At 35.3% G+C, this 72,089-nt stretch overlaps 2 protein-coding genes and 3 long non-coding RNA genes across 5 annotated transcripts; 2 read left to right on the top strand and 3 right to left on the bottom strand.

Moving 5' to 3' along the window:
• Window positions 1-8,046: 8,046 nt before the first annotated feature.
• On the bottom strand, window positions 8,047-12,084 carry LOC144418484 (uncharacterized). The gene is made up of 3 exons (XR_013473489.1): window positions 12,030-12,084; window positions 11,837-11,938; window positions 8,047-11,697 (listed from the first exon to the last, which is right to left on the bottom strand). It is a non-coding gene; the product is annotated as an uncharacterized LOC144418484 (long non-coding RNA).
• Window positions 12,085-17,213: 5,129 nt separating this feature from the next.
• On the bottom strand, window positions 17,214-19,229 carry LOC120340019 (uncharacterized). The gene is made up of 2 exons (XM_078109785.1): window positions 18,699-19,229; window positions 17,214-18,481 (listed from the first exon to the last, which is right to left on the bottom strand). The coding sequence occupies exons 1-2, from the start codon at window positions 19,122-19,124 to the stop codon at window positions 18,323-18,325; spliced, it is 585 nt and encodes a 194-aa protein (XP_077965911.1). The 5' UTR covers window positions 19,125-19,229; the 3' UTR covers window positions 17,214-18,322.
• Window positions 19,230-24,832: 5,603 nt separating this feature from the next.
• Window positions 24,833-26,392, top strand: LOC144418480 (uncharacterized). The gene is made up of 3 exons (XM_078109784.1): window positions 24,833-24,913; window positions 25,860-25,955; window positions 26,065-26,392. Exons 1-3 carry the CDS (start codon window positions 24,860-24,862, stop codon window positions 26,242-26,244), a joined length of 330 nt encoding a protein of 109 aa, XP_077965910.1. The 5' UTR covers window positions 24,833-24,859; the 3' UTR covers window positions 26,245-26,392.
• A 5,024-nt stretch (window positions 26,393-31,416) lies between these two features.
• On the top strand, window positions 31,417-32,073 carry LOC144418481 (uncharacterized). Its single transcript, XR_013473486.1, has 3 exons — window positions 31,417-31,512; window positions 31,657-31,751; window positions 31,864-32,073. It is a non-coding gene; the product is annotated as an uncharacterized LOC144418481 (long non-coding RNA).
• Window positions 32,074-35,776: 3,703 nt separating this feature from the next.
• Window positions 35,777-54,359, bottom strand: LOC144418482 (uncharacterized). The gene is made up of 2 exons (XR_013473487.1): window positions 40,638-54,359; window positions 35,777-39,629 (listed from the first exon to the last, which is right to left on the bottom strand). It is a non-coding gene; the product is annotated as an uncharacterized LOC144418482 (long non-coding RNA).
• Window positions 54,360-72,089: the final 17,730 nt, after the last annotated feature.

Genomic DNA, 72,089 nt, shown 5'->3' with positions numbered 1-72,089 from the left:
CATTTGCTTCAGCAGAGACCTTACACCCGATCATGTGGATGTTGGGAGAGGGGCAACGCAGCGGAATCGACGATTCCGATCGGCATCTGCCCTCCGTGTGCGAACCGAAACAAATACGATTCATGTTTAGTATATGTTCGGGTCTGGGAAAAGACGTAAAGAATGCACTTTTGCAGCAACGGCATAATGGACGTAAGCAAAGACACGACATTTCATTGTCAGTGTAGGGAAGCCTGGGCTTCATTCTGGGCTTTTCCCATTATCATCTTCAAAGTGGAGATAGTCGGTAGGTTTAGTGTCATAGTGTATATAAATCATTTGTAAACAAATGCATCGTTCCTATGTTATTCACTGTATGTATTTGCTGTTCTGTACTGTTCTGTACTGTCATCATTGCACTATTGTACATTGTACTAAAGTCATTTTCATATGTGCTAATTCGCTTTGTTTATATCTACCTTGTCATTGTTTTTGACGTTTCTATAGTGTGTTATTGATTGTTTTCGCAGATCCAGGTTTATGCAGATTTTGGGGTACAATGGGGAAATACATGGAAATAAGGGAATTAAAGTATGACAGAACATTGGAAACAAGCTCGGAAAATATTCAGCAAACGAATAAGACAAAGACCAGACAATCACGCCACGAGCATTTTCAAATAAAAGATATAAGATAAAATATTGAATACAAATACGAAAATATTTAAACACGTATATTAAGCAAAGCCCACAGATGGAATAAATTATTTTTTCAAAGGCGCTGATTTAAGCAAACAAGAGATAAGGCTCACGAAGCCATAACTACTCTCGCGAGCAACAAATGTTATTGTTTCATGAAATGTGTTTTGGAAGTCCCAAACTATCTTGAAACTTGAAGCAATTGTTTTGGCTGTGAATATCGAATTTCAAAACAATACGCCGCTTCCTTTATAAAATCTTTCACTCTTACTAATTTCTCTTTCTTTCCCATCTCCGCCCAATAAAGTTTTTGTTTACAGTTTGTATATACAGTATACATGTGTTTGATATAACAAACTATGAATATTTTTCATCAATAGGTAATACAGCAATGATATTGACAACACTGCCTTCATTAAATAATTTAATTCAGAAATGAGATAGATAATTATGAAATGTCTGACATTATTTCATGCAAAGCTGCAAGACAAAGTATTGACAAACGAGCTAACGGATCCATATGTTGTAGGGGTAATCGGCAATGGCTATTTGTTGAATGCTGTAGTGATTCCGCATTTCACTCTGCGAAGCATCATGGACAATGCCTATTCGATATACAAGAGAGAAAGTATACAACACGTTCCAAATCATTTACGGACATCAACATATTGGTGAAGATTCGTTTTTTTACAAGACCGAGCTTTCGCATGAATGACCCAGAAGTGGAAGCTATCATCACAAGCATTGCAACTTTTGGTATCTTCAACATGTCGCTAGAACATTTTAAGAGTGTACATAGAGAATGTATTACAAACAAGCAAACCGCTCAATCTGGCGGTTTTTGGAAGCGGGCCAGTTCAGTTTCGAATTGAAATAATGCGTACCTGCAGATGGTGCTCACTTGTATTCACACGGTGATGATGCTACCAAGAGGGGTTAGAAATCATAACGCTAAGCTGGTCGGAGACGCCAGTTATTCTTAGCAGGTAAGCACCCGAAATACTAACAAATATGATTAGCTACACGAATATTGCTTGCGTGAAAATGTTACTGTAAAAAATCGACAACAAAAAAGATCGAAAACGATTTTGACATATTTCAAGACCACAACAAAAAAGTTGGCACAACTAACAGCGCCTCTCATCCAACATCAACGAACCAACCAACATTCCTCGTTGGTTTCCCCAAGTAACTGTGTAGAAAAATGCGTGTGTGTCTCTGCAACTTCCCGATTAACCATCGTAATTGACAATAACCAGATAATAGGTCGAACTTATAAAATAGCCGGGGACAATTAATTCAGTACATACAAGTGTTATGAAACGTCATATGAAGTCATTTTCATGTTTATTTTTATTTTATTGCCACTGTCAAGTTAAGGCCAAATTTTGCAGGCAACGGCATATTCCACACACAAACGAAGGAAGTATTTGTAGGCCCAATGAAATTCAGTTGATTGAATGTCGGATATACTCTGAAGTTTTAGACGCGCGGAGACGAGTATGCGGTTATCAACGTAAAGATGCAGCATGTTTGGGGGCTGTTAATTATGAGATAGCTAAGTCTCTTCTGCGAAAGTGCTCAGAGATGCACGTTCCAACTTCCAATATGATGCAACGAGTATGTAGATCTTCCACAGATACTATTTATCAATAAAACCAAATAAGGTAATTTGGAAAACAAATTAGCTCTGTATTCTGTAATTCTTTCCAGGTATACTTTCTCACTCTTTGAAGGCGTTAAAATCGGCTATAAATTACAAAACATTTCAAAATCGAACTCTTAGCATATCAGTACGTCTAGACTTGGCCAATGGATAATGCATCTTATATCGATATTTTGCACTTATTGCACAATGAAGATTATTCAATTACGGCAAATTGCCACCTTCAAAGCGCTACATCATTAATATACGAGCTGTATAGCTAACTCATTGTGAAACGAAATGTGTAGAATGTCTAGTTGAAGACAACTTTGTAAACACCTTGTCGTTTATAAATCGCATTTTATCGGCGTTGTAGGCTAGCATGGCATATAGGTATGTTTTGGGGCATTGTATTGATTATGTTTTTCATTACAACAGAGCTAGGCAATATTAGGAACCCCGATAGGCAAGCTGAGAAGACACCGAAACTGCTTTGCCTACCCATATCCCCATGCAGACGAACTGCGTCTTTGAAAGGAGTCAGTACACCAACCGTTGATGACCATAACAATATTAAGTGCACAAGCCGGCGGTGAACCAATCGAGAAATAATCGAAAGCAATTCGATACCGATCTAAATAAGATCAAATAACAAATCGTAAGAAATCCAAGAAACCATAGAATATGTGACGACAAAAAATAAAAATACTGCTATATTGAAAAATGTGCATAAAACATTCAGACTATACGTACTGCTTTACATCGAAAAAAAATGTTAAAATTTAGTCAGACGTCTTTACAACAAAAACAGATGTGAAAGTATTAAACGCAACGTAGAAACGCAGAATTTCCTAACAACGCCCGCGACTAAATACCGAGAAGTTGCGGATTGTTGCAGTATTAATTTACGTTAAAAATACAAAATACTATTTTAAAACAATCCTATTACAAGTAAGCGCTCTTCCCTATTTGTATAAACGCAAGTAGAAGTCGCATTTTTATTTTCGAACGCCAAAAGAAGCTTGGTTATCTTTTGACTAATTAATATTGCCAACACGGCACATTAACGCAACAAGCGTATTTTTGTTTGTTTTTAACAATTTATTATTTCGAACGTACCTGTGTAACAGCAAAGAATTAGTAGTATTCAGGTATTATTGAAATTAACAAACACCAAATCTTTTTCTTTTGAATACACACACAACCCTGTTTCATCTCTTACGTTTCTTTGAATTTGCTTTATTTAGTGTATTTTTCTACTTTCGCTGGACTTGGTGCAAAAACCTTCAAATTATCATTTACAGATCTCCAAAACATTCACCAAAATGAACAGTTTCACAAAATGCGAGAGGTACTTTACTAAATGCTATGTACCTACTTTTTAGGTTAAAAGTTCATAATACAAGGAGTTCATAATACTGGAATTTCTACAGGCCCTTGACACATCAATTTTAGCATGATTTATCAATGTTTATATAATGTTATTTTACGACAAATTTTTTAAAACTAGTTTTTCGCTTTCTATTTCTATGACTTTTTCTTTTCTCCATTTTTTTTCTTCTAATTATAGTAAACTACACTTTAAACTGTTTCAGTATGCTATCTTTCTCATTTTATTATTTTACGTATTATAATTTTATTTCTCTAACCCATGTTCTGTTAATTTTTCCGTTCATATAATATTTAGTTTTTTAAAACACTTTGATAAAAAAATACTACGAGGCTCAAATTCCCACCAACACTGAAGATATATAATATATAAATATATATATAACTTAATTTACATTTTGTTTCAATCAATGTGCGAAACGATTTCATCCCGTAAAATAGGTAAATGTTATGGACGCGAAATAAATCTATCTACGGACTACGAGGGGGAGTGAAAGAATTCCCGTCATACATACCTCACAGAAATTTATTTTATACATATTTGTGTGCTTATATGTATGCACAAATCTCTTAACATTTTGTTGATAAGTCTCAAAACATTTCGAAACAGTTGGTTAATTACAGTCAAAGCAATCGGAATGATCAGGTTAGGGTTAGTCTGTTATTTTATTCCAATTTTCCTTGTTTTAATTTTATTACGAATTCGGAGACTGACTCCCGTAGTGTTTGCACCTGAAATTTACACTCCACGCCAAACGAAAATAAAGTTTCCAGAGATGTCAGAGCCTGGAAACCCAATGCGAATGAAATGAATGCATTCTTGAGCTGGATTATCATCGTCGGCCTAATCAGGATGTCAAGATTAGCTATGTACTGACAGACAAAAACAGGTTTACACCTTACAAAATTATGTCAAGGAACTGCTTTACAGCTTTGTGAAAATATCCTCACTTTTGTGATGAAACCAAAGCCTGACACTTTAAACATCTGTATTATTGTCTACTACTCTAACACGCTTAACTCTCAAAACAACGGCAAAACGCGCTAATTCAAATGTTTAAAACACACGAAAATGGATGGAAAAAAGTTATTGTAAAAATATTTCGATAGATTGTTCTACTCCCGATCAGGATAAAGGAAAACCAGAGGAAACGCATTTCTACGACCCATACGAGTCAGCGACAATATTACACAACTATATATACTCGAACAATTTCCTTTCGGAATTAATATTAGGTCTTAGCCTAAACAGAAACATTCGTATTCGTTTGGAACTACAAACTGCAATAGTTTGTTTTAGCGATATGGCGTCAAAAAATTATCGTGTGGCTTTATATGGAAATGTTGTATGTAGACTCAAAAAAGAAGCAAGTAAATTTTGCAATTACCTCGACAAACGAAAATTATATCAACTATTGAAAAGCAATAAATGTATCACAATAAAACATACTCGATAACATGAAAAAAATGCTAATCATACTGAAAGTCTGTCTCTCCAAATTAAAGAGTCACGCCCGTTTGATTCTGTCCGCTTCGGAGTGTCAAATGAAGTATAAACATGATGTTCACGCTATGTTTTCAAGTTTTCCGACTTATATGCGGCTACGATATATAGGGAAATGGCTTCATCTATATCGAATTCAAATACAACACCTAGCACTAGAACCGCACCTGCAAGGTAGATTCAGAAATATAACTACGAGACAAAAGCTTTTTTACGTTTGAAATGATAGCAACGGTATGCTAATGGGATTGCGGTTACATTTGCAACCACTGGTTTTGACCTCTGTTCTCCCGTGGTCAAACGATTTTTGCCTCTTTGTAATTCAAGACGACTACATGTGGTATTTTGCAGATGAGGCGATGTTATAACTCAATGAATATATGACATTGTAAAATATATTCTTAGTATGTTATGGTCGAGCGCTAATTGGAAACCCGTTTGTGTAAAATAGGCAATCTTCTATTATTTTAGATAACGAGTGCAAAAGATGATCAGGAATAACTAAATATTATTTTCTGGGTTGACGGCCGCATATGAGTATGGGCAAGAGCCCGCAGCCAAAATATTAAAGCATATTCTAGTTTAAGCTTTTTCAGAAGAACGAATCAATAGAATCATGCGCGACGGTAATATGAAAATAGAGAAGTCGCCTACAACTGGCATCTCCTTAAATGGTTCTGTTCAAGTTGAAGCCGAAGTTCGAAATGACAATGCACGTAGTGATGACTCGACGGCAGATTTCAGTTGCGTGTCAGGTGAAGCAAGTAATTCAAGCAATTCAGAATCAGAAAAGGTATATTGTAAGTGCAAACGACCAAAATGCAAATCAACCAACCAAAATGCAACCAACCAAAATGCTATCAGGCCCCAAATGTTGGTTTGAAACTTTGATCAATAATGATTGAAAAATCAGTTTTAATTTAGAAATAGGATTGCAAAACAATTTTCCCCGGACGAGACATAGACGAAACCTTCAACTATTTATCCCTAACCTCTGATTATTTTGAAGATGTTGCTTCCATAGAACCAATTCAAAGAGCAATGGTGATACTTTGATGGAAACTAAGACAGGATAGAGTCTACGTCACAGGGGTCACCAACCTTTTCGAAGCCGAGGGCTACTTTTTGGGTACAGATTGAGCTGCGGGCTACCAGTTCAATGTACACTTCTAAAAAAATCAGTTGCTCGATTAAGCTTCAATTATTGATATAATTACTGGTATTTAGTGAAGTATAGACACTAATAAACTTTAGGATTCTTCAGGAAATCAAACGATTATCTCAACGTTGCAAGCAAATTTCTATCAATTACACTTGTATTTCAAAACTGAGTGTTTTCAAATTGATTTTCAACACTCTGCACAAGTCTAAGATAAAATGGACTTAACAGTTGTACTATCGAATGTTGCAGAGTATTATACTCCGACGTGTAACTTGACACTGTAACTCTGATGGAGTCTTGCATATTTTCATCAGTGAGGCGTGTTCCATGTTTGTTCTTGATGGAGTGAGTCGCGGTGCTATGGCCCATCGTGTTAAGCGTTAGGTTCGCAGGTTAGAATCCCATGCGGGGATTGTTATGTGCAAAAGGATTGCTGGACTCCTCGCCGCCGTAGGGTGGTTCACGTAACCGCTGGTCGGTTAAGGCTTCCTTCGCCATCAAGTTCAGGCTTCCGGAAACAAATAACTAACTAATTCCATACCCGACATCGAATGGTAACCGGCGAGAAGCCGTGGTTTATCATATGGTTAAGCCGTCCTATTGGCTATCTTCTCCCCCGGGATAAATATGTAAATCTCCTATCCTGAATTTATGTCAAAAATGTTGATTCGAAAGGATAGGTTGAAACAAACGATGGTCTCGTAAAATAGGATTACTGTATGATTTGAATCGCTATATTTTTTCTGTCCGTACTGTGCTGACCAGTGGGTAGTTAGAGTTAGCGCGAAAGATTACGTGACAAGATGTGAAATATCTCTCCGCTTTGCCGTCGCTAAAATCGCCCCACTAATGAGACACACGCAGGCTGTTTTCATGGTGGTATAAATATATCCACCTCCCATTCATCGTGAAAATGATGTTTTTTTCTTTGGAATCAATAATTGTATTATTACTGCTAACCAACGGACAGGAAAAGTGATGTCAGTGTGATGTCATAATTGGCCCGTCACATTACTGAGGTCAAATAAAAATAAGGTTGATGGTTACAATAATTTATATAGTGCCATTTCTAGTTCCCATATAAGTGTGATTTATACTAAAATAGCAGGACAAAATATAATTGATGTAGCTTACTTAAAAGAGCCTTTATTAAGCTTAGTTTGGAACAGACCTGCGGGCGACTAATATGGTCTTCGCGGGCGACTTGGTGCCCGCGGGCAACGCGTTGGTGACCCCTGGTCTACGACAATACAAGATTAGACAAAAAGACCACCTTGTTACAGTCAGTTTATAATATCTTACGGACGATGAACCAGACTTATTGGAAGTTCTAAATAAATATTATCATAATCATATTATCATAATCTAACGGTATGTTTTATTTAGAAAAAGAACAAGAATTTATAAATAATACATAACCGTTTATTTTTAAACGTCAGTCTTTTAAATTATTCTTTTAATCCAGGGTAGCAATTTTAAGGTGATGTAAATGATAAGGTACAACACATAATATTGTAAGGCATCATTGATAAGAATGCTGAGTATCTTATTCAAGTATTCTTATCCGATTCTTAAATTTTCGATTCCGATTCCGAATCTCGATTCCTCGTCTATCTAACCGAGAAAACATAATCACCTAAGCAATACCATATGAAATCAAAGAGAGCGATGTTCAAATATATGGACGGACAAACGTGCCAAAACTAAGTAGTATTGGTATCCAATTCGCACAAAAAAATCCCTCAGAACCCACAAAGATTTTAGAAATAAATGAACGTAAAAGCCTTCTAGCGAAATATACATGTATATATAGTAAAGTTTGCGGTGTCGTAGCAACTAACATAGTAGTAAAGAAGTTTATACATATATGTGGGGGACTGGTCACAAAACTTTACACATTGTTTGCAATCCAAATTTTAACCTCTAGTCCAGTGGTTCCCAAACTTTTCCGAGTTGGGACCCATTATCTATTACCACAGCCTATGGCGACCCACTTAACTTTAATTTAATTTTTTTTTTTTTTAAATCTTGTGATTTTTCTACAATGTGATTTTATTTTTGATAAATGAACACAAAAGACCTCTTTCAAAAACAGCCATAGTGATATTATTCAAAAGAAAATAAATTTAAATCCTGTCTAAATTTCGGGAAAACACGGTAAGAAGTGCTGTACAGTGTACGGAACTGCTATGCGTAAAAAAGCCACATGGTCATTTTTTGTGTAGCAAACTTTTCTTCCTTCGAAAAGATCGTAAAAAGGAAACTTTCACAGATTAGAATTCAAATTAAATTTAATTTCTTTTGTTATTTTGAAGATTTACATATTCCAGTCGCTACCGATCCTAATAACCAGTATAATTATCCAAAGCTTTCTACATCTTTTCACGACCCACTAAGATTTCTTTTGCGATTCACCAGTGGGTCGCGACCCATAGTTTGGGAACCGCTGCTCTAGTCGATTCCGCAAAGAATCGATTCTGTAATCGAATCCGGACACGATTTCGACATCCCTAATCATTGAACATAGCTTCGATTACAGAATAATGCAATATCAGGAAAATTAGAAGGAAACGTATTTCGAAATTCCTATTCGCATTAAGAACATTTGAGTATAGATAGGGTACTAGAGCGGCAATACACACAATAGTCTCTGCTGCAATATAAGTTATACTGCAAATTCATTGCTCATTTTTTTAGTACATAATGGAATATATTGGTTCAACATATAGTCTGCCATTAAAACTGCTTTTCCAAATCATACAGTTACAGGTAATCTTTTTCACCCAAATAGACTCAGAACTAAATATTTTATTCAATTGCTAAGAAATTGTAAGTAAAGAGACACCCCAAACCACTAAGCAATGCTCTGTTAAGGACTGCACGTGAAAGCATACTAACCTAACCCTAGGTAAGGCATGTTAGAGCGAAAGACAGTAAACTCAAATGAGCCAAAAAAGAGCGGCGTGCGGTGCGGGGCCGGTCGGAGCGCCCACACAGTACATTAATTATCCTCCAATTATACAAATCTTTTTACATATTTGTCGAAAATCAGCGACTAAATGGTTTAGTAATTGTTTTTTCTCTGTGGTACATTTGAGTAAACCGAATATTCTATCATGATAGACCAATCCATCGTTTTATATTGTGGAGATTGGGTACACACGTTAAAAGCAGATAAATTGATGATTTGGAAACCACTTCCTACTCGAAATAAGGCAAGAGTAACTTATAGACGGCCATCCTCTGGACATAGACGGGTGATTAAAACTGACAGGGTTTTAGAGGTAACCAATAAATTGACAGCTTATGCAGTATCAATCAAAGTATTCTAACTACTAATACCTTGACAGCGTATGCAGTATCAACCAAAGTATTCTAACTACTAATACCAAGCTCTTGTCTAAACATTACCCCTGTAAGATACTTAGTCAATTTCTAGGTGGGAACAACATCTATCACAAAAGGTGATATATCAACCGAAATAGTTGCTAACGTATAAAAGTTACCGTTATTAACAACCTCTTTTTACAAGGTTAATATGCTACCAGACTTTCAGTGCACTTTATTGACAATATCAATGAAACATTCCACAGGTATTTTCGAATGTAGAGGCTTATGAGGGTATCCATTTTTTTTTAACTTTCACGCCAGGTCGTAAATTTACTTTCAAATTGATTCTATAAATACGTCGATATCAACAATATATCGTGATCAATCAGTCATGTTTACCTTATTCGAGAACGAATATTAAGTGAGCAAACCTTACCTAATACAGATAGCACACCAGACACTGATATCGGTGCTATCCCACACCAAGTGAAAGACTACCTACCATGCCCTCTTTCATTAAAACGTCAAGTTTATCAGGTATTTATAATCTTACTTTGCCTTTATCTCCCCATTTTGCCTGCTGTTTGGACAGTCTATTTTATCAAAATACTTTTCCCCTAAAACTGAGAGAAGGAATTTCTTAAATACAACGGCCTAGATAATACTAGGCTTCTTGCAAGTAATAAATGATCACCCCAAACTCTCGAGCAAACCAATAGACAAAGCCAGGGCGATCAATTTTTATCGAATATACAATTCCTCATTAATGAATATTTTTACCTAATCTTTATACAGTATTAAATTTTATTCCTTATTATCCAGTCAAATTACACGAAGACAACACGTCATTTTCACTTTCTCGGTGTAGCTTATTTTCTCTGGGAACGCCAGATAAACCCAATTCATGCGGAAAAAAGTGTAACAAAATTAATCTTGATATTGCAATTATGAATCCCGTTGTAATATTTATCTACTGTTTATTTATTATACTCGCATAGAAAAAAAAACCTATACATTCCGTAATATTCTCAATGTTAATCAAAATAGAATCGATATAGGAGTGTATACATTGTATTGTGCATATATTATCGGAAACTGCAGTAAAACTCATAGGATGTTTCAATTCAAGAGATGCAGAAAGACAAAATGAAATTAGATGTAGGAAACCGAAAGTTCAGTATTTGATGTAGAGATTGAGACAAATAATCAGTTCTACTTTCGGTAGCGTCATTATCAAAATATACCAGGTAGGTATCAGTATGACGGATGCACGTGGAAGGCAAGAAAATATAGTATAGGGACCGTTTAATAACGAAGAGTTCGTTCAAAGATGCTCGCGCATATACGATCAACAATGTTGCAATGGATACGAAATATGTGGGTATTTCGCAGATACTAGGTATTGACAAAACGTGAGCAAATCGTGCATTCTATATGTCGGTTAAAGGCGAGTGCTGTATATTATTAGGTCTATTCATACTCTGGCCAAGCTTAACAGATAGCCGAGGCTACAGGTGCCTACGGTGCCCATTGGCTCACTAAACACAAATTAGATTTTAGCTAAAAACTTGTCGCCGTGAGTCCGCTTTACAACTGATTTAAGTCGTTCCAAGTAAGCACATTCCAAGCGTGATGCAATACAAGGTTGATATCAATATGTTTGAAAATCGTAAACGGAGCACACGTACAAGTCAAATACGGTAAATGCTAAACTTGAGCAACCAACAGCTCCGCACCAGGATAACAGCATCGTTGCCATTGCGCGCATGAGAAATAAAAGCAATATAACACTACTAAAATACCAGTAAAACACTAGATTTTTGATTTGTTGAATATATCGCCCTCAACAAATTTTGCCTTATCGCCCTCAACAAATAATAATAAACTTGAATCTTATCCTAGTAAAATGGTGTTTACTCATCTTGTAGGTCCATTCTTCAGATTCATCGTTCATGCATCAGCAATTCTATAGACCGTGTATCTTGAAACCCTGAAATGAAAACACGGCGTACTATATTATAGTACTCTTATCAATAACATAACACAAGAAATCAAGGATATTTTACAACACTTAGTGATAAGTAATACGAATAAAATACATAAATGTCACAAGAAGTTCATCGTCGTACCTCGCTGAAGTTCTTGTTTTCACCATTCTGTAGAATTGCAATGTTTTTTCGAATTCCTGGTCCTGACATGGAAAACAAGTACGGCTAAAATCTTGTATTGTTCTGTGAAATTTTAGGCAAGCATATTTTATAAATATGTATAAAATAATACGTATAATGAGTATGTAGTATAGAACAAGTATAAAATAACTACCTTTACATGTCAACGTCTGGAGCAAACGTGAACTCGACCGAAATGACCGTGCGCCTGCAAGGTTGAAATCAAGAGAGATTGAACACGTGTAAAGACGGAATTATGGGTGGTTGTGGTCGGAGTCCACGTGCATTGCTAATATATTTGGAACGCCACGATTAAAACATTTTACACCTTAAATGAAGATCATTTTTTCAAATGAATCTTTTTGAATGACCTAATACTTAATTTACTAACTCAAAACCAGTAACTAGAGAAGGTTCGAGATGGATTGTCAGCCGCAGACCAAGTTCCAAAATCGCATTCACTACTCATCGATTTTGTAGGTTTTTATCGACCACCCGTCAAGCCGCATATTACAGCAAAACGTACTGATATTTCAGTGATGAAAAATTCGCACAATGCCTACTTCAATCTAATCCATCAATAAATGAACCATTACAAGTAGCTCAGATGTGCAGCCTTGGCAACAAAGCTATTACAACTTTTATGACAAAACTATATATTCGATCCGTAATTTCAGAGCAGTTGTTCCCAACCACCGTGCCGCGAAGTGATTTCATTTTCGAATTTATTTCAAGTGATTCCAAGTTCCAATTCTTTGAATCCCGCGACAATTACCTTCCGGCTCTTCCCAACAAACAGAAACGAAAAAATTTGAAGATTTGAGTATTATTTCAATACTAAGTTTTGCATAAAGCGCGCCAACAACTTTTTATAAATTTAAAATGTCAAACAAGGTAACAATTTATTGTGCGAAATTTTTCCAAAATTTTACCAAGGAGTTATTATTTGACTGGTATAAAATTACAATCATTGCCGATTTATTGATTCATTATTTAAACTCAAAATTACATTCAGGATTCACGCAATGACTTTGCAGGGTTTTATTTATAATTTGATACGAAAATAAACAGGCACAAGTTCAGGCGCGCAGCCAGGATTTTCAAAAAAAAGGGGGGGGTCAAAGTCAGAAATTCCCATTGCGTCTATAACAGCCACCGCCATTGCGCGCTCGTTAAAAGAGCCGCCTTTTTAAGCTTGTAATGATTTTTCTGTCGCGTGAAATATTCAATCCATGAGAGCCCCGAGATTCTAAAATGTCCTTATATATTAATTTAATTGTGTGCAACGTAACTCGCGATTGCGACTTCTTACGTCAAAATAAAAATAGTACTAGACTAAAATACCACGGCGATCTGTGGACATAAAAATATGAGATAAGCTGCCTGATATATTTAATTTCGATACGTATTTTTGCAATCTTCCGAACTCGTTATCGCCTTACGAAAATCTCGATAGCTGATATAAAATCGGGTATAGTACAATTTTACTTTATACAATGAAAATAATTATAAAGTATACTAGTAAATCAAAATACAAATTCACCGCCTCGAAATCCACGCCGAACAGTCCCGCGATTACGCCACCAGTTGAAAGAGCCGAATTTTTCAACGAAAAATGATTTTTCACTTGTGCAAAGTAAGCAATCGAAGACCGATATGGACATATTTAAAATGTCTTGATTTATTAATTTAATTGTCTTCAATTTAAACTGCGGTTGCGTCGACGAAACTAGAGCCACTCTAAAACACCACGGCAATCAGCGGACATAAAAATGTGTGGTATACTGCCCATTTATATATTGTTTTGATTCGTATTTTTGCTATTTTGCGAATTCGATAAATTTGAGATGTACTTGTAATACTTACACCGCTTAATCGCAATGTTGCCACTCCGATTATTTTCAAAGATAAAACCTCTCGAAAAATCCGTAAATCATCTGTAAAATTTATTCATGCAATAAAAATTGATCGAATACACTTTAATTATCTTATATATCATCACAAACCCCCACAATTAACCGTGTTTCGATTTTGGTGACGAAATGTTTTTAATTAAAGCCCAACGAAACGTATTGTATGCTGTAGGCACGCATTATATTGCTTACGGTTTTATTTTTAGTATTTTATATATCCTCTTTTCAATCAAAAAATAGAAGACGCGGATTTTACTTCTTCATTTGTCTTTGGAATCTCCCGCCGATGAACTTATAAGAATTCTCGTCGGGTTCATAATTCCGTGCTAGTACAAAAATAAAATAATTATCATAGTCGTGTCACAAATTTGTGGAAATTTGTGACTTAGAGAGAATAAACGCCAACGTAAAGGCGTTTACGGCCTAAATAACAGGTCACAATGATGAAAATAATCGGCGATTTTAGCAAAAAGGCGATTGCACGCGTTATTGGCGACTTTTCCAGTTCTCAAAACAATTTAAATGCTTTGATCTTTGCCCGCAAATTATGCTGGGCCTTGCACGAAATCCATAACGTGAAAAGATACGTCCAGCGGTGAAAATTGTTTAAAACAACTTTAAATCTGTTCAATGTTTTGGCGATGATAATTAATTGTTGTAATGAAATACAGTTTGCCTCTTTCACTTCTCTAGCAAGTGCCAACAATAACACTATTGAACGATTTATACAATAAGAAAACCATATTAGATTGTACAAAAATGAATTAGTTGTGCAAAACCTTGGCGCGTGATCGGCGGTGCGTTTGGAGACGGAGTATTACCCCTGCGGGCGCGCATGTTTCACAAAAATGTGAGGTGCTTCGAAGGCACTCTGGTCTACATTATTGTAAGAAAACAGTTATAATATCGGTAACTATTAACCGTTCAATCGCGCTCGACTATCGCACTTTTCGGTAATGATAATTTTCTAAGGCGGAAACAGCATGTGTTAAATTTTTTTGCGAAATTATTGCGGGGGGCGACCGCCCCCTCTAGCCCCCCCAATAACACATATACGACTAAAATGTAGGCAGACCGTAGATCTTAAATATGTTATTCGAAAAAATCTTTTAAATAAATGATGTAACACTTTCTCCGGGTACAATTACACAATCAAATCAAATAGAATATAAAAAATACATAATTTCGTGGCGATGTCATTAGGAATGCTCCCACGGAGCCTAGCGTTCCGATCAGTCGATCGCGAGCTATTTTGACTATTCTAGTCGATCGTGGTCGAAAGCAGGTTGGCCCCCCTGGTATACTCCAAGAGGTATACTCACGCTTGGAGGAAATTGTAAATTAGTTTGATCAGTCATGTAACGTATGTAACGTATATGATTTGAAAATCAGGTTGGCCACCGCTGTTATAAATGTTTCAACTTTCAACGACACAAAAATCGTATCTAGCAGACTTTGTGCAAACATTTTACGACGCGAAATATTGGGTTTTGCACCATTTCGAAATAATTAACATTGCGTAACTTGTAAATTCTTGAAAATTATATTGACATTTATCTGTATTTTATTAGCAGATCATACATGATCTAATATATTCCCGCGTAAATACCGATATTGAATGAATAATTGAAACTCGTCAAAAAATAAATCTGGAATTTTGAAATGTTTATGATCCATTTTTGAGCATATGTTGCCAGCGTCTGCAAAAGAGAATAAATATGAACGTGGAAGACATGCGGAATGATGGTATTTACATGTATTATTGGGGCAACTTCGCCTCTCTTTACGACATAATAAAGACTTAGGTATGTAAACAGTCATACCTCATCCAAACCTATAACGTCAGTAACAGTCCGACGAGATCGTGATACAGAGGTCAAAATTGACGATAACATAACTTCCTAAATTTAGGTCTCATACATATTAGTATTGACAACTATCTAACATGAGTAAAATACAAGTAGCAAAACAAAATATCACCGTAACACAGTTAAAAAGTTGTTCATTACACCTGACTTCGAAGTAAATTATTGATCCTACTATTCTTTTGTATAATATTTGTCCTAGGTACCCAATGACAGAACCGAGACATTTCGTGGCTACTAGTTTTTATGCTAATCGTATCAATCGGTTTTAACCTAGACTTTCGCTGCAACATAGTCTATCATATAACATTTATGTTCAAATTATTTCAATATTTAGTTGCCGGTTCGTGTGTACATGGTACCGGATTAGGGTTAGGCCATAATCTCAGGTACAAATAATACTGGAGTCACTTGGCTTGTCCCTTAACTCGAAATAGAACTGAAATAAGGAAAATTGGAATAAAATTATTGTCACGCTAATAACCGAATTGCGTAAGTCATTTTTAGCTGTTTTAAGAAAAACGTAAAAAACTTCCTAATGATATTGTTATGCCATTGAGAGTCAATAATTTGCCATGGTTCAATTTTTTGATCGTAGCCGGATTTAAGTTAGTTTGTATGACGTAGTTAAGTGACGTCATAATAGCGCACTGTGACTTAGGCAGAAATGTGTCTATGACTTGGGGATATACGCAATTTTGCAACATTACTATATGCACCAGTCCTGAAAACTAAACATTCCAAAAACGAATGTAATTCTCAGTATCTGCAATGTATAATCCCAAAAATAGCTAATCAGTTTCAATTACATTCTTTTTTATGTTTAAAAATATATACTTCATCAATATAACACGTTCTGCACACCCACCGAAATAAGACTAAGATTAAATATAAAGAATAAAACAGCAATACACCCAATATAAAAGCCAACCAAGGTGAATTGGACTCGGACAATGAATATCACAAGTGCAGGTTTTCCTATACTGTAGTATAGATTCAAATTAATACGTGCTAAGCGAGAATCCGAGATGCAAAAACTCGAAAATACTTCGCAGAGGTTATTTTGTCTTTGTGACTTCACAATAGTCCTGTGGTAGCAATGATAATTCATTATGGCGAAACAATTGCACAAATGTGCATGTCATACTAAATCTCCATTTTTATGGGTTTCGGAAGTCTTAAAATAAAATCTGAGTAAACCGACAGGTGATAAAATCTTAGTTAACCGACAGGTGCGCAGGCAGCATTATATAAATACCTATTTTATAAAAAAAACTCAAAATCGCCGAAAATGATTTACGCAATTGAGTCATTGGCGTGACATAATGGTCTAATCCTAACCAGGTACACATACTACGTCCCGGTGTCCCGCCATCTTGGTTCACATACTTCGGGAGTACCGTATATGGTAATCAAGCTTACGTATTGACATACATACATTTTCTGAAATGGAGGAACCAGTTGTTAGTACTTACATTTATGTTTTTGACATGTTTTGCGTATAGAGAAACAGAGAAAAAAATTTAACTTTTCGAGTTTAATGCTTTTATTGTGAAAAACCGGATGCGGCCCGGACTCACTAAGGCTCCGTCTCGGCGCCCCCCAGGTAAATTGAGTTTGACACCCCTGCGTAATGTGTATACAGTTGTTTGCATATTCAACTCCTGATATAGATTCTATAAAACGTTCAACGTTCTGTATTAGACCATAATTACCTCACAAAAACAAGATTGTGAGAGTACTCGCACGCAATCTCAATGATAATTCAATGGTTAACTGAATTGTGATTTTCGAAGTCGACTTTCTTTCTTGGAAACGGCTCCTACTTGGTATATATACTAGTTCGCCTTGATATACTATATGTGTATGTTTGATCTTCTTTTAAGTAGACTTACCCAAGGATGTTGCCGCTTAATAACTAGTATTAGTTTTCAATGCCCATCTCCATGAACTGCGATTTTTTATATTTCTTTGAATTTGTATATATCTAATTCTACATTCTACAGTTTCAGCGTCGTCGTGCCGCGGTACAAAGTATATATAAAATCAGTTTTGGAACCCCAGAGAAGTAAATACGGTGCTACCAGTAAATGTCATTCTTCTGAAGACTAGATGGAGAACTTCTTTCGAGGTTCAAGTTTTAAAATTAATTTGACGTTAAAATGGTTAAGATTGAATACCCATTGTTACCGTTGCCAGTTTAGTTACATTGGCGCAATCTCTTTCGGCGTGAGCCTCTTGGAGGTAAATTTGTATCCTAACCAATCAAAGGGGGGTTCAATATTATTAATAATTAGGCTTGGCTTCAGTTTACATCTAATAATTCTGTTTTGTATAGCTATTATTGGTCCCTCCTGTGTAATAGCATTGTAGTCCAGCGGATAAGAGGTAAAATCATGCACTTTTGGAAGCAATCATGAAACTTGGCACACATGTACAGTAGCATCCCCTGATCAATTTTGCAATGTAAGTCGTTATTTCCGCAATCCCCATCACAGAAACATAGTGGTGTACATGCTAAATCAGCACGGACACATTTGCAGCGAGCAGCACAACCTTTCTTGCAGCCACAATGAATCAGCTCTGTGCAAATTTTTGCTGCTCCAGGGATAGTCATCCATCTTGGTAAAAATTTGTCCCCTACTTTTTCCCATCCCCATCTCTGCGCATCAGGTAAATTTGGTGAAACCTCTGTTGCTTTGCTCCAAATAAATACACCTTGGAAGATTGCCTTTACGTATGTGTTGCAACAGAGAATTTGATGTAGGGGGGATGTTCTCTGGCATTTTCCCTTTTATTGTAAACAGATGATGTCGTAGCTCAATAACCTGAAGGGAAATAAAATAATTATCCGAGAGAAAAGCTTCTGCTTCTGAAGTTTGTTCAATATCCAACGAGTCTTATTATTATTTTTTGGCTTACCTAGCTGACACATGTCGATAGAAAAATGTCGAAATGTTGTCGATTCTAGTCATCAACTAGGATTCAACCGTATTTTAACATCTATCTAACATCTGGGTAATTGCTAAGTTCAACTGTACATACCTTTGACAACATACTTGTCCGATCGTAGAGCAGAACGATGAATCTTTCAATCATTTGCATGCATTGTGCAGGCACGTCGCTTGTCCCCTCTAGCTTCAGTAGGCTTAACAGCATCTTAGTCAGATCTGGAAGATTTTCCCACGTCGTCCAAGCCCTCTTTTTGCCATTACCAAGGAAGAAAGACGTTGTGTCACATCCTGTTAGAGCGTGAAATAGGGGTAAACTCTGCGACTTTTCCTTCTCGAGCTTCTTGGAAATTCTATGAATCGGTATTGGATTATTTCCTGTTCCGAACATGATCCAGAGTGCTGAAACTTCAACTTCATTAACAACCGCAACTGCAAGTGCAACAACGTCAGTGTCCACAGTTCGCATCAGGATTGAACTATAACCTGATGCAGCAGCATCTGCAACATGTACCAACATTCTCGTGTCCTCTTCCTCGTGTGAGCATAGTGCAAGAATGTGTGTTTCCCTTGTTGGATGACAAACGACCCTTTATATTAGAGTAACAATCAGCTATGTTCCTCCTGTTTCTAGGTCTCCAGCTTCCATAGACAGAAAAGAGAAAAGCTCCTTCTTATTTTCATCTAGCTATGTTCCTCCTGTTTCTAGGTCTCCAGCTTCCATAGACAGAAAAGAGAAAAGCTCCTTCTTATTTTCATCTAATCTCAAAAATGCTTGCCAGTCAGTGGGCAGAGGTGCTGACGAATGCACCCTTCTACGTTGGCCTCTTCCTCTTCTTTCTCTCGAGCCTGCTTTTAAGCTGTAATCAAAATAATCATCCCACACTAAATCGACTCGTTGAGCTTTATTGAGCCATGATTTTAGATGTGGAAGAAACATCAAGATACTGTAATCTTTGAATGTTTTACAATTTTTCGTATGTACACCACTATGTTTCTGTGATGGGGATTGCGGAAATAACGACTGACATTGCAAAATTGATCAGGGGATGCTACTGTACATGTGTGCCAAGTTTCATGCTTGAATCCAAAAGTGCAGGAGTATATATCTAAATAGTAAAATCGCCCCCACTAGTTATTGGGGAGTCTTTGTGGAATATATTTTTGGAAAATATAAGTATTTCAATCGCTTTTCTATTTATTTTTTATTGTAGCACTCACATACGGCGACGTTAGATATAGATTACAATAATCAACGATTCCAGCCGAGTTTGAGCTGAAATATAATGCAAGTTTTTCGTTTTTATCTGGCTGATATACCCCATGCCAGAGTTAAGAGAATGAATTTATCTTTATTAATATATATGATGACGATATGATAGCTCCAAGATAACAATAATCCGTCAGCTATGAGATTCATATTTTATATTATCACCAACTTTACGTGGCTATGAGTTTAAAAGTATACCATCGGCGATGTCAGTTGATTGAGCACAAAAGGAATTACATTTTGAAAGTGAATGTTGCTTAATTAATTTGTGATTCATGACAATAACAGAAAATACAGGTTGTGCGACATATAATCGTGTCTGATCGATAATGATACTTCGTTACCATGGTAACCAGGTATTCTGTTATCAAGGGAAATTGTCAGCATGCACTTCTGATCATATTCTTCACTTCTTACATACACATCGGTTCACTTGTCTTGAAAATATCCTTTTATAAAGTAATGTTCATTTCACTTAAATAGCAATACGGATGATGCCTCGTTTCCATGGCAACGAGGTATTTTCATGAATGGCACCATATCCAAAATCATTCAGAATATGCTACTGCACTTGTGTGCCAAGTTTCATGCTTGCTTCCAAAAGTGCACAATTCCATCATTTTTGAGGTCCTATCCGCTGGACTATTGTATTTTACCGGATTTATGTTTGACAACTATTTCATCATTATTTTACTACCTACTATTTTGACTCAGCAATAAACATCTTTGGACAATCATTTTGAACTTTGAAAGGAAATCAGACAGAACCGCGTCATCAAATATAAAGTGCCTGTGCGATATATTTATTCCAATCACCATAACGAGCACATCGCCATCGTATGGTGCTGAGCCGTTATACGCGGTATAGCCAAATTGAAGGCGCTCATTTGATAGATAAACACTTTACTTATGATGTTTAAAGTTGGGGGTCGCAAACGGAAAACTTGACTATCAAAAGATCTATAGGTCACGTCGTGTCCAATTAGAATCCACACATCATACTTATATTTCCAGAAGCTTTTATTGTTGTAGGTCATGTAAATGTACATCCATCTGTTAGGTGTATAGTGTACACTCTAGTGCAGTGGTTCTTAAACTGGGAGGCGCGCCCTCCTTGGGGGGCGCGAGATGCTCTCAGGGGGGCGCGCGAAATGTCGTAAAATGGAATCGGAAATTTCCATGCAACGGCTCCTGAAACGGTCTCCGCGTTGTGTTACAAATGCGTGCTTTTTCATATTATAATAAATTTTTCTGTCTCGTAATATTCAATCTATGACAACTAGACGAATTCAAAATATATCTTTATTTTAATTCATTTGTGTCTATGTAACTCGCGGTGGCGGCGACTCACGACAAACTTATTACCGATCTGAAATACCACGCCAATCCGCGGACATAATAATGTGATAATAATAATATCCAATCAATAAGTAATAATTACCTGCTCGATTGTGTTTAGTTTTGATATATATTGCGCTCATGCGAATTCTTTATTGTCGAGAGATCTGGTAAAAAATCCCAGAAAGTACATTTAATTTAGTACAATGAAAATACATATAATGTATATTAGTATTTGAAAAATACATGTTCATCGACTCGAAATCCCCGCGTTACGGCTTCTGAATCAGTGGTCGAGATTACGCCACTGATTCAAAAGCCGTAACGCGGGGATTTCGACTCGATGAACATGTATTTTGCTGACTTTTTCAACAATTATGTATTGGTTTTTCTGTTGAACAAAATATTCAATCTATGACCGATATACGTATTTAAAATGGTTGCTTTGTTTATTTAATTGTAATAAATTAAATCTGCGATTGGGTCAATGAAATAAAAGCAAAATTACTTCAAAATACAACGGAAATCCGCGGACATAAAAATGTGCTGTAAACTGCCCGATATTGCTGTTTTATTCTATATATTTAATCTTAGTCTTATTTCTGTGGGTGTGCAGAACGTGTTATATTGATATATATTTATTTAAAAATATATATTTTCAAACATAAAAAATAATGTGATTGAAACTGATTAGCTTTTTCAGAGACTAGACATTGTAGATACTGAGAATTACATTCGTTTTTGGAATAGGAATAGGGTTATCACCAAACGGAGCCATGACATCCTCCGACATTTTCGTGGGATGGGTGAAAAATGGAATCCCTACAGTAACGGTAAGAAATACATAAATCACTATGTAACTATACAATTATTAAGAGGTATTATACATATAAAAAATGCTGTAAGTCGCAATTCAGTAAATATCTACATAGTTTTATGAAATACTCACATGTTCACATTGTGCTACTTTCATAGCATGTCAGTAATAAAAAAAGGTTTGATATCAGATGAATTTTAAATGTTTACCGACATGCACCAGTCCTTGTTAAAAGTAACATTGTTTGCTTTGAAACAGACCATATTTTATCCATTTTAGTTGAACCAGACCTGCTCTTATATGATGTTTGCTTGTCTTGTTTTGCCTGTTATCAGAATTTGTAAAGTAGATATATTTAGTTCTATTGCCCATAGTATTATAGAGCCAACATAAATGAAATTTGACCTGATTATATCTTTCAAGATTTTTCCTTTCCTTTTATTAAGTTTATCGAAGTTTCGTATCATTTTTGAAACCCCTACTTTGCAGGATAGACACGGAGCTTCATCAAACACTTACCCACCTCTTGATCCTGAACAAAATATCGAAGTACTCGGAGGCTTCGAATCAAATGGATGGACAATGTTTAAATTTTCACGCCAGATCGCTGCTTGCGAGAGCGGTTACGATAGAGAATTTAAGGTAAAAATGTTAATTTATATTGTTTCATAATTTGTATTACATGTTTTGTAATTATATTGGTTTCATTTGTCAATGCAGACGGATACTGAAAGATTTATTCGGGCGTTTGGAGACTCCAACCGGTGATGATCCAACCGGTGATGATCTCGCTGGAAACGATTACCACAGAAGAAAAGAGAGGTTTTGAAAATGCTTTGATACATGCTTACAATCTTTAACTTTGGTTGTAGCAAACAGAAATCACACTTGCCGTTCATTTATAATCTAAATTAGTCAAGTTGTAAACTCTCTGTTGTAACAGATATACAGGGTGTTAAAAAATTAACGCAAAATTTTTCGTCATCGCAACAATCACGTCACAGATAGCGAATCCAATTGAAGTCATAACATAGAAAGCTAATTCATCATATTTGAATTTCAACACACTCAGTTTTAGAATCTTTTATTTTAATCCTGATTACCATAGTTATCATACGTGTTCGATTCACTTCGAAGTCTTCCAGTTGTACATCAAAGAAAGGATTGATTTGGTGAGAAATTACTGCTTATCAGGAAATAATGCATCAGAAGCCGCAAGGTGGTGAGAACCCACCTAGTGCTTCCACAATAATGAGACTTATTTGTGAATTTGAAGCAAGTGGGTCTGTTGCTGATGGAGCGCTGCGAGCAGGGTTCAACGCCTTAACTCGGCCATCACAGCTGACGATTGCGTCATGTTCTCTCTCTCGCTCTCCTGCTTCATATTTCTAGAACAAGAGAGATGAAATACACCAATGAATAACATAATTCACAGTAAAAATCAGCTCAATGTGATTTATGAAATAAATAAAACCTTTTAAAATTTAAATTTTTTTTGTTACTTTCCCAACACTCTGTATGTCTATTCTAGTGCAATAGTTTTCAATCTTTTCTGCGGTGCAATCCATAGGCTCGAGGAACTTCTGTGAAATAGTTTGATTGTCTGTTATTTTCTTACTTAAACAAACTAACAATATATATATATATATATATATATATATATACTGGCAAAACAAAAGAATTGTTGAAATGTTGCATGTTCCACAATATTGCCGATCATAATGGGTACTTGATTATATTCAGTCAATATATATAGTATTATAAATTTCGGATCTGTACACGAACTTGCGAAACTCCTGAACTGTATCGATATAGAGTGCCACAAAACCCGGATGAAAACCACTAGTCTAGTATATATAATAGTTTTAATTTATTTCAATACTCCAATTAATATAAAGCGAACTATCTCCTCAGAGTGTTAAGTGACTCGTGTTCATGCATGTCAGCAATCCATTCGAAAATTTAATGCTTTTTTTTAAATTTAGGTGTACAGACATACCGCATATTCACATCCGCCAATTCACGAACCTCACTAATCACAATATACCAATTGCAATCGAACAATTTGCAAATAATAATCAAAACTATTTATGTTCGTTGCTATTTCATTTCGCTTTTTGCTATGGGTATTTATTATGCAATAATTGATGTGTTATAATTTCTCAAATTACAAAAAATAATCTGTGTTTTTGCGGCAGTAATACACTTTTTCTGCAGAAATGGAGTTGAACTTCCGTATCTAGCCAATGATGAAAATTACGATTTCAATTACCAAGAATCCAGATATCTCAATCCGGGAGTTATCATCAAAAATACAGATTATCTTCAAATGGAATGTGATTATAGCACGAAAGATCGAACAGTGATGACAGAGGTCGGTTAAGTTCTAATAACAATATACTATATATATGCTCCTTCAATAATTGTTACTATAACATGAGTTTATGAAATCTAAATCCTTGATACTTACTCAGATAATCTTAGTAAATCAAATCTCATAGATTCAAATACTCACTAAAATGCAACAACCATCAATATTAAATAAAAAGTATTCAAAATTTATATTTTGTAGGGGGGACTGGGAACTCTTCAAGAAATGTGCGAATCTTTTGTTTTGTACTATCCTAGAATAAATTTAGTATTCTGCACCTCTACTGTGCCTCAAAACACGTCATGGTCATATTTAGGAATTGATTCAACAATGGTACAAAAGTAAGAATAATTTTTATTTCACTCATATTTTGTATTTCGATATTCATCATATTTGTCATAACAAACTATGTTTCAAAGAATTGACAAGACTTCGGGATTTCACCTCTCGGATTACAAAATGACTGAACCTGCTGATATAAATGGAAAGACCGTTTTGGAATACATGAGTGAGGTAAAATCAATGCTTGAAATAATACAAACATTGGAGAGTATCTGACTTTCATACGTTGATTTTTAATGAGAACATTGTATTTTAGGTTTCGACTACTATAATGTTTAGAATTTGATAGCGATTTCGAGGGGACTCGACTAACTTGTTAATTAAAATAATAAGCAGCTAGTTATTAAATGTACAATAATAACCTTTTTCCATATGATTGAAGTAAACTACTGTGTTCGCTAGTATTTTAAAACAAAGAAGCAGTGGCAAAAAAGAATCAATTTTCATGATAAGGCGTGCGTCTCCTAGCACCTGCCACGACCCACCATTGACTTCTTGTTTCGTTACCTGTGTAAAATTGAGTAATCATTTGTACGATGGCAAAAATTCCCTCTCGTTGATCATTGAATAATAGTTCGGAATACTTCAATTTTATTTTTTATATTTTAAGACACTGGCCACTTTATCGAATTGCAATTGGCTTCGTTAATATCATTTTGAATATTTCTAAATATTTTATTATTGGAATAACAGTTTTAATTTTTGTGATAAAATTGTTTTCTCCCTAATAAACATTTTTGACAAGATGATGAAGCCTTACTACCTCAAACAGCAATAATCGGAGGTTTAATACACTCCAGATTACGATTCTGAATGGCAATTAAATATATGAATTATAGGCTAAAAATGTGACAGGTATAGGGAAGGTAACTTTACATTCTGAAATACAACTCGCTTTGAGGGCTTTTGGACACCTCGCACTCCCGCTTTCCATCCATTTCTAACGTATTACCATTTTACGGAGAAAATTTGTAGCACATCTTCGTCTATCGATTGATACTGGTGAAGTTCTATCTAGGAAGCTATGGATTTTGTGATCTTCTATTATAACAAGTCATAGGATACAAATGTTAAAAATTATAACCTTTATCTAACATTTCGTCATTGTGATAATAAGCTCAACTGGACACAGCAACGCATTGAAGAATTTGAAGATTTTTACAATTCTGCAGAACATCAACTATGGTGCCAAACAGGAAACGCCAGTCAAACAGTAAGTTTTTTATACTTGCTGTTTGACCTTAAAACTCAGATGAAGTAGAAATTGAATATTGGTATATTAACAATAGCCACTGATATGATTTTTGGCATCTGCATTCCAGACGATATCAACATACCTTTCAGTTAATATAACAACTCAGTACACACCTCCAGTGAAAGAATGTCAGGTTACAAGCACAACAATTGAACCAGTAATTACGACCAGCCATGGTTATGCCATAAAATCGCCTCAGCTTTTTCATATACTTGTATTATTTTTCTGTTTATTCTACTATTATTAGCGTTTGATCGTTGACGGTGTTCATCACATAATTAATTAATTTATTTTTAAATGTAATTCTAACATTAAAAATTCTCAAATTAGTTGAAAAAGAGACTTAAAAACTCAGTTTCGAGTAGATGAGAACAAATAAGTTTTAACAATATAAGTTATATAACTCACATATATAACTTTGACCCTTCTTGCTTTGTTTTGCCTGATCATTGATTTAGATCGGAATTGCACGGAATTGCACATTTATTTTAAATAATTTCTATGCGAAGAATAAATTAGAAAACATAATTTTTTATACTTTTTGATTGATATCAGTAATAACAATTGGAATTTTAACGGTTGTTTAGCGTCGCAAAGTATCTGATGCTCATTGGAAATGAGACATGCCTAATGCCCGTATACTTCTTTTAAAATTTTGACTTATATCACGTTGCACGGGAGCACTTTATGCACTTGTCTTCACATTGAATTAAAATATATTAAACACATATCTTTTCATTGTTTTCCAATTGTTGGGAAGTTCTGTTATCATCGAAAATATACGTGGTGAATTCTATCGCGCAATTAACCCAACTCTAGAATAATTGAAAATTAATTATAAAAAACGAAAATACAATAAAGTATGTAAAATTGCATTATTGAGTAGTAGGACGACTTGACTGTGCCCCAAACGAAGAATATAAGAATGGTTGAATTTTACTCTCAAAAAGATAGAAGCGTATAGGCCAATAAAAAAGGGTCCGTCTTTCGTCACAAATTAGTTTCTAGCTATACGAAATCAGAGTGCTCGCATATTCAAGCGATGTAACATAGATGTGGAAAAGTGAACACATCAGAACATAGTTTGGATCAATACCACAGGTCTAAATTGATGCTATTTGGACGGTGGTAACGCTGAATATAAATGTTAGACAATTAAATAAGTGGCATATAACTACTTGCAAAAACTAATTACAACATTTCGACGATCTAAAATAAATTGCACACGTTTTTTTTTTCATTTCATTGTTTAGAATTAACAATGTCAATAACCGATAACAAATCCTGCCATGCAACGGTTCACGAAACACATGCAAACTAGTAATAAAGAGAATGAGGATTTCGAAGGTTTTCATTTCACCAAAAGTTCTTATCTGATTATTTATTTTTATTGTTCCAAACAATGTGACTCGTGAGCTATGCGCTTTCTAGTAGAATTATTACAGTACATGCAGATTCGAATAAGGTAAATCGACTTCAATTACAAATTTTATTGTTTAAACCAGAAATTTTCATCTTTTAGAAACCTCGGAACATAGTTTCGATCAAGAATTTTGCTTATGACTCGAGTTGTAAAGAGACGTAACAAATTTGAATTTATGACTACATAGAACAAAAGTGGGCTAAAATACCAGTAAGAATTATTTAAACATATCCGGTAGTTGCTTGCTTGACGCATCGTCGGGGTTAGAGATACATAATTTTTTGTTTCATCTCATGACAATTTAGTTCATACCCCCCTACGGCATTCCTATGATATTATTATTAAGGAATACACGATCCGTAACATATTTCTTTACCAGCATCCTGAAAATATACACTAGAGCAGTGGTTCTTGAACTTTTTGAGTCGCGCCCCCCTTTGAAAAAATTTACAAACTTCGCGCCCCCCTTTTTTTCTTTGGAAATCTGCTTTTGTAATGCGCTAGTGTTTTATGTTAAGATGGCGCTGTAATAGTGTTAGTCTCATAGCATCATTGCTCTGATTGTTTAGGCATAAAACTCATCGGAGTACAACTTCGTTATTCTCTGTCGTACGCATAAAACCATACTCAAATAGTGGTCATCATACATTCTCCGTTTTCCGCTTTGTTTGCAATACCTGGTGAAGTTAAACTAAGTTTTAAGTGAAACAAAGCACGCAACAAACGTATGTTTTTTGCGTGTTAATGTATTTTCTGCTTAAACGTTTATATATATAAGACACGTAAGATGTCGAGATTACGCCACTGATTCAGAAGCCGTAACGCGGGGATTTCGACTCGATGAACATGTATTTTGCTGACTTTTTCAACAATTATGTAATGGTTTTTCTGTTGAACAAAATATTCAATCTATGACCGATATACGTATTTGAAATGGTTGCTTTGTTTATTTAATTGTAATAAATTAAATCTGCGATCGGGTCAATAAAATAAAAGCAAAATTACTTCAAAATACAACGGAAATCCGCGGACATAAAAATGTGCTGTAAACTGCCCGATTACATGTCGAGGAAAATTTCTGATAAACACCGAAATAACGATTTTTACGGCTTAAATAACACGTCACGCTGACGAAAACAATCGGTGATTTAAACAAAAATGGCATCGCAAACGTCAATTGTTTTCCAAGAACAGGTACTTTTCCCCCCATATCAAGTTGAAAAATCTTTTCGAATTGGTCATCTTTTTTTTTCAATCTCGTATTTACAAAACGCCCCCCGCAACACTGCAGACTGATCGATTACCAAATTTCGGTAAATGCGAGGGACATGAGTGTAATATCGCAATATTAATTCATTTATACTGAATTCCCCGATTTCAGGAAGCAATTTGTGTGTTACTGTTTACAAAAAGATAATGCGGCATAGTATATTGCTTGTTAGGCAAAAACATCGGTAAGCAAGTAAGCTAACCTAGGCAGGCTAATAGATTCCTCAGAGGATATTTAGTTGTCTATGAAGCCTATTAATTAAGAGATCGTAAGCGGATACTCCCGAACAAAAAGATAAAGTCAATTTAAGGAAGTTCATAGTCATTTATTTAATTTTGTCGAAATCGAACAACTGACTGAAGCTAAATAACAATTTAGACTAGATTATCAAGAACACCATGCAACTACAGTACCAATATCAATCCTGTCTACTGACTGTCTCATATAGTCATGACACTACTACACTAGTCAATATATTACGTTAGTGCTGAAACGATATATATGTCAAAATATTTTTCTGGTTATTTCCATGACGAAATGACATCAAATATGATTTTTAGGTACCCAATACCTGGGCTACACAAAACATCCGTTTAAAAAACTTCAAAATCACCAAGTAATGTACTTTTTTAAAATATATTTCATCAACCAACTACAAACGTATTATAAAATCAAATACAAGAGACCAATGATCAAATGTATGGACACGAATCTCGATCTTCGTTACTGGTACGGCTATAGGCTAGGCCTTTGTTATCTAACTGAGCAAACTTTACCAACATAGACGACCAATCGTTACAAATACAGACAGGCTTGACTGAATAAAGTATTTCGATATTTTAATAAAGTGTTCCATTTAGTGAAATAAGTTATCAAAGTTTGCAATGAATTATCCGGCCGCACAGGACTCAGAGAAAATTCAAAACGAATTTTTTGAGTTTTCAATCGTTTTCTAGTACTGAAAATTTAAAATATATCGTACCATTATTTGCTGAGAAGGCGATTTGATTTATGAATAAAAACTGAAAACACAGAAGATAGTTACAAAAATAACTCAAAACAGGCTGATATTTGCCATCGTGTGTGAAAATCTAACTGAAAAGAATCTGAACGGCAGTTAAAATTTAAATCATAATGCCACCGTTGACATCTTGGTGATTAGATAACGTCACGGAAGTAAACAAGTAGGTCGATACTTTGAGACACATCTATGATGTCACTCACATTCATCTCGTCTGTAGATCAGTGGAAAATTTGAAATTTGCGGTTCGAATTGCGGTCCGACAGTTGAGTAGCCCTACCCTATACATTCAATTGTTATGCCAGCAAATGTGACCTATGTATATATTATTTCTGGCTTAGTATGAAAATGTGATGTATCTTTGATCAAGATAATGATAATTGCGCATTAAATTGTTTTGCATGAAAATATTGACAGGCTTCAACTGTAACAAGCGATCGGTTTTAGTCATTTTCAGATAAAATAGTTCTAAATAAATTTCACATCTCGAATTAAAAACATGAAAATAAATAATGCAAAGTGACTCCTCCTAGAGTATAGAAAATATACAAGCAGCGTTTTGGATGATGCCTTGGGAATGGTGAAGATAAGTGAGTGCATGCTTCTTTTGTATTCCGGAAATTCGGTTTCCAGGCTCGCTACCTCACTTTTGGCAACTCTACAAAATTTGCAACAGACAGATGTGTGAAAGAACTCCTGTTTAGGGTTATAAATAAAACTTTCCTAATTAATATGAATGTAATCATATTTTCTTACCCGGGACGAATGTGATAATCGCATCTATAGCGCAATCCAAAAATTATTTTGAGGTTTTGACGCAGTGACACATACCATTCTTTGATAATAACCAATTTTTGCTCATTTGTTTCATACAAACGAGCAGTATGCACAAAAAATATGCTTATAAAAAAAATATTATTATCTCCCCTAAAACAAAACATTTTTCAAGACTTATTTGAATTGTGTAATGATTGTTGTGAGTTCACTGTGTGTTAGATTTGATTTTCCCCACATTAATCCAGTTTTTTTATGAAATAATAAATAAATAAGATCAGATACTTGTGATTTTATTCATGTAAATATAACATACACTGCATTTAGTAACAGGTTTAGAATAATAATGGTGAATGTCAGTAGGACTGTTATGCCTGGCGGGAATAATTCATGGTATTGGGACTTGGAATCACTTGGAATACATTCAAAAATGAAATCTCTTCGCGGCACACCAAAATTATTTCGCGGCACATTAGCACGGTGGTTGGGAACCACTGCTCTAAAATAACGAATTGAATATATAGTTTTAATATATAGTCATAAAAGTTGTAATACCATTGTTGCCAAGGGTGCACACCTGAGCTATTTGTAATGGTTCATTTTCTGATGAATTAAATTGAAGTGGGCAATATGACAATTTTCAACACTGAAATGTCAGTATGTTTTTGCTGTAATATGCGCGGTTTGACGGGTCACCGATATAAATCTACAAAATCGATGAATAGTGGATGTGATTTTGAACATTGGTTCTGCGGCAGACAAGCCATCTCATACGTTCTCTAGTTACTAGGTTAGGTATTGGTTTGCTCAGAAAGATTCAATTTATTCAATTCAAATTATGAAATGTTTTAATCATGGCGTTCCAACTATATTAGTCATGCACATCGACTCCGACCACAATCACCCATAATTCCGTCGTTACACGTGTTCAATCTCTTTTGATTTTAACCTTGCAGGCACACGGTCATTTCGGTCGTGTTCACGTTTGCTCCAGACGTTTGTGTCGTCTTCGCCAATGACATGTAAAGTTAGTTATTTTATATGTATTTTATAACTCATACTCATTCTATGCGTAAAATTATATATATAATGATTCTAAAAAATCCTTGCCTAAAGTTTCACTGAACATTACAATACAATGTTTTATAGCCGTACTTGTTTTTCATCTCAGGAGCAGGAATTTGAAAAAACATTGTATTGCAAACATTCTAAAGAAGGTGAAAACTTGAACTTCGGCGAGGTACGACGATGAACTTCCTTTGACATGTATGTGTTTTATACGTATTATTTTTCACTATAAGTAGTGTAAAATATCCTTGGTTTCTTGTGATATGTTGGGAAGAGTAATATAATAAAGTACGCCGTGTTTTCATTTCAGGGGTTAATACCAGAAGATACACGTTCTATAGAATTGCGAATGCATGAACGATGAATCTGAAGAATGGACCTACAAGATAAGTAAACACCATATTTCTAGGATAAGATTGAAGTTTATTATTATATGTTGAGGGCGATAAGGCATATTCAAGAAATCAAAAATTTATTGTTTTTAATAGTGTTTTAGTGGTATTTTAGTAGTGTTATAGTGTTTTTAATTAGTATATATAGGTATAGATGTTAATAGTCAAACACGTTTTGTCTCGTGCTCTCAATGGCAATGATGATGTATGCTGTACTTAATACTTGGTTTGGAGCTGTATACCGGTTGCTCAAGTTAGCATTTACCGTAATTGACTTGTACGTGTGCTACTTATACGATTTTAAAACATTTGATATTAACGTTGTATTGTATCACGCTTGAAATGTGCTTACTTGGAACGACTTAAATCAGTTGTTCTCACGGCGACAAGTTTTCAGCTAGAACCTAATTTGTGCTTAAGTGAACCATTAATAGATGGACACCTTAGGCACCTGTAGCTGCGCCTATCTGTTAAACTTGGCCAGTAAACAGTGTATAAACAGACTTCGCTCGCCTATAACCGACACTACAGAATGTACGATTTGTTCAAGTTTTGTCAATACCTAGTTTCTGCTGAATATCTACATATTTTCGTTTATTTCGAAATAAAGATTTCAACAAATTTCATAATTGCAAAGTCACGATTAATTTTGTTACACTATTTTTGCACGAATTGGGTTAGTTTGGGGTTCCCAAAAAAAAAGCTACACAAACTGAGAAAGTGAGAATGACATGCTGCATGTAATTTGACTGGACCCAACACAGTCGGATGGCATATACTCAGTATTATTATGCCTAGTCCAACTCTAAATAGTATTAATGGTGTTTTACAGTCAATGTACTATAGTAGAGTTGTATATTTCACGAAAAAGAGACTCCAGCCGTGACGCAGAGTGCGAATCGTATAAATAGCATTGATTTCAAAATCGCCATTCAGATGTGTGAAATTGTTAATGCGACTCAGACAGGAAGTCAATAACATTACCTCTTTAATAATGACTTATTGGTTTAGCATGTATTTTCAGTCATACATATCATCCCTGGCGCTGTGATGTTTTGATAAATATGATTTCGACTGCACCATACTTGGCAGAGGTATCAAGATTTTTTAAACGTGAAAAAAACGTAAAATTAATTGTAATTTTGACGCGTAGCGGCGCGCATTAGAATGTTTACGTCTTTCTACGCGCATTTCCGTCGGAAATACCAACATTTATGGCATTTAGGGGGGCGTAGGCACTAATTAGAGGTGTGACGTCATCAAAATTGTCAATTGAAGCCTTGAACTCAAAAATTCTGCAAATACAATCGTGAATTTTAGAGTAACGATTCTTGCTTTAATAGTTGTGGTGTGGTGTTGTTCTGTTGGAAAATAACACAAGACAACGTTGAAATAAAAATTAATTAATTAGGAATAATTATTAACCCTCTAATAGGCCAAATCTCGCAAGTTCAATAGAAATTTTGGAATTTTTGCGAAATTTTTTTTTTTTTTAGGTGAGTGCGTTTTACATATATTGCTGAATAGAGATCTTTCACACGCTAATAAAAACCCATGAGTGAAGCTTTAGGATCTAATGGTTAACCAAAAAATTACCCAAGTAAAATGGCACCAGAACGACCGGCTGGTGAGGGTTTTAATACTGTATAACGATAAAGTAAAATATTCATTCCTGAGGAATTGTCTAATCGATAAATTTGATCGCCTGGCCTTGTCTATTGGTTTGCACGAGTTTAGGTTGATCATTTGTTACTTGCGAGATTTGTTACTTGCCTATTATTACCTTAGCCGTTGTATTCAGGAAATTCTTTGTCTCAGTTTTAGGAAAAGTATTTTGATGAAACAGACTGTCCAAATAGCAGCCCAATTGGGAGATAAATTCAAAGAAAGCTTATAAATACTCAGTAAATTAAGGAAAGAGGGCGTGAACAGAAGTCTTTCACTTCATATGGGATAGCACTGATATCGGTGTCTGGTGTGCTATCTGTTTTACATAGGGTTTGCTAACTTAATGTTCGTTCTCAAATAAGGTAAACATGATACATTGTTGATATTGACGTATCCTTGAGGACCCCCTAGGTAATTTATTGTATGCTTCTGTACAATCAATAGGGTTGAAATTGTCAATAAGGCTTGGATGTGGGTCTTAGATGTATATCAGCATGATTCAAAGTATAATGACGTAGTTGTAAAACCGTCAATTTGAAATGAATATACGACCTGGCGTGAAAGTTGAAAAAAAATGAATACCCACATAAGTATTTACATCCGAAAATACTTGTGCAATGACTATCATTGCTATTATCAATAAAATGCACTAAAGGTCGGGTAGAATATTAACCTTGTAAGAAGAGGTTCCTAATAACGGTAACTTCAATACGTTAGCAACTATTTTGGTCAATATATCACCTATTGTGATAGATGTTGTTCCCGCCTAGAAATTGACTTAATAACTTATATGGGTATTGTTTACCCAAGAGCTTGGTATTAGTAGTTAGAATACTTTCAATATGTCATTCCAAATAAATGATACTGCATACGGTGTCAATTTTTTAGTTACCTCTGAAACCCTTTTAGTATTTTCTTGGATAAAACCACGACGAGGAGAAGGTTCGGAAGAATTTCTAACAGTATATTCGGCATCGATTTGGGACATTTAAGACTGAAATGGATGACCCATTAAGTATGATGCAATGCTGGGAAGTTTCTGCAGTTAATTTGATTAGAGGAATTTTAATGTATATTGAGTTCGATAAAATTTATTTGTTATTGGGAACAAACAATTGACGCTATAACCCTAACGTGCATCGGCCGGTTTAAACCTGCTTAAACGCGGGCCCCAATCTTCACAATATTAACCGATAGATTAGTCTATCATTATAGAAGTCAGTTTACTCGAATGTACCACAAAGGGGAAAAAATTATTATACCATTTTGTCGATGATTTTCGACGAACATACGTAAACGAATATCATTATCAACAAACTGTTGTCAGCCGTGGTCGAATACTTCATCGATGTAATTTTTTCAACTAGAATAAGAAAACCCATTTAATTGCGTACTGATAATTGTCTCAACAGTCTCAACATTTCAGTGCTGTATTCCATTTGTTTACGTTTATTGGCTTGGTTTACACGACGAATACAATGTTTAATATTTATGTTTTAAAGCGAACTTCGAATAATGAAAAGTATAGGTGAAATGAGTTTGCAAAAATACTTGCAAGTGTTAAATATCAGATATGTGTAGAAGTTTAGGTTACCTATAAAATTAAAGATGACCGCACATTGTGAACTATCTGACCAAATGTATATATCTGTAAACCAGCCGGAGGAGCGTATTTGTTGACCTGAGCATCAGTTTTAATCCCAATTTTAAAATAATGTTCAAGTTATATTTATTAGTTTCAATTAATCTCAAAATGGTAGTTCCATGGATTTTTGTCAAAAGATTCACCTCCTGAAGGATCAATCAAGGCATCTAAAAGCATCAATATTTCTGTAAACGATTCACAAATACTTTACATGTAATATCGACTTAGATTTAAATATCTTATTATCAAAGGTACTTAATTGGGCGTCACCAATATTTCAGAGTTTAAAGTGCATTCGTTGAAACTACTTATGGTGGTATCAGAGGTTTAATAGCCTGTTTTAGAGCCGTAGCCAATAATTTAAATGGGGGTATGAAATTTCCAATTGCCAAGTTAAACTGTATGTAACTGGCCGGGAGGCGTGAATTTGTAACAGTCTTTTGAAGGTATAAAAAGCGTTTATATATATAATACATTTTTTTTTATATTTTACAAAGGGGGGCTCCAACCCGCAGCCACATGAGCACACCTCTGCTAAACAGAATCATTGAAAATAGATCACTAACATTTTGGGAGAAGAACGTAAATCAATATTCTTTCGCTAAACTATATTTCAATTTAAGTGAACACTGGTCCCCCAAAATAGATACGCGAACACTACTAAGTCCATCTCAGTCATTTACTACAAGTCATTTGTAAATCCTATGGAAATGTGTTATAAATTTAGAATATGAGCGTATGATACCATACATATTCCAACATTTTCGTTCAACAGATTGAATGTAAAAATAGACTATAATAAAGAATTATCGCTGCCGATCCTCTTTACTACTTTGCTTAGTATTTTTTTTAACTTATTTGATAAACATCAATAGGCCTGGCATACCCTGAAATGTGCATCGGTTATTTGTATGCTTTCTTGAACGTTAATGTGTGCAATTTAAACATTTTTGATTTGACTTTTGCAATCTTTCGCCCCAATGTTATTTAGTAGTTTGTTTTACTTTTCGTTGATATTTAATGGGTCAATGAGTTGGAATATTTTTGCCTTTGTAACGGTTCATTTTCAGCAACAAAATAAACATCTAAACGGCAAATCCACATGGAATTGTGCTCATCACAGCTCTGTTTTGCAAAACAGCATCCGCATGCCGCAAAATTGTAAATATATCGAAGTGAAGTTTAGATAGTTTCGCTCCAGATGTTTATTGCATATTCATTGAACATTAAATCGTTTTTGATCTCTCACCAGCAGTTTCTACATATATACAACAAGCAAATTGAATTCCAAAAAAATGTTTGTAAGGTAACATAGAACTGTATGTTCATGATAAAATACAATTTTCCATTGTTTTCAAATTGCAAGGCAATCATACAGCTCATAAGGAAAAAAAACAGCCAATAATTTTTCTGATATCGTGTGCATCAGTTGTGACTATTTTTGATCTTTTCTTTTTTGCTTAGAAAATATATTCAATCTCTTGTTAGTGTAGTAAGCTATCTGCAGCAGCAAGGTATATGAAAACAATTTTAAAAATTGTATTGAGTGTGATATCTGGATGGATCGTGCAAGATCTGTCTTGCCTGAGATTTGTTCGTGGCTGAAAGCCACATTCGTCCATATTACAGGTATAACAGCATCTGTAGTAAGATCTTAAACACTACTTTCAATGTTGCTTTATGCATCATGGTTGTTTGCTGCATGTTTTTGTTCATTATCGGAGGACAATTCAGAATCCTCAAATGAATTTTTCGATTCTGGCTCATACTTTGGCATCAGATAGCTTTCATGTGCACTATAACGAAATTCTACAGATGAACAAAAAAAAAATAAATGGGTCAAACCGTTTTCGTTTAGAGGCTTTATGGGATAAAATTAGTATTTTGCTATTGTTGCTGTCTGATTCTGTGTTCTGATCTGATCTTATCTGAAAACATACTCCTGGTTCCGAATACATGTATTGCAATTGTATATTTTTACAAATACAATGGACAGTTTCAAGTCATGACTGATAAGCCAGACAGAGATACCAAGTTGCACTGCAGGCCCGAGTTTGTTAATTACTTGTTCATCGTTATCTTTCCTTTTCTCTCATAACGAATGGTCGCTTTATAGCTGGTTTTGGTATCCTCGGGGAATGACGCGATATCGTCATGTAACCTTTAGGACGTCTAATTGTTACGTATTTTATGATTAAGAGCTTTTTTTCTAATTTTAAGATTAGAAAGTTTAAACACGTAACCTATTACCCAAAAGCAGCAAAATTACCCAATACTCTATACAATGCAACTACTATAGCTGCGGAGCAATGACCAAGCTTGGGCGTGCAGTGAAAGTATACACATGTAACAAAATTCATAAAAACATAAGAAAGTTGAAATTATGATTATGAGACGGGATTTGTGTGTGTTGAACAGTGTTTGAAAAGAAAGAATTGGCGTTGGTTTATTTAAATTTAGCTGACTGATTACTACAAATGCTTGTCTCTAATACACTTTGTTTCACATTAATAAATTTTGGAGCGCTGAAAAAAAATACTGCTGTAATTGTGATGAGCCTCTTTGGGCGATAAAAAATAAAAATGAGTTTATTTAAATTTATCTGACAGGTTACTACAAATGCTTGTCTCTAATACACTTCGTTTCACATTAAGAAATTTTGGAGCGCTGAGAAAAAATACGGCTGTATTTGTGATGAGCCTCTTTGTGCGATCAAAAATAAAAACGAGATTGATTTTACTCGCGTGTATAGAAGTACATCATGAAGCGCTGATCCGAAATACGATCGTATTTGTAATCATATTTTGAAAAAAATGTTAAAAGTCAACTTAAAGTATATCTTAAGTAACCGAATGCTAATATCTGCCAAAATCGAATAAATTAGATATTTTTGGGTAACCTCGTTGGATTCAATACCAAAAATAAAACGCCTTAAAAATTAAAAGAAAGAAAATGTGAAATGTGAACCTGTGAAGAAGAAGAATGTCTGTTCATTTTATACACTAATTTGAAATAATTAATATAAATGAATATATAGTGCAATAATCGCGCGGTTTATTGGAGTTGACTCGCGGGCGTTTCTTTCTGAAGTTCTTTTCGTTCCATATCTTTCTCTTTTGTTTTTGTAGTCAAGACTAGTTTTTAATTTTACAGTTTTTTTTTTCTCCTTATAAAACAGTTTCTATAGTGTGAATGTTTTGAACCCCCTTTTTTTTTAAATATAACAGTCCATATAATGTGCATGTTATACACACATTTTTGAAATAAGTCTTTTTCTTTGTGGTATAGTCCTTGGTTTTTCGCTTCATTTCTTGAATCATCGCTGATATTGGGTTGATATCGAATTGTTGATTTTGATTTTTTTCATCTTTTTATCCGCGGCTTGCTTGTGTAGTTGATGTCTTTGGGTTCCTACGGTTGATTTTCTGACTCCATCTCAAAAAGGCGCTGGTTCGGCTGTCGGGTTCACCATTTTTAGGAGATTACCCAATAACCTATAAGGCCTATTGGTATAATTAGTTACCCCCACTATGTAAAGTCTCTTGGTACACATAGGCACCACTCACACTGACAGACGAAAACAGCTTTTATAACACAATTCATGCTAGCTAATGCAACTGTAATCTAGCTTCCAAAACAGTAAACTAGTGCTGCCCGTCTAACTGCAAATCTGCAATACAGCCTTCCATACACCTGCAAGCCTTCTTCTGTTTCCGCGTTTCCGCATCTCCGCAGCATCACTTGACACTAACGGCGTTGTAGCGAAACCTAATGAAACGAAGCGAGAAAGTCTGAATAGGTGAAAATAATAGCATATATGAAACATATTTTTATTGCATACAGAGGGGGGAATAAGGAAGTCAAAATAAGCAAACCCAGGTATTCATCAAAAAAAAAATTGGCTGCCGCTGGTTTCAGCCAAACTTAATCTATTTCAATCGCACCACAAATGTGATTTTCACATTCATCCAGGGTATGAAAAAGTGATTACATCCATAATTATATCGAAAATAGAATTTATATAACTCTGGATAACTGTTCTTTCAAATATCTGCTTGTAGCAACCTTTCTAGAGTTGCCCAAAGTGAGGTAGCAAACCTGAATCCCAATTTATGGAATACAAAGATTCTTGCACTTATCATTCTCCCAATTAAAAATTACGCAAGATATCACCCAAAACAATTTCCGTATATCGTCTGTACCATATAAATATTTACTTTGCATTATCTTCTTATGTTTTCAAATCGAAATGTAAAATTTACTTGATGTTCTGCAGTATTTTGTCTGAAAATGACCGAGATCGATTGGTCGTTGCAGTTCGAGCCCGTCAATGTTTTCATGGCAAACGGTTTCGTGCGCAAGAATCATTCTCTAGATCAAAGATGCATCATATTTTCATACTAAGCTAGAAATAATATAGATCAAGATGCTCGAGTACTTCAACTAAAATTTGACATTAACTTCCGTGACATTAGCTAATCACGAAGATGTCAAGGGTGGCATTATGATTTAAATTTTAGCGGCCATTCAGACCCTTGTATAAGTTAAATTTTCAGACACGGTGGCTTCGGGTGATTATATAATTTTCTTCTGTGTCTTTCAATATTTATTCGTAAATCAAATCGCCTATTCCATCGATTAATGTAACGATATATTTCGAATTTCCAGTATATACTGGAGGATGACTGAAATTTTCTCACGAGTGTTTTGGGCCGGATATTTCACGGTAAACTTTGAAAACTTATTTTAGTTATTGGAACACTTTTTTGAAATCGACATACTTTTTATCCAGCCACGCTTGTCTGTATTTGTAACGATTGTACATCTACGTTGGCAAATTTTGCTCTCACTTATCTAACGAAGACCTAGCCGTCCCATTCAGTACCGATGCATGTCGAAATAAAAGTACATAACTTGGTGATTTTGAAGGTTTGAAATCGGATCTTTGGTTAAAAGTTTGGCCCAGGAATAGAGTAACTAAAAATCATATTTGATGTTGTTTTGTCTTTGAAATAACCAGAAAAATCTTTGACATATCGCTTCATCACTAACATACTATTTATTGACTAGTGTTATATGACTAGATGAGATAGTCAGACAAAAATTCGATTACGGTATAATTAAATGTACTTCATGAATTGATTTTAACTTTTTGTTCAGGAATGATCTTCATATAGACTAGGAACTGAAACTAGGGATTTTCAGACCTAATTACTTAGCTTCAAGTGCAACACAAATTTCTCTTGAGGAAAATTAATAAATAAGAATTAATGTTGCGTTGCACTGATTTGCAAGTAGTTTCGTAAACACGAGTATAAAAAAAATATGACAACTTCAAGAGAGTCTGCTTAAGAAATGTTATCGTTCTGGAGTACTTACAGCCGTTATGAAGAGACTTGAATCTAAACGCGCTGATTTTTCAAACCGGCTAGCAAACGAGCAACAAGACAAATTTTCCCGCTATCTCACGACTCCAACAACAGTTGAAATGTTAACTTTGAATAAATAGGGTATACGTGCAATTAATTACTTAAAAGTATGAATGGAGAATACAGAACCAACAACAGTTGAAATGTTAACTTTGAAAAAATAGGGTACGTGCAATTAATTACTTAATAGTATGAATGGAGAATACAGAGAAAAAGATGTCAAAAGAAAAAAAAGTATATATATAACAAACTTTAAGCATGACTCTGACGAATTTTTTCGAGCATGTGTTGAACACACGTGGATATGAAAGCATGGTTGTGAATTTATTTAATTATTGATATAGTTTACATAATTATTAAAACGAAGAAAACTAAAGATTGAAAATAATAAATGTTTGTTTGCGTGTCAACAGTATCATCCTAAAGCAGCATTTTGTGATTTGTCAGTTCCGCCTCTAAGTTATGCAATAGCTCCTGTGTCGTCGACACCATTGTAACAAGTCACTGGTTATTTCCACGCAAGTTTCGTTACCATCATTCTATAAAACTTTCTGCTCAAAATTAGCTTCCTCTCGCGCTTCTTGTTCCAACAGTCCAAAGCGGCGGAGTTTGATGTCAGCTTGCAGAATAGCATATAGACATGGTCACAAAGGCAAAGAACCACTGTTGCATACAGAAATTAATTTGGAATATTGCTCAAACTCCCAACGCTCATATGAATTATCTAAGCGAAAAATATGGAAAATTGTTTTTGCGAAAAGCGTTTCTCACAGCGAACTCTAAATCTCATTTTAGACGTAAACGTATATCAAAGAATCACTGCTGCATACAGAAATTAATTTGGACTATTGTTCAAAACTCCAAACACTCATATGAATTAACTAAGCGAAAGATATGAGATTGTATTAGCGAAAAGCGTTTTTCACAGCAAACTCTAAATCTCATTTTAGACGTGAACGTATATATATATCAACAAACTGCTGTCAGCCGTGGTCGGATGTTAACTACATTGGTGAAATTTATAACTAGAGTAAACCCGTTTAATTGCGTACTAATCATTAATTAATTGTCTCAACATTTCAGTGCTGTATTCTATTTGTTTATGTCCGGATTATCAAGCGGTTTGACTTGGTTTATATGACGGAAGGTGAAATATAGGTGAAATGAGTTTACCAGAAATGATTGCAAATATTATGTATTTGATGTGTTGAATTTTAGATTACCTATAAATTGAAGATGACCGCTCTCTGTAAATTATCTGACAAAATGTATATATCAGTAATCCAGTCGGATGAGATTTTGGGACTTACTTGGAACTAATTATTAAATACCACTCTTGCACTGAGAATTTTGTGTTTATATGGAAGAAACTTCTTTTTCTTCTACCGTGATTGATTGTTCTTTATCTTCAACTCTCCGTTTTCTCTTACCTTCAACCTTGATCGAGAGGCTGCTACATTTACTGACGTTGGGGCGAAGGCCGGATTTCATTGCTTCTTGCTTTTCTTGTTTTTCATAGCTTCTAAGAATAGTCCACTTGATGTTGTAGGGTTGTTCCGGTCTCCGTCGCTATAATGGCGTCGTCGATGAGTCCTAAAACAAAGACCCTCTGGTCTTCTATGGTTGGACCAAGATCTTCTAAGGCCAAGAAGGCCTCGTCCAATATTGCATTCACCCGCGACTTGATAGCATCCAGAGTGCGATGAGGAAAGAATTTTTGCAGAAGGGCGTACCGGGTCTTATTGATTACTTCTTGCTCCAAGCGTATGTCTTCTTTGGCCAGCAAAAAATCCTCCTGATACAAACATACTCCTACAATTTTGTTTAACACATGGAGTGTAAAAATAGCAAATTCCGATCCTAAGACTACTTTGCATTAAGCTTTTTTTTCAGTTCAAACAGTATTGCATGCACTATAGTGGCTATGAAAAATGCAATATAAATGTAAAATAGAAATGTTATTCTGGTTAGTGAGAAAATAGCGGGTAACGTCACCCCCAGAAAAGCGCCGACAGCTCCTGCATAACTTAAGCTTTCTTAATCGTTAATGTATGCGATTTAGATCTATTTGATCGACTTGTGCACTCTTTCGCCGCAATGTTATTTATGAGTTCCTTTTACTTTTCGTTGAAATTTGATGGGTCTATGACTTTGAATACTTGGTTTATTTTTAGTAACAAAATAAACGACAAATCCACATTGAATTGCGCTTATCACAGTTTTGTTTTGCAAAATAACATACGCATGCCGCGAAATTATAAATAAAGCGAAGTGGAGTTAAGATAACCTCGCTCCAGATGTTTAATGCGTATTCATTGAACACTAAATCGTTTTTTGATCTCTTTTCTACATATATACAATAAGTAAAGAGAATTGCATAATAAGTTTTTCAAACCCTGCTCATAATAACCAATCTCGTGAAATATGGCGTTTGGAATTTTAGTTATGATTTGTGCCAAACCCTTGAAGTGTGGTACTCAATCACAAATCATTATATTTTGTTTCATTCATTTCAAAAATTTGCTGCCGATGGCAAATAGTAAGGTAGCATAGAGCTGTATGTTCATGATAAAATACATTATTTTATTGTTTTTAAATTGGAAGTAACTATGATCGGATGACTGCAAAATACTGCTGTTCATGGCGTATATATTCTGCATTTACCTCGATCAGACTAGACAAGTATCAGTATTGACAAATAAAACAATCAATCTCGTTGCCGGGCGTATCAGAAAGATGTTATAAATCGACACCATCATTTCTTTATACTGTTTTGGTTTCTGTTTTTTAAGACATTTCATTCTAGATTCACATTAGCTAGTTTTTTGTTCCCTGCTTTTCCGCAATCTTCTTCTGGTACTACTATGACACGGAAGGTGATACAAAGATTGTGCATCATTGAAGTGCATTTGGATGGTCTTGATGTACTCCTGCAACGCTTCAGTTGACCCATCCTCTTTTCGTTGAATTAGCGCTTCCAATAGTTCCAACGAAATAGGAGTATAGATCTTATAAAGTCTGTGCAATTCTGTGTAAATCAACCACGTATTGATCGGAAAATGCCAGTATACGATAAAGAAATTTTTTCCACCATTTGGTAGACTTTGGATCTAGTTCATACACACCAGCCACATGGCGCTCTCTATCAACGCCACCCATAGTTTGTTTGTATGTAACATCGTATAGCAGCAGGGCAGAAAATGTTTATTGGTCCATCTCGTTGCTTCGTCCTAACTTCACCAGCTCTGTTTGTGTGAAAGTTGCTCAGCACTAACACTTTTTTTCTACCCTTCCGTCAAAATGTAACGTTCCATTCCTGTTACAGTTAAATTTATAATCACCACGGCTGAGTTTTTCCTTTAAAAGCTGGAAGATGTATTCTGGTTTTAAGAGCAGTTCACACAGCGATCTGGCGTTAATGTACATGCGATGAACTGAAGTAAAAAAACTGTCTAATGCATCTTCACCGTCTGGTATAGTAAGTAAAGTTTTCACAGCCTTCTCATCTACTGGGCTGTTTCGGCCTTTATCATCTTTACTTGCATAAACATTCTCATCGTGGGTATATCCACTGAGGGTCTCATCGCGTTCAAGTTTCATCCCACGTTTACAGCCTTCATGTGAAGGTATTGCTTAGAAGTATACCTTCCATTGAATTTAGTCATTGAGTCATCATTGTTTTGAAACGGACAGTTCTGCCTCTGCTTCATAATGATTGATTTCAGGCATGAGAGCAAATCTTCAACGTTATACAACTTGCTTTCTTGTTGAGGTTTATCCGGTTTAGCGACATACAGTTTCAACATAATCAATTTGATTGTATCCCTTGAAAATGCATTCATAAGAGTTTCACCATGGATTTGTGCTTAGCTCAAGGAAAATAAATAAGCCAATAAATATCATGATCTCGTAGGACTATTTTTGATCTTTTCTCTTTCGCTTTGAAAATATATCCAATCTCTAGCTAGTGTAGTGAGTTATCTGCAGCAGCAAGCTGTATGGAAACAGTTTTAAAAAATTGTGCGGAGTGTGATATCTGGATGGATCGTGCAAGATCTATCTTGCCTGATATTCATTCGTGGCTGTCCCACATTCGTCCATATTACAGTTATAACTGCATTTGCATAGTAAGATCTGAAACACTACTTACTATTGATGTTGCTTATAGCATCATGGTCTTTGTTTGCTGAATGCTCTTGTTTATTATCTGAGGACAATTTAGAATCTTCGAAGCAGAATTTTTGATTCTGGCTGGAGGTCTATTGATACAATTAGTTACCCCCAATCCCACTATGTAAAAAGTCTGTTGGTACACATATGCACCATACTGACGGACGAAAACAGCTTTTATAATACAATCCAATGCTAGATAATGCAACTGTAATCCGGCTTCTTCCAAAACACTTGTCTAGTGCTGCCCGTGTAACTGCGAATATGCAATACAGCCTTCCAAAACACCTGCAAGACTTTCGTCTGTTTCCGCATCTCTACGCATCATATAAAAAATTACGGTGACCGTACATTTGAACCCATGTACATTTGAACCCATGCGTATATCCACGGGTTCAATCTATATGCGGGTGCTAAAACCCATGGGTTAGGGTTAGTATGGGTTTAACTATCCGTGAAACAAAAAAAATTCCATAGGTGCAATAGCATACAGGTGCAATTGTCATGGGTTCAAATGTACGTGGGTTCAAATGTAATGGAAACAAAAATTACGCTAAAGGCTTGGTGATGGATCACGTGATAGCCAACCTAATGAAACATAGAGATAATCGGAAAAGGTGAAATAATAGCATTTATAAAACACATTTTTATTGCATACAAAGGGAGGAATGAGGAAGTCGCTGCCACTGGTTGAAGCCAAACTCAAATCTATTTCAATCGCGCCACAGATATGATTTTCACATTCATCCAGGGTGTGAAAAAGTAATTACATACATACATATTTATATCGAAAATAGTATTTCTACCTCTGGTTTACTGTTCTTTCATATATCTGTTTGTAGCAAGCTTTCTAGAGTTGCCCAGAGTGAGGTAGCAAATCTGAAATCGTAAATTTACATGTATCTGCTCCTGAAACGGTCTCCGCGTTCGTTAAAAATACCGGCTTTTTCGATTTATAATAAATTTTTCTGTCTCGTAATAACTACAATAATTCAAAAAGTCTCTCTATTTTAATTCATTCTAAATACCACGCCAACCCGCGGACATAATAATAAAGTGTGATCAATTGCCCGATTGTATTTAGTTTTTATATATATTGCACTTATGTGAATTTGTTATCGTCATTAGAAAGATCTGGTATAATATCCCAAATAGTATACTTAATTTAGTACAACTGAAATACATGTAAAGTATATTAGTAAATGAAAAATACATATTCATCGAAACAAAATCCCCGCGGTACGGCTTCTGAGTCAGTCCTCGAGATTACGCCAATCGTTAAAAGAGCCGACTTTTTCAACGGTTATGTAATGGTTTTTCTGTTGAATAAAATATTCAATCCATGATTGATATGTACTTATTTAAAATAGTTGCTTTATTCATTTAATCGTGATAAATTAAATCTGCGATCGCGTCGATAAAATAAAAGCACCAGTACTCTAAAATAACACGGTAATCCGCAACCATAAAAATGTCGATTACATTTTGTTTTGATTTGTATTCTTGCCAATTTCACCAATGTGAGCTGTCGCTGCATCTCTCACTCAATTAATTTCAAGATATCACCATTACAGTTATTCCTAAGTCTGCGATCCCACGGAGTAAAATTTATATCAAGTCTGTAGTTTTAGAACACTACTGGTGTGGCGCACGCACAAGGAATTTATGAGATTTTCAATGTCTAATAAAGTGTTTTTAATCTGTCGCGATCCACCCCAAAACAAAACTCATGGCGTTTTCCGTTTTATTTTCAGTATTTTATAACGCCACTTTTACAATAAAATTTTTTTTAGTTACGGATTCACTTCCTTATTTTATCTTTAGCTTCTCGTCGCTGATGATTATAATAAAAACTAACTCGTTTTCCTCAGAGGTGTCATGGTTCCATTCGAGAACAAAAAAGTAATTATAATCGTCCGCGCGGCACACGAATATGTCGAGGGAAATTTCGGATTTAGCGCGGCTTTAAAAATTTAAGAACCACTGTTTTAGACTATTTTCAGACCTATTTATTTAGCCTAAACAGCAACACAAATTTCTATGTCAGGAAAATTATTAAATATGAATTAGTGTTGCGTTGTCTCTCGCATTTACCAATCCTAAAACGTAAAATCGTGTGAGCATTGATCAGTTCTAAATATAAGTGAGTTTTTGTAAGCACTGTTTCTGGAGTACTTACATTCGTTATGAAGAGACTCAAATCTAAATGAAGTGCTTTTTCAAACCGGCTAGTAAAAAAGCATTAAGTCAAATTTGCCCGCTATCTCACAACTTACAACTAACCGGTAAAAATATAATGTTAACTTTGAAGTAAAACCAATGTAATTTTAAATTAATACGGTACGTGCAATTAATTACTGGGTAGTTGGTGCCGGCTTTGGCGAAGTCAAATACCCATGAAAAATCGGGTGTGGACGAACCCATAGGAATTATCTCCCAAAATCGAGTGTTCACGTTACGCTTTTCAAGGACCCGCAATCCCATATGTTTATTCATATGTTTTCGGTACATGTATTAAAGACACGTGGATATGAAAGCATGGTTGTGATTTGTTTTAATTTATGATATTGTTTACGCGGTTATTAAAACGAAGAAAACTAAAGATTAAAAATAATAATGCGACGAATAAGATCCTAATATTTCACTGTGAATTATACAAATAATATACAGACTTCGTGAAGTTGTGTCAGAGGCTCAATGAAAGTTGTTTGAAACAATACTGTAATATAATTAAAAAGTAAGCCCATTATTATCAAAATACGCAAGAATAACAAGTGAAAATCACAAAAATACAATTTACACTAATAAACAACTCATAAAATAGCTTAACCGTGTGTCGCGACGATATAACTCACATAAGATGCCGTGATCTTGGCCATACCTCTGAGCTTCCTGCTTATGAACGGGGAACATCTTGGGTTGTAAGAGAACCTTGAGATTTCGGCTAAATGTTTACGTAAACGACGGTATTATCCTCCTAGTAGGTAGCAATTTGTGCCCTATTGGTTTATCTTCTGTCCAACTTATGCAATAGAAAATATCTGCTCCTGTGCCGTCAACATCATTGTAGTAACACGGCACTGGCATTTCCACATAAGTAACATTACAACTTTCTGCACAAAATATTCCTCTCGCGCTTGTTTCAACCGCGACGCTCCATCCAACGAGGTGGAGTTCGATGACAGATTGCAGAATAGCATGTAGGCATCAATATCAACAAACGGTTGTCAGCCGTGGTCAAATACTACATTGATGTAATTTATTCAACTAAAATGAGAAGACCGTTTAATTGCGTGCGTACTAAACATTAATTAATTGTCGCAACATTTCAGTGTTATATTCTATTTGTTTACGTCCAGATTGTCAACCTGATTGGATTGGTTTACATGACGAAGATAAAATATTCAACGTGGCTATGCGATGTGTTTTATATGTTTGTGTAAGCGATCTTTGAATAAGGAAATGTATGAATGAAATGATTTCGTAATTGCAAGTGTTATATATTCGATATATAGAAGTATGGATTACCTATAAAAAATGGAAGATTACCGCTTGTTGTGAAATATCTGACAAAATGTAAGCCAGTCCGATGGGAGTTTATAGAGTTCGCTTGGACTAAATATTAAGTACTGCTGCTCCTGGACTGAGAATTCCATGTAGCCTACAAGTTATCATGTTCGTCAAAGGTGGAGGATGGAAACCAATATTGTAGACTATTTAGCATCAGTTTTAATCTCAATTTTAAATAATGTTCCAAGTAATATTTATTATTTTTATTAATTCTAAAATGGTAGTTCCATGCATTCTTTCGAAAGATTCACCTCTTGAAGGGTCAATGAAGGCATCCAACGGCATCGATATTTCCAAGCCTGACCATGGTATACATTTTCTGTCCCATCCCTTCCCTAGTAATGTAAGTAATGTGTATGTAATAATGTAATGTAAGAAAAGTCTTGCAAAACAACAAAATTTACGGACTTTGACAGCTTTATATTCACTTAATATGCATGTGTCCATTAACCCTTTCACGGAGTATTGTTGATGCTGAATATATTTTGCCCTTCATGACTAACAAAAGAGCTATGTTTAAATATATGGACACAAACTCCATAACGAAATGTTTTGACATAATTTCCCCCAAAATCGTACGGTTTTCGTGTCCCATGGGAAATAGAGCGGTGTGCTGTCCCATCCCATCCCAGGGACAACCCTGGATATTTCCGTAAAGATTCATGAATACGAGAAGCACTAAGCTGAGCTTTTTTTAAATAGTTTAAACAGTGTTGCACTTAGTCATGGAAAATGCAATCAAAATGTAGAATAGGAATGTTATTATTTTATTATTAATGAGAAAATAGCGGGTAACGTTACCCTCATTCAGAAAAGCGCCGGCAGCTGCCACATAACATAAAATATGCATCGAATATTTGTATGCTTCGTTAAGCAATTTAGATATTTTCGATTGACTTTTGCAATCTTTCACCGCAATGGTATTTATGGTATTTGTTTTGCTTTTCGTCGATATTTGCTGGGTGTATGACTTTGAATATTTTGTCTCCAGATTGGTTGATTTTTAGTAACAAAATAAACGGCGAAAGGGCAAAGCTCTTGACAGTGTTGCTTTGCAAATCAACATCAAATGTAAATGAAGCAAAGTGAAGTTTAGGTAGCCTCGCTCCAAATACCAAATGCATATTCAATAACACTGAAGTTACTCGAAAACGAGTTATTATATTTTTATTTTTAGAGGTAGTTGTTATGCTTGGAAATTTAGATAATTTGGAAATTTTGATTTGATTTCTCTTTCGCTTTGAAAATATATCCAATCTCTAGCTAGTGTAGTGAGTTATCTGCAGCAGCAAGCTGTTTGGAAACAGCTTTAAAAAATTGTGCGGATGAATCGAGCAAGATCTGTCTTGCCTGTTATTCATTTGTGGCTGTTCCACAATTGTCCATATTACAGTTATAACTGCATTTGTAGTAAGATCTGAAACACTACTTACTATTGATGTTGCTTTCAGCATCATGGTCTTTGTTTGCTGAATGTTCTCGTTTATTATCTGAGGACAATTTAGAATCCTCGAAGCAGATTTTTTGATTCTGGCTAATACTCTTGCACAGAGTGAATCTAAGTTCAAGGGAAAGAAATATAACGACTAGATATATTAGTAATTCCACAGATAAACTAAATGATAAAATCGGTCTCACCAATTTCGTTTAGCGGCCTATTGAAACAATTAGTTACCCCCAACCTACAATGTAAAAAGTCTCGTATAAAGTCTGTTGGTACACATATGATATGCACCATACTGATGGACGAAAACAGCTTTTATAATACAATCGAATGCTAGCTAATGCAACTGTAATCTAGCTTCTTTCAAAACACTTGACTAGTGCTGCCCGTGTAACTGCAAATATGCAATACAGCTTTCCAAAACACCTGCAAGACTTTCGTCTGTTTCCGCATCTCTACGCATCATATAGAAAAGAACGCCAAAGGCTTGGTGATGGATCACGTGATAACCAAACCTAATGAAACATGCGAGAAAGTCGGAAAAGGTTAAATAATAGCAAAAATGATAGCATTTATAAAACATATTTTTATTGCACACAAAGGGAGGAATGAGGAAGTCGCTGCCACTGGTTGAAGCCAAACTCAAATCTATTTCAATCGCGCCACAGATGTGATTTTCACATATATACAGAGTGTGAAAAAGTAATTACATACATACATATTTATATCGAAAATAGTATTTATACCTCTGGATTACTGTTTATTTCTATATCTGTTTGTAGCAAGCTTTCTAAAGTTGCCCAAAGTGAGGTAGCAAATCTGAAACCTAATTTACAGAATACAAAGGTTCCGTCAATATTTTCACGTTAGACGGTTTCGTGCGCAATTATCATGCCCTTGATCAAAGATGCATCACATTTTCATACTAAGCTAGAAATAATATAGATCAAGATGCTCGAGTCCTTTACCTAGAATTTGACATTAACTCCCTTGACATTAGCTAGTCACCAAGATGTCAACGGTGGCATTATTATTTAAGTTTTAGCGGCCGTTCAGACCCTTGTTTCATTTAGATTTTCAGACACGGTGGCAATATCAGCCTGTTTCAAGTAATTTGGTAATTTTCTTTGTTTTCAACATTCTTTCATAAATCAAATCGTCTTTTCCATCGATTAATTGTTGTAACCATAGATTTCAAATTTTTATTACAAGAAGATGATTGAAATTTTCTCTTAGTCCTGTAGGCCGGATATTTCACTGTAAACTTTGAAAATTATTTTATTGATAGGAACACTTTTTTGAAATATCGACAAACTTTACTTAGCCAAGCTTTTCTGTATTTGTCACGATTGTTAGCAAACTTTGCTCTCACTTAAATAACGAACCTTACTTAAATAACCTAGCCGTACCATTCAGTACCGATGCATGCCGAAAGAAAAGTAAATAACTTGGTGATTTTGGGCGATTAAAAATAATGAGTTTTTTTAAATTTATCTGACAGATTACTACAAATGCTTGTCTCTAATACACTTCGTTTCACATTAATAAATTTTGGGGCGCTGAAAAAAAATACGGCTGTAATTGTGATGAGCCTCTTTGTGCGATAAAAAATAAAAATGAGAATGATTTTACTCGCGTGTATACAAGTACATCATGAAGCGCTAATCCGAAATACGATGGTATTTGTAATCATATTTTGAAAAAAATGTTAAAAGTCAACTTAAAGTATATCTTAAGAAAACGAATGCTAATATCTGCCAAAATCGAATATATTAGATATTTTTGGGTAACCTCGTTGGGTTCTATACCAAAAATAAAAAGCCTTAAAGATTAAAAGAAAGAAAATATGAAATACCTGTGAAGAAGAAAAATGTCTGTTCATTTTATACACGAATTTGAAATAATTATAAATGAATATATAGTGCAATAATCGCGCGGTTTATAATTTTACAGTTTTTTTTTCTCCGTATATAGTGTTAATGTTTTGAACCCCATTTTTTTTAAATATAACAGTCCATATAATGTGCATGTTATACACACATTTTTGAAATAAGTCTTTTATTTTGTGGTATAGTCCTTGGTTTTTCGCTTCATTTCATGAATCATCGCTGATATTGGGTTGATATCGAATTGTTGATTTTGATTTTTTTCATCTTTTTATCCGCGGCTTGCTTGTGTAGTTGATGTCTTTGGGTTCCTACGGTTGATTTTCTGACTCCATCTCAAGAAGGCGCTGGTTCGGCTGTCGGGTTCACCATTTTTAGGAGATTACCCAAAAACCTATAAGGCCTATTGGTATAATTAGTTACCCCCACTATGTAAAGTCTCTTGGTACACATAGGCACCACTCACACTGACAGACGAAAACAGCTTTTATAACACAATTCATGCTAGCTAATGCAACTGTAATCTAGCTTCCAAAACACTGGACTAGTGCTGCCCGTCTAACTGCAAATCTGCAATACAGCCTTTCATACACCTGCAAGCCTTCTTCTGTTTCCGCGTTTCCGCATCTCCGCAGCATCACTTGACACTAACGGCGTTGTAGCGAAACCTAATGAAACGAAGCGAGAAAGTCTGAATAGGTGAAAATAATAGCATATATGAAACATATTTTTATTGCATACAGAGGGGGGAATAAGGAAGTCAAAATAAGCAAACCCAGGTATTCATCAAAAAAAAATTGGCTGCCGCTGGTTTCAGCCAAACTTAATCTATTTCAATCGCACCACAAATGTGATTTTCACATTCATCCAGGGTATGAAAAAGTGATTACATCCATAATTATATTGAAAATAGAATTTATATAACTCTGGATAACTGTTCTTTCAAATATCTGCTTGTAGCAACCTTTCTAGAGTTGCCCAAAGTGAGGTAGCAAACCTGAAACCCAATTTATGGAATACAAAGATTCTTGCACTTATTATCCCCCCAATTCAAAATTACGCAAGATATCACCCAAAACAATTTCCGTATATCGTCTGTACCATATAAATAATTACTTTGCATTATCTTCTTATGTTTTCAAATCGAAATGTAAAATTTACTTGATGTTCTGCAGTATTTTGTCCGAAAATGACCGAGATCGATTGGTCGTTGCAGTTCGAGCCCGTCAATGTTTTCATGGCAAACGGTTTCGTGCGCAAGAATCATTCTCTAGATCAAAGATGCATCATATTTTCATACTAAGCTAGAAATAATATAGATCAAGATGCTCGAGTACTTCAACTAAAATTTGACATTAACTTCCGTGACATTAGCTAATCACGAAGATGTCAAGGGTGGCATTATGATTTAAATTTTAGCGGCCATTCAGACCCTTGTATAAGTTAAATTTTCAGACACGGTGGCTTCGGGTGATTATATAATTTTCTTCTGTGTTTTTCAATATTTATTCGTAAATCAAATCGCCTATTCCATCGATTAATGTAACGATATATTTCGAATTTCCAGTATATACTGGAGGATGGCTGAAATTTTCTCACGAGTGTTTTGGGCCGGATATTTCACGGTAAACTTTGAAAACTTATTTTAGTTATTGGAACACTTTTTTGAAATCGACATACTTTTTATCCAGCCACGCTTGTCTGTATTTGTAACGATTGTACATCTATGTTGGCAAATTTTGCTCTCACTTATCTAACGAAGACCTAGCCGTACCATTCAGTACCGATGCATGTCGAAATAAAAGTACATAACTTGGTGATTTTGAAGGTTTGAAATCGGATCTTTGGTTAAAAGTTTGGCCCAGGAATAGAGTAACTAAAAATCATATTAAATGTTGTTTTGTCTTTGAAATAACCAGAAAAATCTTTGACATATGGCTTCATCACTAACATAATATTTATTGACTAGTGTTATATGACTAGATGAGATAGTCAGACAAAAATTCGATTACGCTATAATTAAATGTACTTCATGACTTGATTTTAACTTTTTGTTCAGGAATGATCTCCATATAGACTAGAAACTGAAACTAGGGATTTTCAGACCTAATTACTTAGCTTCAAGTGCAACACAAATTTCTCTTGTGGAAAATTAATAAATATGAATTAATGTTGCGTTGCATTGATTTGCAAGTAGTTTCGTAAACACGAGTATAAAAAAAATATGACAACTTCAAGAGAGTCTGCTTAAGAAAGTTTATCGTTCTGGAGTACTTACATCCGTTATGAAGAGACTTGAATCTAAACGCGCTGATTTTTCAAACCGGCTAGCAAACGAGCAACAAGACAAATTTTCCCGCTATCTCATGACTCCAACAACAGTTGAAATGTTAACTTTGAATAAATAGGGTATACGTGCAATTAATTACTTAAAAGTATGAATGGAGAATACAGAACCAACAACAGTTGAAATGTTAACTTTGAAAAAATAGGGTACGTGCAATTAATTACTTAATAGTATGAATGGAGAATACAGAGAAAAAGATGTCAAAAGAAAAAAAAGTATATATATAACAAACTTTAAGCATGACTCTGACGAATTTTTTCGAGCATGTGTTGAACACACGTGGATATGAAAGCTAGGTTGTTAATTTATAATCATTCTATAAAACTTTCTGCTCAAAATTAGCTTCCTCTCGCGCTTCTTGTTCCAACCGTCCAAAGCGGCGGAGTTTGATGTCAGCTTGCAGAATAGCATATAGACATGGTCACAAAGGCAAAGAACCACTGTTGCATACAGAAATTAATTTGGAATATTGCTCAAACTCCCAACGCTCATATGAATTATCTAAGCGAAAAATATGGAAAATTGTTTTTGCGAAAAGCGTTTCTCACAGCAAACTCTAAATCTCATTTTAGACGTAAACGTATATCAAAGAATCACTGCTGCATACAGAAATTAATTTGGACTATTGTTCAAAACTCCAAACACTCATATGAATTAACTAAGCGAAAGATATGAGATTGTATTAGCGAAAAGCGTTTTTCACAGCAAACTCTAAATCTCATTTTAGACGTAAACGTATATATATATCAAAAAAATGCTGTCAGCCGTGGTCGAATGCTAACTACATTGGTGAAATTTATAACTAGAGTAAACCCGTTTAATTGCGTACTAATCATTAATTAATTGTCTCAACATTTCAGTGCTGTATTCTATTTGTTTATGTCCGGATTATCAAGCGGATTGACTTGGTTTATATGACGGAAGGTAAAATATAGGTGAAATGAGTTTACCAGAAATGATTGCAAATATTATGTATTTGATGTGTTGAATTTTAGATTACCTATAAATTGAAGATGACCGCTCTCTGTAAATTATCTGACAAAATGTATATATCAGTAATCCAGTCGGATGAGATTTTGGGACTTACTTGGAACTAATTATTAAATACCACTCTTGCACTGAGAATTTTGTGTTTATATGGAAGAAACTTCTTTTTCTTCTACCGTGATTGACTGTTCTTTATCTTCAACTCTCCGTTTTCTCTTACCTTCAACCTTGATCAAGAGGCTGCTACATTTACTGACGTTGGGGCGAAGGCCGGATTTCATTGCTTCTTGCTTTTCTTGTTTTTCATAGCTTCTAAGAATAGTCCACTTGATGTTGTAGGGTTGTTCCGGTCTCCGTCGCTATAATGGCGTCGTCGATGATTCCTAAAACAAAGACCCTCTGGTCTTCTATGGTTGGACCAAGATCTTCTAAGGCCAAGAAGGCCTCGTCCAATATTGCATTCACCCGCGACTTGATAGCATCCAGAGTGCGATGAGGAAAGAATTTTTGCAGAAGGGCGTACCGGGTCTTATTGATTACTTCTTGCTCCAAGCGTATGTCTTCTTTGGCCAGCAAAAAATCCTCCTGATACAAACATACTCCTACAATTTTGTTTAACACATGGGAGTGTAAAAATAGCAAATTCCGATCCAAAGACTACTTTGCATTAAGCTTTTTTTTCAGTTCAAACAGTATTGCATGCACTATAGTGGCTATGAAAAATGCAATATAAATGTAAAATAGAAATGTTATTTTAGTTAGTGAGAAAATAGCGGGTAACGTCACCCCCAGAAAAGCGCCGACAGCTCCTGCATAACATAAGCTTTCTTAATCGTTAATGTATGCGATTTAGATCTATTTGATCGACTTGTGCACTCTTTCGCCGCAATGTTATTTATGAGTTCCTTTTACTTTTCGTTGAAATTTGATGGGTCTATGACTTTGAATACTTGGTTTATTTTTAGTAACAAAATAAACGGCAAATCCACATTGAATTGCGCTTATCACAGTTTTGTTTTGCAAAATAACATGCGCATGCCGCGAAATTATAAATATAGCGAAGTGGAGTTAAGATAACCTCGCACCAGATGTTTAATGCGTATTCATTGAACACTAAATCGTTTTTTGATCTCTTTTCTACATATATACAATAAGTAAAGAGAATTGCATAATAAGTTTTTCAAACCCTGCTCATAATAACCAATCTCGTGAAATATGGCGTTTGGAATTTTATTTAAGATTTGTGCCAAACCTTTGAAGTGTGGTACTCAATCAAAAATCATTATATTTTGTTTCATTCATTTCAAAAATTTGCTGCCGATGGCAAATAGTAAGGTAGCATAGAGCTGTATGTTCATGATAAAATACATTATTTTATTGTTTTTAAATTGGAAGTAACTATGATCGGATGACTGCAAAATACTGCTGTTCATGGCGTATATATTCTGCATTTACCTCGATCAGACTTGACAAGTATTGACAAGTATCAGTATTGACAAAAAAAACAATCAATCTCGTTGCCGGGCGTATCAGAAAGATGTTATAAATCGACATCATCATTTCTTTATACTGTTTTGGTTTCTGTTTTTTAAGACATTCCATTCTAGATTCACATTAGCTAGGTTTTTGTTTCCTGCTTTTCCGCAATCTTCTTCTGATACTACTATGACACGGAAAGTGATACAAAGATTGTGTATCATTGAAGCGCATTTGGATGGTCTTGATGTACTCCTGCAAAGCTTCAGTTGACTCATCCTCTTTTTGTTGAAATAGGGCTTCCAATAGTTCCAACGAAATAGGAGTATAGATCTTATAAAGTCTGTGCAATTCTGTGTAAATCAACCACGCATTGATCGGAAAATGCCAGAATACGATAAAGAAATTTTTTCCACCATTTGGTAGACTTTGGATCTAGTTCATACACACCAGCCACATGGCGCTCTCTATCAACGCCACCCATAATTTGTTTGTATGTATCATCGTATAGCAGCAAGGCAGAAAATGTTTATTGGTCCATCTCGTTGCTTCGTCCTAACTTCACCAGCTGTGTTTGTGTGAAAGTTGCTCAGCACTAACACTTTTTTTCTACCCTTCCGTCAAAATGATAACGTTCCATTCATGTTACAGTTAAATTTATAATCACCACGGCTGAGTTTTTCCTTCAAAAGCTGGAAGATGTATTCTGGTTTTGAGAGCAGTCCCACAGCGATGTGGCATTAATGTACATGCGACGAACTGAAGTAAAAAAAACTGTCTAATGCATCTTCACCGTCTGGCATAGTAAGTAAAGTCTTCACAGCCTTCTCATCTAATGGTCTGTTTCGGCCTTTATCATCTTTACTTGCATAATCATTCACATCGTGTTTATATCCACTGAGGGTCTCATCGCGTTCGAGTTTCATCCCACGTTTTACAGCCTTCATGGGAAGGTATTGCTTAGAAGTATACCTTCCATTGAATTTAGTCATTGAGTCATCAATGTTTTGAAACGGACAGTTCTGCCTCTGCTTCATTATGATTGAGTTTAGGCATGAGAGCAAATCTTCAACGTTATACAACTTGCTTTCTTGTTGAGGTTTATCCGGCTTAGCGACATACAGTTTCAACATAATCAATTTGATTGTATCCCTTGAAAATGCATTCAAAAGAGTTTCCCCATGGATTTGTGCTTAGCTCAAGGAAAATAAAACAGCCAATAAATATCATGATCTCGTAGGACTATTTTTGATCTTTTCTCTTTCGCTTTGGAAATATATCCAATCTCTAGCTAGTGTAGTGAGTTATCTGCAGCAGCAAGCTGTATGGAAACAGCTTTGAAAAATTGTGCGGAGTGTGATATCTGGATGGATCGTGCAAGATCTATCTTGCCTGATATTCATTCGTGGCTGTCCCACATTCGTCCATATTACAGTTATAACTGCATTTGTAGTAAGATCTGAAACACTACTTACTATTGATGTTGCTTTTAGCATCATGGTCTTTGTTTGCTGAATGTTCTTGTTTATTATCTGAGGACAATTTAGAATCTTCGAAGCAGAATTTTTGATTCTGGCTAATACTGTTGCGTAGAGTGAATCTAAGTTCACGGGAAAGAAATATAACGACTAGATATATTAGTAATTCTACAGATAAACTAAATGATAAAATGAGTCTCACCAATTGTTTTTGGAGGTCTATTGATACAATTAGTTACCCCCAATCCCACTATGTAAAAAGTCTGTTGGTACACATATGCACCATACTGACGGACAAAAACAGCTTTTATAATACAATCCAATGCTAGATGATGCAACTGTAATCTAGCTTCTTCCAAAACACTTGACTAGTGCAGCCCGTGTAACTGCAAATATGCAATACATTCTCAAAAACACCTGTAAGACTTTTGTCTGTTTCCGCATCTCTACGCATCATATAAAAAATTACTCTAAAGGCTTGGTGATGGATCACGTGATAGCCAACCTAATGAAACATGCGAGAAAGTCGGAAAAGGTGAAATAATAGCATTTATAAAACACATTTTTATTGCATACGAAGGGAGGAATGAGGAAGTCGCTGCCACTGGGGAAGCCAAACTCAAATCTATTTCAATCGCGCCACAGATGTGATTTTCCCATTAATCCAGGGTGTGAAAAAGTATTACATACATACATATTTATATCGAAAATAGTATTTCTACCTCTGGATTACTGTTCTTTCATATATCTGTTTGTAGCAAGCTTTCTAGAGTTGCCCAAAGTGAGGTAGCAAATCTGAAACCTAAGTTCACAAGATAGAATCGTAAATTTACATGCATCGGCTCCTGAAACGGTCTCCGCGTTCGTTAAAAATACCGGCTTTTTCGTTTTATAATAAATTTTTCTGTTTCGTAATAACTACAATAATTCAAAAAGTCTCTCTATTTCAATTCATTCTAAAATACCACGCCAATCCGCGGACATAATAACAAAGTGTGATCAATAGCCCGATTGTATTTAGTTTTCATATATATTTCACTCATGTGAATTCGTTGTCGTCATTAGAAAGATCTGGTATAATATCCCAAAAAGTATATTTAATTTAGTACAACTAAAATACATGTAAAGTATATTAGTAAATGAAAAATACATATTCATCGAAACAATATCCCCGCGGTACGGCTTCTGAGTCAGTTCTCGAGATTAAGCCAATCATTAACAGAGCCGACTTTTTCAACGGATATGTAATGGTTTTTCTGTTGAATAAAATATTCAATCCATGATTGATATATACTTATTTAAAATGGTTGCTTTATTCATTTAATCGTGATAAATTAAATCTGCGATCGCGTCGATAAAATAAAAGCACCAGTACTCTAAAATAACACGGTAATCCGCAACCATAAAAATTACATTTTGTTTTGATTTGTATTCTTGCCAATTTCACCAATGTGAGCTGTCCCTGCATCTCTCACTCCACTCTGTTGCAATTCGGCCACTCGATTAATTTCAAGATATCACCATTACAGTTATTCCTAAGTCTGCGATCCCACGGAGTAAAATTTATATCAAGTCTGTAGTTTTAGAACACTACTGGTGTGGCGCACGCACAAGGAATTTATGAGATTTTCAATGTCTAATAAAGTGTTTCTAATCTGTCGCGGTCCACCCCAAAACAAAACTCATGGCGTTTTCCGTTTTATTTTTAGTATTTTATAACGCCACTTTTACAATAAAATTTTTTTTAGTTACGGATTCACTTCCTCATTCTATCTTTAGCATATCGTCGCTGATGAAAATAATAAAAACCAACTCGTTTTCCTCAGAGGTGTCATGGTTCCATTCGAGAACAAAAAAGTAATTATAATTGTCTTGGCGGCACAAGAATATGTCGAGGGAAATTTCGGATTTAGGAAGAATAAACACCGAAATCAAGATTTTTAGGGCTTAATTAAATACCACGCCACGCTAACGTAAACAATGGAGATTTAAACGAGATGCAATTGCAAACGCCTTAGCGACAACAATTGATTGAAATTTTGCGTGTCTTATGTAAACGTTTAAGCAGAAAATAAATTAAAGGATAGCTTTATTGCTTGTTTAGTTTTACCTAATAATCAGTTTGACTTTGTCAAGTATAGCAAATTGAGCAAAAAAACGAGAATTTATGATGACCAACCACTATTTGGCTTTATACATACGACAGTGAATGGCGAAGTTGTACTCCGAAGCGTTTTATGCCTAAACAATCTGAGCAATGACGCTATGAGACCAACACTCAGTTATAGCGCCATCTTAATATATAACAACTTTTCCATCACAAAAGCATTTTTTCAAATAGAGGGGGGTTGGGGCAAAAAGAGGGGGGGGCGGCGAAGTTTGTAAAAATTTTCAAAGGGGGGCGCGGCTCAAAAAGTTTGAGAACCACTGTTAGACTATTTTCAGACCTATTTATTTAGCCTAAACAGCAACACAATTTTCTATGTCAGGAAAATTATTAAATATGAATTAGTGTTGCGTTGTCTCTCGCATTTACCAATCCTAAAAGGTAAAAGCGTGTGAGCATTGATCAGTTCCTAAATATAAGAGAGTTTTCTTAAGCACTGTTTCTGGAGTACTTCCTTCCGTTATGAAGAGACTCAAATCTAAATGAAGTGATTTTCAAACCGGCTAGCATTGCCCGCTATCTCACAACTTACAACTAACCTGTAAAAATATAATGTTAACTTTGAAGTAAAACCAATGTAATTTTAAATTAATAGGGTACGTGCAATTAATTACTGGGTAGTGGGTGCCGGCTTTGGCGAAGTCAAATACCCATGAGAAATCGGGTGTGGACGGATCCCATAGGAATTATCTCCCAAAATCGGGTGTTCACGTTACGCTAAGTCAAGGACCCGCAATCCCATATGTTTATTCCCATGTTTTCGGTACATGTATTAAAGACACGTGGATATGAAAGCATGGTTGTGATTTGTTTTAATTTATGATATTGTTTACGCAGTTATTAAAACAAAGAAAACTAAAGATTAAAAATAATAATACGACGAATAAGATCCTAATAATTTACTGTGAATTAAACATATAATATACAGACTTCGTGAAGTTGTTTCAGAGGCTCAATGAAAGGGTTATTGAAATATTGTTTGAAACAATACTGTAATATAATTAGAAAGTAAGCTTATTATTATCAAAAATACGCAAGTATAACAATTGAAAATAACAAAAATACAATTTACACTAATAGACAACTCATAAAATAGCTTAACCGTGTGTCGCGCCATATAACTCACATAAGATGCCTGCATGATCTTGGACATACCTCTGTGAGCTTCCTGCTCATGAACGGGGAACATCTTGGGTTGTAAGAAAACCTTGAGATTTCGGCTAAATGTTTACGTGAACGACGGTATTATCCTTCTAAAGTAGCAATTTGTGCCCTATCAGTTTCTCTTCTGTCCAACTTATGCAAAAGAAAATATCTGCTCGTGTGCCGTCAACATTATTGTAGTAACACGGCACTGGCATTTCCACACAAGTAACATTACAACTTTCTGCACAAAATATTCCTCTCGCGCTTGTTCCAACCGCGACGCTCCATCCAACGAGGTGGAGTTCGATGACAACTTGCAGAATAGCATGTAGGCATCAATATCAGTGGTCAAATACTACATTGATGTAATTTATTCAACTAGAATGAGAAAACCCGTGTAATTGCGTGCGTACTAATCATTAATTAATTGTCGCAACATTTCAGTGTTATATTCTATTTGTTTACGTCCAGATTGTCAACCGGATTGGATTGGTTTACATGACAAAGATAAAATATTCAACGTAGCTATGCGATGTGTTTTATATTTCTGTGTAAGCGATCTTTGAATAAGGAAATGTATGAATGAAATGATTTCGTAATTGCAAGTGTTATATATTCGATATATAGAAGTATGGATTACCTATAAAAATAAGCGCTTGTGAAATATCTGACAAAATGTAAGCCAGTCCGAAGAGAGTTTATAGAGTTCGCTTGGACTAAATATTAAGTATTGCTGCTCCTGGACTAAGAATTCCATGTACCCTACAAGTTATCATGTTTGTAAAAGGTGGACGATGGAAACCAATATTGTAGTGTATTTAGCATCAGTTTTAATGTTCCAAGTTATATTTATTGTTTTTATTAATCTTAAAATAGTAGTTCCATGCATTCTTTCGAAAGATTCACCTCTTGAAGGTTCAATGAAGTCATCCAACGGCATCGATATTTCCAGACCTGTCTATGGTAAACATTATTTGTCCCATCCGATCCCTAGTAATGTAAGAAGAGACTTGCAAAACAACAAAATTTACGGACTTTGTCAGCTTTATATTCACTTAATATGCATGTGTCCATTAACCCTTTCACGGAGTATTGTTGATGCTGAATATATGTTGCCCTTCATGACTAACAAAAGATCCATGTTCAAATATATAGACACAACTCCATAACGAAATGTTTTACATAATTTCCCCGAAAATCGTACGGTCTTCGTGTCCCATGGGAAATACAGCGGTGTGCTGTCCCATCCCATGCCAGGGACAACCCCAGATATTTCCGTAAACGATTCATGATAACGAGAAGCACTAAGATGAGTTTTTTAAATAGTTTAAACAGTATTGCACTATAGTCATGGAGAATCAAAATGTAGAATATAAATGTTATTATTTTATTATTGAGAAAATAGCGGGTAACGTTACCCTTATTCAGAAAAGCGACGGCAGCTGCCGCATGACATAAAATATGCATCGATTATTTGTATGCTTCGTTTAAGTTAAGCAATTTAGTTATTTTCGATTGACTTTTGCAATCTTCCACCGCAATGGTATTAATGAGTTTGTTTTACTTTTCGTCGATATTTGCTGGGGTGTATGACTTTGAATATTTTGTCTCCAGAAGGTTGATTTTTAGTAACAAATCAAAAAACGGCGAAACGGTAAAGCTCTTGACAGTTTTGATTTGCAAAACAAGATCAAATGTAAATGAAGCAAAGTGAAGTTTAGGTAGCCTCGCTCCAAATGCCAAATGGATATTCAATAACACAGAAGTTACTCATACACGAGTTATTATTTTTTTATTTTTAGAGGTAGTTGTTATGCTTGGAAATTACGGATAAGCATCGTACAAAGACGGACGTAAGAAGTTTTCCAACCTAGAAAATCGCACAATTTCGAAAAATTCTAGGAAAAAACAGTCGGAAAACGTTACAGTACTCTTATATATCACAACAATCATTTCAATACTCAAATAAATCCTGAAAAATGTTTTGTTCAGGGGAAGAAAATATTTTGTATTTGTTGCATCGATTCATTATTTCTTATTGTTGTAGCCTAATCTGCGGATACATAATGAACTATAAAAACTTCACAAAAGTAGAGACTAATTTCATTTTATTATTAACTCTTTTGTTTCGTATGACGAATATATTCGTATCACCATCCTTGGTCATAATAGTTATTTTCGGACTATTTTACGTTTATGTTCATATTTTGTGAAGTATTCCGCACTAACTAAATCATTTTGAGCATCCAACTATGATCCGTGCTTGATCTGTCAACATTTTTTGTAAATTTTTTATTTTACTACTAAGTGAATTTTATTTTTGTAGGTATTTCTAAGCTTAGAGATACACGAAAGTATTTGTCATTACTTCAAAAATAGGTCATTTGAACGAGCGGGAAACAATTTCGCGCACATAATAAACAAACAAAGATTCTAGACAACTATCGTGGACATGCTCTCACATATCATTGATTATTTCGCGTTTCGATTCGCTTGCGAAGCTGAGTCTGGTTTTTCTGCAAAGGTGACGTAACGCTCTTTCAGAAGAGCGCTTGGAATTTCGTTTCTTTGTAACACGTGTTCATCGAAGCGATAAGAGTGTGAAATGTTCTCTCAAATTTTTTTGAAATTTCTCTCTTCTTACCGGCGCAGGGTCGAACTGTTTGCGCCTACGTCATTTGGGCGCATTTTAGTAGGAAGACGCGAAAATAAGCTTTTTAAAGAGATATTGGACGTGTTCCTTGTACGTTTGGTTAACTGGTCATTACATATTATAAAATGGTACAAAAAGTCGATTGTATACAGTGGAAAAAAAGGGTATATATCAAAACAATAGCTATTATCAGTGTCCAAGAAGCTCAATTTTATTACTGTCACATGCGAAGTTTGTGAAAAAAATTGGTCTTGGGTAGTAAGTCGACTTTGTACGCATGTATGCAATTAGAAAGTTGAAGTGAAAGAATCTGGTACAAATATATACCAATGGACAAAATGCCTGAGATAAGTCTACATATAACACACAAAGCAAAGTTCCGCTTTTTTTATTTTTTTTTTATTTTTTTTTCTGCAATTGGTTCATCATCTTCTGGTACTAACTTGTCACGGAAGGTGTATTAAAAGATTGTGCATCACGAAAGCGCGTTTGGATGGTGTCCATGTACCCCCAACACTTCGCAGTAGACCCGTTCTCTTCTAGTTGAATTAGCGCTTCTTATAGGTACAAAGAAATAGGTATGGCTTTATATAATGCCTGTGCAATTTTTTCTAATTTGCCCACTATTGACAGCCAAAAATGCCAGCATACGATAAAGAACTTTTTTTCACCATTTGGTGGAGACTTTCATCTAGTTCAGTGATCACCAAAGTGTGGGTCGCGACCCCACATGGGGTCGCCTTAAATATTTCTGGGGTCGCCGCGTGCCCATCGTTGTCTTTTCTTTTATTATTTTTATTATGTGTGTGACTTCTCGGCTTAACGCTAGATATTTCAAACATAAAAATGAATAACAAGCACGCAGACAGGTAATATCAAGAGCAATTACGATCAATCAATTATGACATCATAATCACAAATTTAGTTCGTTTGAAAAACAGTGTTCTATGACCCAAATATACAACAGTGTGCTGTCTGCACTGTTAAGTTGAATAACGCTCAATAGGCTAGCAAGTTTCGATATTTCGAATTGGAGTGACTTCTTTTGTACTAAGGCTATTGCGTAACGACAGTAATTTATATTTTAAAGTAAATCGTTATTGTGTCGTTAAATGTACTGTACAGTGGCCGTTGCTTTTACTGCAAAACCTCATTTTCCAGGCTACCGTCATATTGATAATTACAATTTATTAAATGGCTGAAAAACATGAAAGAAAAATATCGTATGATCAATCTTTTTGAAAGCTTTACTTTTAGTGCTATGAGTCTGCTAAATTCAAAGCACCGAAATCGATTAAACGTAGAACACGATTTGCGTTTGAGCTTAAGCAACATTAAGCCACGAATGCAAGATCTCGTTGGAAGGAAGCAGTCGCATTCTTCACACTGATTAAATATGGTTGTTGTTGGGTTCTTTTAATAAATTTCCTAATTTAATAAATATTTTTTTCGTGTCTGTAGGTGAACATATATATATAACTTGGGGTCGCGAGTGCTTATCACACGTAATAATATTGTAGATGGGGTCGTGTCTCAAAAAGTTTGAAGACCACTGCTTTCCATCAATCTAACTGGTAACTTTCCATTCAAATTGCAGCTAAATTCGAAATCACCACGGCTAATCTTCACCGCCTGGTATAGTAGACAGTGAAGTCTTTAACAACCTTCTCACCTAATCGTTTGTTTCGGCCTCGCATCCAAAGCTTTCTTTATCCAACGTTTTACAGGCTTCAAGGAAAGATAGTGATTGCTTGGAAAAATACTTTTTCCTAAATTTAGTGATTGATTCATCAATTCTTTGGAATGGACAGTTCTGCCTCAACCTCGTAAAGATTGATTTCAGGTATGAGAGCAAATTTTCAACTGATACAACTTGCTTGCTTGTTGAGGTTCATCTGGTTTAGCGACATACATACATAGATTTGAACCATCTTTCATAAAGAGTTTCCACATTGATGTAGTTCCTTACACATCCTTAAATATCAGTAGAAGCTTGCTCTTTGACCTTATTTGAAGCGAAAGGTATGAATAGGTGTTGAGTGAAAATTAATGCACAAACTTTATTTGTAATTACCAAGGGCGGAGCTTTATATTAGAATGAAACACACTTAAGTGGTAAATTTTATGACTTCTCATTGAAAATACTTACGTCTAAAATTGGTTCAAAGTAGGATGCTTGGTATTTTTCTTTTGATTGTGTTTTCTTTGTCAGATATCTGCTTCCCATGAGCAGCAGAATCATTATATATTAAACTGCTTGCTTTTCTTTTGGAGAGAGGTTTCCTTAGTTGGTGCTTTTAGGTGCAACGCTTTTGTTTAAGATATATGCCCATATTTGTTTGTCTGACAAATTCCTGTGTTTTATACATCGTCTACAAATCATGACCCTTCTTGTTTGGTTGGTGGGCTTATCTTTTTTTAAAGAAGAAGATGGTTCTTAGACCAGTAATGTTTTATAGACGGAAAGCAGATATAGCTCATAATGAGGAAACAGCCAATAAGTTTTTTGATCTCGTGTGCATCAGTTGGGACTATTTGTGTTTTCTCATTCGCGTTGAAAATGTATCCAATCTCTTGCTAGCGTAGAAAGCTATCTGCAGCAGCAAGCTATATAAAATCAGGTTTAAAAAATTGTACCGAATGTGATATCTGGATGAATCGTGCAAAATCTGTCTTGGCTGATGTTCATTTGTGGCTGAAACCCAGGTGCCACATTCGTCCATATTACAGGAATAACTGCATTTGTAGTAAGATCTGAAACACTACTATAAATGTTGCTATCTGCATCATTGTCTTTGTTTGTTGAATATTGGAGGACAATTCAGAATCCTCTCAAGCAGAATGTTTCGGTTCTAGCTCATGCTCTGAGCAGGAAGGGAAACATCATATAGGTCTGATATTGATTCAATAAGTTCATGTGCACTATAACATAAAATAAAATGTGTCACAAATGCGATGATTTCGTGTAGAGGCCTATTGGTACAATTAGTTGCCACCAATCCCACTATGTGAAGTCTGTTGGTACACATATGCACTAGTTACACTGACAGAGCTTTTATAACACATTCCAATGTTATCTAATGCAACTGTAATCTAGCTTCCAAAACACTTAATGCTGCCAGTGTAACTGTAATACAGCCTTCAAATCACGAGCAAGGTTTTTATCTGTTTTTGCCTCTCCACCGTACATCCCATGGAAAGTGATGCTAAAGGCGTGGTAATGATAGACGTGAAACCTTATTAAGCAAAGCGAAAAAGTTTAGATACGAACGGGATAGGTAAAACTGAGGAATGAATGAGGAAGTCGAAATAAGCAAAACTCGTTCGGAGTTGAAGACAAAATCGAATACTTTTCGATCGCACCATAGATGAGAATTTCACATTAATTTCGGGTATGAAAAAGAGATTAGGGTAAGGTGGGCCACGCTGGGACATGGGGCACAATAGAAAATCAGCTCTCACACTCGTACTATATCCGGAATCAGGTCTGCGGTTCGATGTTTGGTTTCGCCTCTTGGTGTGTTATAACGTCTCCGCAAACGGACAACGGCCATGTAGAACGACGCAAGTTATGTATGTGATGAAATTGGTTTTGGGGGGTTGAAACTGAAATTTTACCATTTCAAATTTTTTTGTTTTTCTACTTTGACCTTTCCAACATGACAAACCACTGTCCGATATTTTTCAACTTTAGTCCACTAAAATATTCATAACGTTGGCGTGTTAATGTGCCTTCCTAATCTCGACTTGGGACTGTCTGAAAATATTTGATTTCTATGGGGAACAATGAACCGGGGTTCAGTGGGACATGCTCCACTGGGCATTAATCTATTAAGTGCTCAAGACGCCTAGGGATGCGTTATGTTTTGTTTTATATTAGGGTATCTTTCGGCCCATGGCCCGATAAAATCAAAAATATATTTCAGATACATATTCGAAAAATAAATTATGATTTGACTTTATCCGGAATTAGGGTAATTTTTAAAATCAAGTAAAATTTCAAAAATTACCCTATCGTTTTTTGTTTGTTTTGAATCTTTCTTAGTCGATGAATAAATACTACATTTACCCCTCTCTCTGCATTCGCCCCGCAAAGTGAAATGAATGTGCAGAATATAGGACTCAAAATATGCAAAGGAAAAAAGTGTCTCAACCTTCCCCACTTTCCCATACATCCATATTTATATCTAAAAACGTATTCATAACTCTTGATAACTGTATGACGCTAAAGTCGTGGTAATTGATCACGTGATAGCGAAATCTAATGAAACAAAGCGATAAAGTATAGAAAAGTTGGGATAGGTGAAAATAATAGCATTTATAAAACATATTTTCAGTGTCCAAGAAGCTCAACTTTATTACCGTCACATGCGAAGTATGAAAAAAATGGGTCTTGGGGAGTAAGTCGACACGACACTGTACACATGTGTGCGATTAGAAAGTTGGAAGTGAAAGGATCTGGTACAAATATATACCAATGGACAAAATGCCCGAGATAAGTCTACATATAACACACAAAGCGAAGTTCCGCTTTTTTTAGTTTTTTTTTTTTTTTTCCGCAATTGGTACATCATCTTCTGGTACTAACTTGTCACGGAAGGTGTGCTAAAAGATTGTGCATCACGACAGCGCGTTTGGATGGTCTCCATGTACCCCCAACACCTCGCAGATGAACCGTTCTCCTCTCGTTAAATTGATAGTTCCAAAATAGGTATGGCTATATATAATTCCTGTGCAATTTTTTCTAAATTGCTCACTGTTGATTGTCAGCCAAAAATGCCAGCATACGATAAAGAACTTTTTTTTCACCATTTGGTGGAGACTTTTATCTAGTTCATACACACCAGTCATCTGGCTCGCTCTATCAACGACACTCCACGTTTGTATCCATCAATCTAACTGCTATCGTTTCATCCCAAATTGCAGCTAAATTCGGAATCACCACGGCCAAGTTTTTCTTTGAAAAGATTTATTCGGGTTTTGATAGATGTTCTCAAGTAAAAAATCTGTCAAATGCCACGGCAAAATCTTCACCGCCTGGTATAGGAGACAGTGAAGGCTTTAACAACATTCTCAACTAATCGATTGTTTCGGCCTCGCATCCAAAGCTTTCTTTATCCAACGTTTTGCAGGCTTCAAGAAAATATATTGATTGCTTGAAAAAATTCTTTTTTCTTAAATTTACTGAAATCACTACAATAATTGATCGCTCGATGTACCTTTTTATCCATTCTGAAACTACCGACGGAGCAAAATGCGACTTTTTTCGATATGTGACGATATACAAAAAGATTACGTCAATTAATTTGGTATTGAAAACAATAAATTTTCATGCTTCCTTTTTTCGTTTACTTGACTTTATTGTTTCTCTATTGAGGTCCGCGGATTGGCGTGGTAATTGTGGGTGATAATGATTTTATATTGTCGTAAGTCACTCATCCGCAGATTCAATTGAACACAGTGAACCAATAAACAAGGCATTTGAACATGCGCGCATCGGTCAAGGATTCCGCAATTGTGAATTGTATTCATTGAAATGTGAGAACAACTCAAATTTGATGAATCCCAAGATAGCAAAAACACGATTCCAATCTATTTATAGTTGGCAGTTTAGCACTTATTTTGAGTTATTTTAGGTCGGGCTTGAAATGTCAATCATTACGTCCGGGTGGGGCTTCTCTATCGCTCATTTTTGTTTAAATGAGACGTTTCGGCCGTGTTTTGGCCACGGTCTGCAAAAAAAACAGAAATTGTCTTATCAACACGACACATGCTGTACTAAACTCTTGCAATGATAATTCAAAGAACTCCTAAATAAGATATGGAAATTTCGGGTTTGCTTCGGTCTCGGGCCTGCAAATCCAGTCGGGCTTGATACCCACGGGCCTGGTTGCTGGAAATTTTGGGTCCGATTTTACTTCTGACTTATCCACTGAAAAAGTTCATTTTAAACAAGTGGCCTAATCGCGAATAATGTTGCCCGGGAATTTCCAATTTTAATTTTGAACCCTCTCCTCTCTTAAAAAATCCTGACTGCGCTTCTGCTTCTAGATAATGTCAAATTTGAATTACCCACTCGTTGCCATATTTCGACTCCACTGTCGTCAAATTTTATTATTGGTGTTTTTCCTTATTAACAGTTACAGAATAACCAAGTCCTTATTTTGATTGAACATCTCGCGGAGCCCCTAGGTTTCTCTCGCGAAGCCCTGGGGCTCCGTACGGAGCACTTTGAGAACCTATGGCTTAAAAGTATACCTTCCATTGAATTTAGTCATTGAGTCATCAAAGTTTTGAAACGGACAGTTCTGCCTCTGCTTCATAATGATTGATTTTAGGCAAATCTTCAACGTTATACAACTTGCTTTCTTGTTGAGGTTTATTCGGTTTATCGACATACAGTTTCAACATAATCAATTTGATTGTATCCCTTGAAAATGCATTCATAAGAATTTCACCATGGATTTGTGCTCAAGAAAAATAAAACAGCCAATAAATATCATGATCTTGTGTGCATCAGTTAGGACTATTTTTGATCTCTTCTCTTTCGCTTTGAAAATATATCCAATCTCTAGCTAGTGTAGTGAGTTATCTGCAGCAGCAAGCTGTATTGAAACAGCTTTAAAAAATTGTGCGGAATGTGATATCTGGATGAATCGTGCAAGATCTGTCTTGCCTGTTATTCATTTGGGGCTGTTCCACATTTGACCATATTACAGCATTTGTAGTGAGATCTGAAACACTACTTACTATTGATGTTGCTTTTAGCATCATGGTCTTTGTTTGCTGAATGTTCTCGTTTATTATCTGAGGACAATTTAGAATCCTCGAAGCAGAATTTTTGATTCTGGCTAATACTCTTGCACAGAGTGAATCTAAGTTCAAGGGAAGGAAATATAACGACTAGATATATTAGTAATTCCACAGACAAACTAAATGATAAAATGGGTATCACCAATTTCGTTTAGAGGTCTATTGATACAATTAGTTACCCCTAATCCCACCATGTAAAAAGTCTGTTGGTACACATATGATATGCACCATACTGACGGACGAAATCAGCTTTTATTATACAATCGAATGCTAGCTAATGCAACTGTAATCTAGCTTCTTTCAAAACACTTGACTAGTGCTGCCCGTGTAACTGCAAATATGCAATACAGCCTTCCAAAACACCTTCAGGACTTTCGTCTGTTTTCGCATCTCTACGCATCATATAAAAAAGAACGCTAAAGGCTTGGTGATGGATCACATTATAAACAAACCTAATGAAACATGCGAGAAAGTCGGAAAACGTAAAATAATAGCATTTATAAAACATATTTTTATTGCATACAAAGGGAGAAATGAGAAAGTCGCTGTCACTGATTGAAGCCAAACTCAAATCTATTTCGATCGCGCCACAGATGTGATTTTCACATTCATACAGGGTGTGAAAAAGTAATTACATACATACATATTTATATCGAAAATAGTATTTATACCTCTGGATTACTGTTATTTTCTATATCTGTTTGTAGCAAGCTTTCTAGAGTTGCCCAAAGTGAGGTAGCAAATCTGAAACCTAATTTAAAGAATACAAAGGTTCCGTCAATATTTTCATGTTAAACGGTTTCGTGTGCAATTATCATGCCCTTGATCAAAAATGCATCACATTTTCATACGAAGCTAGAAATAATATAGATCAAGATGCTCCGAGTTCTTCAACTAAAATTTGACATTAACTCTCTTGACATTAGCTAGTCACCAAGATGTCAACGGTGGTATTATGATTTAAATTTTAGCGGCCGTTCAGACCCTTGTTTCATTTAGATTTTCAGACACGGTGGCAATATCAGCCTTTTTTTTCAAGTAATTTGGTAATTTTCTTTGTTTTTAATATTCCTTCATAAATCAAATCGTCTTTTCCATCGATTAATTGTTGTAACCATAGATTTCAAATTTTCAGTACAAGAAGATGATTGAAATTTTCTCTTAGTCCTGTAGGCCGGATATTTCACTGTAAACTTTGAAAATTATTTTAATGAATGGAACACTTTTTTGAAATATCAATAAAACTTTATTTAGCCACGGTTTTC

This window comes from Styela clava, unplaced genomic scaffold, assembly GCF_964204865.1.
Source record: "Styela clava unplaced genomic scaffold, kaStyClav1.hap1.2 HAP1_SCAFFOLD_25, whole genome shotgun sequence".
NCBI classification, from domain to species: domain Eukaryota; kingdom Metazoa; phylum Chordata; class Ascidiacea; order Stolidobranchia; family Styelidae; genus Styela; species Styela clava.
Note: the sequence above shows the minus strand (reverse complement) of the source record. Positions and strands in the feature narration are given on the sequence as shown.

What these genes read in the sequence shown, in the direction of transcription:
- LOC144418480 (XM_078109784.1), top strand. Translation starts at nt 24,860, where the DNA reads ATGACTGAACCTGCTGATATAAATGGAAAGACCGTTTTGGAATACATG. An exon ending in TTTTGGAATACATGAGTGAG is followed by an intron (nt 24,914 to 25,859) that starts GTAAAATCAATG and finishes TGTGATAATAAG; the next exon opens with CTCAACTGGACACAGCAACG. An exon ending in CAGGAAACGCCAGTCAAACA is followed by an intron (nt 25,956 to 26,064) that starts GTAAGTTTTTTA and finishes TCTGCATTCCAG; the next exon opens with ACGATATCAACATACCTTTC.
- LOC120340019 (XM_078109785.1), bottom strand. Translation starts at nt 19,124, where the DNA reads ATGTTGGTACATGTTGCAGATGCTGCTGCATCAGGTTATAGTTCAATC. An exon ending in GGACAAGTATGTTGTCAAAG is followed by an intron (nt 18,482 to 18,698) that starts GTATGTACAGTT and finishes ATTTCCCTTCAG; the next exon opens with GTTATTGAGCTACGACATCA.